Raw genomic sequence first — 72,089 nt, 5'->3', positions numbered from 1 at the left:
TCAGTATTGAAGGAGGCAGATTATCTTGAAGAAGAGAAAAGATATAAAATCATCCTAAAAAAATTATATTTAGCATCCTTTGGGCTCACAGATAATGAGTATGACAAAAAAAATGTAAATAGCATGAAACCCAGTGTATGGACCCAAAGATATTTTGCTCCATGTCGCTATATTATTCAAATAATGAGCTTCAATAATGACTTCTGTAAAGAGAAAATGGACGTTTAAAACACTTCCAATTAACATAACAGGGATTTAAACAGCAAACAGCAAACAGCTGAATTATTCATTCCCTTACCAAGTATTGTAATTATGTAAGGATGTGAAAAATTTATTTGTCCAGATTCATGTTTCTTGAGAATGCGACACATTAAAGCTACATCTAAAAGTGTTCAAGAAAGGCCCTAATTCAACCAGTCCCCCTCTCATTATCGAGTTAAGACAAACACAAAAACATCAAATTTTCAAGGTTGCATATTCAGGACCTTCTGCCAGGCAAACAACAATGTAAACATAGTATATAGGACATCGTTCTTCTCTATTGACATAATGTACAAATAATTTTGTTTGAAACATTTCCTTTTTCTACAAATCTATTTCCAAGAGACGCATTCATTCAGAAAGCACGAATACGGTGGCTTATCAAAATGAGAATACCATTAGGTGGACCTATAGCTATTGGAGAGAGATAGGTACGTCATCGCAGCCATTTCATGGAGCCTCAATAGTTTCCTCTGTGATTTTGTAAAGTGCATCGTCTACAGCAAAAAATGCTCATCTCTCTCTCATTAATACAACTTTTTTACAAAAGATTTTCATTAGAGTCATTAATATAAACAATAATAGTAAATTACTGAAATAATACATTAGGTGTCAAAATACCATTATTGTGATAAAAATATACATCACAGTTGATGTTGTATGTATCTCTATTAGGGCAAACTATTTGGAGCTCCATGACTTGGCCTATGAATGTGCACACATGTCGCAACTATCTCTCTGAATATGCCATGGTGGACCTGGCGAAAAATAGACAAAATGAAAGTAAGTACAGCCTCTATCAGCGGGGTTCCGCATTAATCCGCATCTGTCCGTTGGGTTCCGTGCTCGGCTTGGGCGGGGCAGGCACTTTCAATGCCATCACCTTCAAGTACTGCAGTGCATTGTGGGCGGATGTTTCCATGGCGTCATTGCGGGAGAGGCCGTTGGCGAAGCAGACGGTGACGGGTGCGGTCTGGAGCCTGACGAAGCACTGGTAGTGGCCAGCCTGCGTCTGTTCTTCGATGGGGACGTATTCTACTTTGAAGCTCTGCTCGTTACCAAGGTCTTGAAGCATGCTGGAGTAGGTGGGGTCTAGAAATTGTGTTGTAGAAAAAGAAATTCAAAGCACTTAAAATTTCAAGTCCCTTTTTCACAAATAAGGTGAAAGTATCTGACATGGAACCTATCATTTTAAAATTTGTTTTTACTTTAATGAAATTGGTGTAAAATCGAATTCGAACTAAATCTAATATGTTAAATTTTTGCACTGACAGAGATTTCTTTCTATTTTTTGTTGGTTGGTCACTTTATACCCGCTCATCTATAGATTAACCTTAATCAACATTCTTCCAGAAAGTAAAACTCGGGTAAAGAGTAACGCTAAACATATTTGATTTCATATCTTATTATAATTACAGATTACTATTTTAGCACAATATTTTTATTCTTTTAGAATGGACATTTAATATGCTTCATGCCACAAAATAATTGCATCACAACACAAGACTTTATAGGACTTAAAACAGCTTCTTGCTATGAAAACAACTGTCATTAAAAATGTGCAATTGACTTTGGATTTTCTATGTCAAAGGAATGGAAATTACAGAGAATTTCAGAAGTTCTGTTCATGCGACTACATTGTGAAAGAAACGTTGTGGAATTGATCAGAGAAGGTTGAGCATCAAGCATGGAATCATCAAAATGATAGGAAATTCGGCCCAATCTTGGTAAAGTTAGAAGCACTGTACACAAAAAGATGTATATGGGACTACACAAACATGTGGCATAAAAATCTGTCCCGATTTTATGATGTTAAATGCCATGTTAAGAATATTACGGCATTTGAAGAGCCATGCTTTTCAGGGAACATTTTTTATCTGATGCTCTTCCATACTTGCATAATACAATAAATAACGCTCATAATTATTTTTCACCTCTTCCCAGAACTCAACCTTCTCTTTAAGGAGTTCAATTTTCTTTTTACCTGGGAAATTGAGTGGGTTCATTTGAGGCTACGGATGAAGTTTCCTTCGGCTTGAGGTAGATTCTTGATGGATAGGCGATGCGGTCCAGGCAGCTTTGGATGCTTCTGCTTGAAGACAGAGGAAAAGAGGAAATAAATATTTTTCTAGTTTCCCTTGAAAATGGTTTTCATGTTGAAACATGTACTAAAGGAACCTGTACATAAAGACCACTCTTTTTGTCTCCCTTGGGTGGTCTTTTTAGACAGGTTTTACTGTACTAGAAGTTATCTGTGAGTAACACCTAAAAGTTAAAGATGCATAGGAGTGGGCTCTCATAGTATTGTCAATCATCCAGAGTGGCCTTCAATTTTATGACCAACAGGCCTTAGATAATGTTTTGCATTTCCCTCACCAGAAGACCCTCGGAGACTAGGGGGTATTTCTTGATAGAACTCCCATTGATGGTATCTCCACCAAGTCTGGTGTCAGCGAATTAATGGGTATGCAACTAATGAAGACCAACAGTGTTAACACTGTATTTACCACACTAATCATCTCCCTGTCCTACATTGTATTTATCATGGGATAGATCTACCACAGGCTTCAAGATCATCTATCTGTTTGCAGTGCGAGATTGATGTACAGTCAAACCTGCTTTAGTGACCACCTGTCTATAAAGACCACCTGTCTACAAAGACCACATTTTTTGTTTCCCTTGAAAATAGTTTCTCATTGAAACATGTACTTAAGGAACCTGTCTACAAAGACCACCTGTCTACAAAGACCACTATTTGTGTTTCCCTTGGGCGGTCGCTATAGACAGGTTTGACTGTATATATCGGTGTTAAAAAGATTTTCTTGAGGTGGCTAAGACAATCAATCAATTGGTGCCTATTGTTTTGTTTGAAATCGCACGTGTGGCAAACGAGTGATTGTGCAGAGAGACGAGGGAAGCAACCAAAGTGCTAAACAAATTTTATGAGGAATGACTCCCATGACATGGCGGTAAGTCTTTTTTATTTTATCAACAAATGAAAAACCCTCTTGAGGTGACCACTGTGTAATGAAATAGATAAAAGGTTTCCTGGTGTCAAGGGCTTTTTTTTTATTGTTGGGGCAGGGGGGGGGGGGGAACATCTATTAATCTGAGGTTTTTTGTAAGAATTTACAAGCCATCTGAGCATTGTTTCACGAAACTGTCACCCATTGGCACGTGTACTAATTTCAATAAGGGTTTGTGAAACAATGCCGAGTTCTGTGACTAACAACTCTGCAATACCTTTTGTTTTCTGTTTATGAGGCCAGGGTTTATGTCCGCCGGTAGCTTACGGAGAACTTCAAGCATGGCACTGGCAGCTGCTCGTTTGGCAAGGCGCTTACTCTGGTCAACACCTGAAAAATGAAGGATAAGAGACAATATCTTTCATAATTAGCGAGCATTAAACAGGAGGTTGGGTTCTGATAAACATTGAAATTTAATTGCTGAGCTTCTTCACTCATTTTGTTAGTGTAGAAAAATATCATAAATGAAATGTCCCCTGAAGAGTGAAGAGGACTGCTTTTCATATGCCCTCATATTCAGAGTATGATGAGAAATATCTGAAAGTTCGACCATACCTTTATGCCACATGTGTGTAGTCCCATATACATATTTCGATGTGCCGTGCATGTGACTCAAATCAAGAGTGATTTTATCTTCTATCATTTTTATGACTCCAAAATGTCTCTACTACGTAATCAACCATTCCTAATTGCTTCCTGACGGTATCTTTCACAATGCAATCACTCCACTAGAACTCAACTTTATCTTTTAAATGCAAATTCTAAACTGTTATTTATATCATGCTTTTGCAATGAGAAGTATGAATAAATAGCCTATAGTCTACATGTGTGTATTCATCATTTTTACATAAAATATCTGAATTTGTTAATAATGGTATATAATATCTCTCATGATAAAGGCTCTTACGCATTCAAGTAATTTAATATCTGCCACCGATCCATCTTCTTTTACATGGATCAAGAGTGAAAGATGGAGATGTCATGCTCTCAACAAAGACAAAAGAGCTGGGATTTGAACCTAAAAACTATTAACTAAACCTGCTGAAGTGACCACAAACACCACCTGTCTACGAACTACTGTTTGTTTCCCTTGAAAATGGTTTCTCATTGAAACATGTACTATAGGCACCTGCCTATAAAGACCACTTTTCTTGTCTTCCTTAGGTGGTCTTTATAGACAGGTTTCACTGTATCCTAACCCATGATCATACACACAAATAATGCCCAATAGTTATCATTATGTACCTTGTTCTTTGTACTTGTCGACAGACACTGAGATGACAAAGCGTCTGTTGTGTGGCGGACCGCTCTCCTCCAGAGCTTCATATTCTGGCTTCCTCCATCCCATACAGGTCACCAACTCTTGCAGTTCACCAACGGGGTTGTCTTTTAGAGATCTAGCAAGAGAATAAAATAAAGCCTCATTAAAGTCACATCCAGTTTCGCCAAATCACTACAAATCAGTTGGTCACGAGTATTTGATTTTATTTGATTATTTTCAAGGAGCTGTAAGACGCTGTGAAGGTGCTGTAGATGAATTCTTCTCACAGACAATCTTGTATTCTGGTAATTATGGAAAATAAAATCTCACAAAATCCAGGGCACCATAGGCCCATACTAACTTTTTTCATAGAGGGTCTGTAAGTTATTTTGAAAGTCTATATTCATAAAGCACATCTTCAAATGTTGACATTTTGGAGGTTCTGCCTTAGATTTTGTATGCCCATGGAGGGCTCAACACTAACAGGTGCCCAAGACACATTGGCACCTCATATCTTCAAAGTCTTTAACATTCTGGACCCCCTTCCAAAAGTTAGTATTGAACCTTGCTTAGATACTTCTCATCTTTAAACACATGACAAGACCTTAGTATTTTTTTTATACAGTTCTCGAAAAACAAACAACGAAAATATCAAAGACACTACAAGCTTTAAAAAGTTCCATCTTTGCACAAGATAACTCTTGTTGACGCTATCTCACCTTCCCTCGTCTTGCTCCGTTTCCACAGCAGGGACTTCAATATCAAGCTGCTGAAGAACATCCTCTGCTGCCGACTGCTTGGCGACCTTCTTACTGGGTCCCTGTCCATTACCCACCACATCGCCAGCAGTGCAGCGAATGGTGAACTTTGGCTGATGGGACGCCCCTTCCTGGCCGATGGTGTCGTAGACCGGTGTCACACCTTTCTTGGCACACAGCTCTTGTAGAATACTCACAGGGGTTTTGCAGTTAGCCATGGTGGACAGCTACCAGTCTAAATACAAGAACATGGAATTTGGTGACAGGGAGTGTAACAATGACTTTCAATTTACTAGACTCTATTGTAGAGGCCAAGATAGAATCCATTTGCTTGAAGAACATGAACAGATTTAATAGCTGAAATTCAGTCTTTATATTTGATGTTTTACAATGATTTTCTATATTACTTTTATATTGAAATGAAAATCATATCTATTTTCTTTCCAATTAAAGTGTCATTTTTCTCATTTAAATCAAATTGTTAGAGTTAGTGTTACATCTGGATAAAGAAAATAAACGATGGCAGATTTTCACAGGATTTTGGCGGAAAATGGCTAGTCAACCCCCCCCCCCCCCCCCCCCCCCCCCCCCCCCCCCCCCCCCCCCCGTGCATACAGCAAGGGGTACTGACTGTCTGTGCATGGGGAAGGTTGACAAATGTCACTTTTTTTTAAAGTTTTCCACACCTATCAGGACCTTAAGTTTAGTAGATCTCGGAAGTTTTATGAATTTTATGAGTTATGTTAATGATATCAATTTTTGTGTAGTCTGGAAGTGGTTTTAAAATACTTTAAAATGAGGGGTCAACCATTGACATACTGACTCATAGTGTAACCCAAGGTGAAATTATGCAACAAACAATGAGCAAAAAAATGAGCAAAATGATGTACAAGGCCACTTAAACAAATATACATGTTTAGTGCCCCCATCTGCTTCCTTTTTGGGGGCTGTCTCATATTTTATTTTTTTGAAATTTGTGTATTTTTTGTTTTTTTTATTTGGGGGGATTTTTTGAAGAAAAAAAACATGAAAAACACTGCTAAAATGAATCTATTTCTGATTTACAAATAAAAAAATGTCGGCAGCCGTCTTGAAAAATGGCCCGACTGTCAGGGAAAATGTACCGAGCGACCAGTTTGAAAGAAAAAAAGGGCCTCCTCCTTCCGAAGGCAAAAATGATTATGAAGGAAAAACTGTGATAACGCCATTACGAACGTGTAGATGGCGCACAGTTTTTCCTTCATAATCATTTTGCCTTCGGCGTAGACTAGAAGGGATGAGATTGACGGCAGCGAGAGTTTAACACGGCTTGCAAGATTTTCAACATGGATGTCGATTTTGACCCATAATTTCCTTAAAAGGGACCATTAAACGGATTATTTCAATCAAGTTAGTAAGTGGAACCGATGTATTATAGCCTAGACCTAATGTAAAATTGGATATGCACGAGGTAAAATGACATTTTGGGGGATTTTGGGGGCATAACAATACGGCCGTGGCAAGTTTGTTCATGTTTGTGGGAGGGGCCTAACGGCTAAAATCTAGCCGTGATATCTTCAACATAGGCTGGCATAGGCGATCGTTCTGTCTCTATAACCGGAGGTCTAGTGGAGCCAGACGTAGTCTCAGTGGAATAACCGACGGTATAGAGACTGAAGCTTTCGGTCTACTGTAGATCTACATGTACGCACACACAATACATCTATTCCACAGCTATGACACAAGACGCCATATGTGGGACTGAATGGTAATGAGGCGAGGGAAGGTGGAAGGTTTAAATGGTCCAGATTAATCATAGTAGTCAGTATGGAGTGGTTTAACATTTAAAAATCATGCAAAAAAGTAGAGCAATTCGTCAAAATTGTATAAAACAGATATCAAGACACTCATCACGTTTGCTAATAGCAATGTTTTACCTGAATATCGGTGGTATTCACAAAGAAAAGAATCCAGCAGTACAATAAATTCTCAAAATGACATACCTGTACGGTGTCTCTAAAGCTTCGAAGCAACAACAACAAAAACGACGATATCGAACTGTGTTCATATTTTGTCAGGCAGGTCAACCCGTTATGATAATTTTGTAGGACTTCGGGGGGGGGGGGGGGCCTTCACGTGCCTCAAAATTATGTATAATTGGATGAATTGACGAAGTACATTTAGTATAACACACTTCAAAATGTCAAGAGAAATGAAATATATTATCATCTCACCATAGTTTGATGCTCTTGAATTACTATTGTTCCGTCTAGACTCTCAAAAGTCAGCTTTTGGCCTGCATGCATGGTCATCGAAGCCTCTTACCCACAATGAACTTATTTAATGCACGTGAGGGGGCCTTCGGAAGCTCTACAAAATTATCATAACGTTTGCGTGCCTGATAAACTGATATGAACACAGTTCAGTATCGTCGCGTTTTTTCTGTCTGTTCCAGGATGCAGCCAGCTGTGGGGGATGACATGCATTCTAGTAATAACAATTTCAATTGCTTTTGTTACCCCTGACCAGCAGATTGTATTCTCTTTCTCTCTCTCTCCTCTCCACTTTCCTCTAGCTGTTTGCATGTAATATGAAATTTCTATGTTATATCTTATTGTTATGCTCATTGTATATGTTTTCCGATCGGTCAAATGAATAATAATAATAATAATAATAATGTAACATTGTATTTTGATACCGAAATAAAGATTCACTACGCCCCATTACGTCATGAAATAGTTTAAAGCAGTCCTCTAAACCGTCATGATCGAGGTGAGCCCATTAGACTTATCCTCAGTTCGGCCCATTTAATTGGAGGAATTCCCGGGCCTCTGTGGTCCTCTATGTATCTTAACTGTTACCATATATTTCAGTTTATTGTTCATAATGAGATTTCTTCACCTGGTCCAAACCAACTTTTTCAGCCAAAGTATTTGTTATGAAATGCATAACAATAGTGGGCCCCTTAAAACATGAAATCTGGACACTTTGGGCACATTTTATTTATAAAAATATCAGTTAGCGCCATATTGTTTTCAGCAATAAATTTACATCGGCTTCCACGTTTAAATACTCTATTCTTTTGATAGAATGATTTTATTCATATTTATCTTTTTCATATTTTACCGACGTATTTCTTAGGTTCATATCTCGTTTTATAATGATCATGTTTATTGCTATATTTTGCATTTCTATAAGGGGTGCAGCCCTGTACGGGTTTTTCAAACCTTTTTGCTTCATCCCCAGACAATATAATTGGAGCCGTTTGATTACCTAACTAGATGTCTAGATATAGCTAAGTCCTACGCGTAAAAAATAAAGATATAAGCAAACATTTCTTTTTGCACTCCTTAACAATTTATTGTTGTTGACACGGTCTGTAAGGACATGTTTATAAAGCTCAAATTGAAGAGTAAAAAAAACAATAAACAATTGAAATGTAACATATAAGCAGCTGTTCACAAAGGATATAATTTTTAAAAAAGCACATTGTATATCAAATTATTCATGAAAGGATTTAAATTGAAACAGCGATTTAAAAATAAGAAGGCGGGGTGGTGAACAAGAGGATGAACGTGAAGGACGGAAAAAGAGGTCGTTACACAAACAGGCTGAGAGATACATAGAGAAAGAGAGAGGGAGAGAGAGAGAGAGAGAGAGAGAGAGAGTGGGGGAGGGAGTAGGGGATCGAATGGCAGATAAAGAAGAGATATCATCATTTAAGCGATCCATAGTCTTATATAATTATAATAGCTGAAAATAATGAGCAATAATTATTATCAAATCCGCTTTACATTTCGGTTCATTAATATTAACCGAGATGTCGAGCGAATGTTGAGATATTTCGATCTGTTATAGAGATCCTATATTAAAAAATTAGAGCACGCACTATACACAAATAGGCAGTGCGCCATCTTATTCCGGGCAAAATCTACGCGTCCTGCATGCCCGAACGAAGCAGGTTGGACCCCAGACAACTACCCCCTACGACAACTACCACCTCCCCCATTATAAACACAGATATATATTTGTTTAATATAATTCCATAGTATTTAAAAAAAAATATAGTACACCTTCAATCAAAGTATACAAATTGTAATACAATAATATTCTGCCATTTTGGGAGAAGAAAAAAAAGGTTTTGTAATAATAAAAAGAAAAGGTGACGGTAATACTTCATATTTATATTTTCGGATACAATATTATACAAAGGAACGATTTTTACAGTATAGACATATCATATGTATATTAATTAGTTCAATATAAATTAAGCAATCTGAATTATATAGAACAAAAAGTATAAGGTCAATGACTACATCAATCTGAGGAAGTACGCCCTCTAGCGTTCTAATAATGAGACCTCTATGCGTTCGATTATAACTGTACATGTACTTATAAACAATTATCTAAAGGATCTGTGTATCCAAGGAGGATAGCTGGTATCTCTTCGGTGTATCTTACACCGGGATCTTACATTCGGACGGCTTATTGCAAAAGGAGAATGTACTCATTTAGTTAGTAAGTCATGTACCAATGGAGATGCAGCTATGCCACATACAACAATAAACTATTTAACAAAGCTATCCGTATATTAAATGTTGGGTAGAAAATATTGTTACCATCATCGTCAAATAACTTAGACATGAAAGAAAAACACACCTTTTCTCCGAGTAAAGGGAGTTATTTACATTAGAACAACTTTGTAGTGTCATTTCATTTGTGCACTTAAAAAAAAACCTCCACCCCCTGGAATATTGTAACTAATCGTGACAGAACGGGGAAAGCTAGCCAGCCACTCAACCATTTCCACTCGGATCCCAATTTCAAAAATTTAAGTGAAGCTCCCTTATAATAATATAATACTTAGTGCGTATCAAGGCCGCAGTTATTCCTGATCAGATCGTTGTGATTAGCATTTGCCTCATTCGTAACACTTTATGTGGTTTAAAAAAAATCTTAAATGCATGGTAAAACATCTTCTTTTCACACTTCATCGTAAATTTTACCTTAGATCGTGTCATCAGACATAAACATATTGACCCGGGCATTTTTGTCCATTCCACTGTCTCCACAGCATGATAGCATCGAGAGAATCACAGATCGGAATATTGGAAATCGTATGGTATAGATCAAAGGATTAGCGCATGAGTGAAATAACGCTAAGAGCACCGTGCACGAATATGCAACGCCTTCAAGGTAAGTATGGTCGAGTACTCCGGAGTTAAAAAGCAAGAAGAGTACTTGATAAGGCCCCCAACACATCACAAATGTCAGAAAAATTATTAAAAGCGAATCCATGTTTCGCTTCTTTGCCACTATCAAGTTTGCACGCGGCCCCGCGCAACCTTGCGTGTTCTTGAAACGCGCGAGTCCTCTGTTGAGTGTGCGCGACGCAAGTATATGCGTTGTCATCATAATGGCAGACGGTGTGAGGAATTCGGTCAGGAAGACGATACCGCCATAAAATTCCCTACCGGCCAAGTCACGATGGCGGTACTTGAAGACGCACGAATGACTGTCGACATATTCGACGAAGAAGGGATTGATATTGAGAAAGAAAGCCACAATCCAAATGATTACTATAGTTGTTCGTATGCCTTTTCTCGTCACCGCGCGTCTGTGAAAGAAAGGATGTGATATCGCGAGGTATCGCTCAATCGAAATCGCCGTCAGCGTGAATATGGAAGCTACGACGGATGTCCACATGAAAAAACGAGAGGCGACCACCTTGCAGTACAACTCGCCAAGAATCGTTTTGGGTACGGACTGCACGTTAGGGTAAGGCAAGATCATAAAAGATGTAAGCAGATCGGCAACTGCAAGTGCGCACACCAAGATATTCGTTGTCTTCAGGTTCTTTTTACCTCTACTCGTCGCCAATAAGACAAAGATGTTTCCCACGATACCTAACACCGCGATTATTATTTGCAAGATGACGAAAGCAGAAAGCACGAACGGTTCAAACATCCATCCGTTATGATCTTCGGCAGCATCGGTGCCATTGATTTCCGCCGTAACCGCTTCGTCGGATATCCGAAGCTGCGTATCCGGTGTCCCGGTAGACCAGTCTGTGTACAATTCGGTGTAAAGTTCCATGTATATGTCAGTGACATTACCAGCTTGGTCTGTTACCATGGTAATCCTATCGCCTTCTAATTTCTGGAAATACGTCAAGCAGTACAAATTAAAATGTTTTGCTCTTCAACTTGTAAGAGTGCCAACTGTCAAAGATGAAAATTATTGTTTAAAGATGAACATTATTTTTAAAAGATGATGTCCATTTACGTGGTTCTACCACCGAGGGTTTCGTCTGGTCAATGATAATTGGTGGCGGTCCAGGCGAAACATCTAAAGCTTTCAGTCATGCCCTGTAAATTCTGATGAACACCTGTATTGATAGTGGGAAAAAGGCCAGCAAAGAAATACATACTTAAAGGGAAATCCAACCCAAATAAACATCTACTCTAAAAGAAAGTAGACAAATCAGAGAAGCAAACTGATGAAAATTTCAATTAAATCTGACCAAATATAAGAAATTTATGGATTTTTGAAAGTTGTAATAACTTTACGCAGGGGGCAATTCAAGTTGGCCAAAGCGGTAATGTCAATGTCAATGTAGTGCCGGACTAGTTTCCCATCTGTTCTAACATGTAAAATAACTAAAATTTAATTTTTCAAAAATTCATGGCTCAGGAGGATTTATTCTTTTCAAAGGACCTTTAATAATATGCTATCTATAATATATTTTGAGTACTGCCCCAAGGGAGAAGGAACTTACGAGAAAAACATAAATGAATGAGATTTTGTACACGGACAAATGGGAGAGTAGTCCTCGTCCTACGTCACAATCCACTGACCCAAATACTACCGGGGGGGGGGGAGGGGGACATGCCCCTCATTTAGAGGAATTGCACCCCCAGAAAATTTGAAAAAGTGCCCCCCCAAAAAAAAATGTATAGCAAATACTGACTAAAGACGGCAACACACTTTTAGGCTGTGGAGGGCCCAAGAGTGCAGCGTTTAGACTAATTCAAAATGCAAAACTACTTCTCGCTCAGTCGCTGCTCTCTCTCGCATAATATCCTTCAAAATGTACAAGTAGATATTGTAGATTATCTCGCATTTCGCTGCCCCTGGACAGCCCATGCAGTCAAAACAGTCATAAGCAAATCTGTACTGGGGAACACTATATTTGTAATATTTTCTAACAGCTAGTAACATTTTTCTTTTGTATTCGACTTTCCCGATTTTATTTTGTTGCCAATCGGTTTGAAAGGACGGGTATCATGTATAAGCTGGTCAAATATCTATATTTTCCATGGTTATACATGTATCATGTTTTATAAAAAAAGTTCCAAGATATGGGATGCATGTATCTACTTTGTATTTGAAACCTATAAGTTGTACAGGGCCTCTCAGGTAAAACAAATTGGATTGAGCGAGTTACATTAGAGCGAATGAATGAATAATTAAAAAACAAAGATTATCCTTACTCCCAATAACAGAATTAGAAGAAACAATAAATACATGCTTACCTCCGTTCAATATATCTCCATGTCCAAATTTAGATCTCCTTGGTAGTTATGCCTGATTTATTGCTAATGTAAGTTAACTTTTCAAATTATGTTCCACGCCATCATGACCATCGTAGTTTGGCTATATTCTTGTATGTGTTCTCCACTTTGACTCCCAGGGATTTTGTGCGCAATACAAAGGTCGAATTCAATGTCATGTACCTGCATTTGTTGTGCATGCTCCCGAGTTACTCAGGCGGGTATATTATGTAAGAACGTGAATCTTGATGGCATATAATTACGGGAAGAGGATGGATTTATCAGTTACAAGGGAACAATAGCGTCCGGGCTGGACATCAATTCTTTTGTATTATTTGTATAGTGGACACCCAAAGCCCCTTAATTCTTCGATTGGAATGGCTGGGACGTCGTGATTGGAACTACCAATGCGTGATGGTGATCTAAGCGCCGTTCGAAGCGAAGCTTAATTAATCCAACTTAATTACATGTTTTACTGTATGGGCAGAAACAAAGACCATAGAAAATTAAGTCACATCATTTGAAAAATGGTTGTACATGAGGAGGATGAGAATTTCATAGAAAGATATTAAATCTAAAAGAGAAATATTGCATATTGCATGCGTGCCGTAGGGCTCAAACGAAACATCCGAGGAGAGATGGTTTAAGGAGCATCGGCGAAATACTATGGCCACATTTAAAGACATCAGTCGTTCTTGAATGATTCGCTAGAAGGAGAAGTAGAGGGTATACAAGACCAAGAGAGAAACCACTTCAAGAATCAATGTGGGGGGGGGGGGAACGAACATTTGGAGGGAAATGACACTGCACAAGTGTAGTAGAATGGCAGAGAGCACAGAGAGAGAGAGAGAGAGAGAGAGGAGGAGAGAGAGAGAGAGAGAGAGAGAGAGAGAGAGAGAGAGAGAGAGAGAGAGAGAGAGAGAGAGAGAGAGAGAGAGAGAGAGAGAGAGAGAGAGAGAAAGGAGAGAGAATCACCCTCCGAGCTTCGAGAAGAAGCTGGATATATAGAGCTTTTTATTAAGACTATTGATTCTATTTAATTTAAAAACAAAAACAACATACGGGGTAAGATAACGATCAAACTGTATGTAAAGACCGCTTAAGTGAGACAAGAACAATGGACTTTATAGACAGATGGTCATTAAGTATAGATTCAGTTTTAATAAAAGTTTTTACGAGGACCGATTTTTAAGAGAAACGAAAAATGTGGTCTTTATAGAGAGACAACTCACTGTGCGTCTTTTTACACATGTTTCCGCCAGGCGCGGATCCAGGGGGGGGGGGGGGGGGGGCCGAGCGTGCCTTGGCCCCCCCCCCCCCGCAAAAAAAAAAAAAAAAAAAGGGAAAAGAAGGGAAAGGGAAAGAGGAGAGAAAGGGAAAGAAAGAAGAGGAAGAAGAAAAGAAACGGGGGAATAAGGAGATGGGGGGGCGAAAGGGCCTTGCTTGCCTCCCAGGCTGTTGCCCCCCCCCCCCCCCAAATCAAAAAAAATAAGAGAGAAGGAAGGAAAGGGAAAGAAAAAGGGAAAAGAGGAGATACTGGCGTACTGATAAGGGGGGGGGGGGAAGAATCAAACTCAAACGTGGTTTCATTCTAATTCCATAACGGTGGATTACAAATAATGCTGGAATGACATAATGTGTTTGTTGGAAAATGACAAATGCCTAAATTTACAGCCAGGCAAGAATATATGATTCTTGAGATTTCTACATGTCAGGGCCCGAGGTACGGAGTGGATCGGGAGCCTCGAGCCCCCCCCCCCCCCCCCCCCACTTTTTTGGAAAAGTATAAAATTAAAGAGAAATTAAAAAGAAAGAGAGCAAGACAGAAAGAATAGTTAGCTGCCATTGTCAAAACATAATGAGGCATCAAAATATGCTCATTTGACCGTGATTAAATGCCTAAAACACCCCTCTGCCGCCTGGATTCCACCTAAGGCCCTAAGGCGGGCCCTTAGGTGCTCATCTGACGCTAATTTAATGCCTAAAACCCCTGATTTGAGGGGGCTCCACCCCCTGGACCCCACGCCAAATAGTGTCCTGCCAGTGTCACAAAATAATAAGGTATCAACAAAAAAATGCTCATCTGACTGTAATTAAACGCCTAAAACCCCTGAGCTTCCGGGGGCTCCACCGCCTCGACCCAACCAGGGGCCCTAAGGCGGGCCCCTGAATGCTTATCTGACCGTAATTTATTGCCTTAAACCCCTGAGCTTCCGGGGTCGGACAAAGTATCAAAATGTGTTTATCTGACCGCAGGCGCCTAGCCAGGGGGGGGGGGGGGGGGGGGAGGGGCGATGGGGCGGTCCCCCAAAATTGCCGGCCAAAAAAACAAACAAAAAAACAAAGACAGGAGAGAAAAGGAAGAGGACGTAGGAAGAAAAAGGAGCAGACAGGAACATCTTTGAAATTCAGATAAGGATTAAGAGTCCGGTAAAACGCATCGTCTTTTTTCTCTAATAATTTAATGAAACGTCAAAGCTTCCGCGCTTCGCGCGGGAGGGGTAAAACTGAATTCAGACGAGGATTAAGGGTCGAAAACTGTACAACGAATTGTCTTGTTTCTCTAATGATTTAATGAACAGTAAAAGCTTCCGCGCTTCGCGCGGGAGGAGGGAAACTAAATTCAGACGAGGATTATTTTCGAAGAGGTACAACGAATCGTCTTCTTTCTCTAATAATTTTATGAATTGTAAAAACTTTCGTGCTTCGCGCGGGAGGGGAAAAACTGAATCCAGACGAGGATTATTTTCGAAAACGGTACAACGAATCGTCTTCTTTCTCTAATTATTTAATGAAACTAAAAAGCTTTCGCGCGGGAGTGGGGGAGGGGGGGGGGGAGTGGAAACTAAATTCAGTCGAGGAATATTTTCGAGAACGGTACAACGAATCGTCTTCTTTCTCTCATAATCGTATGACACATAAAAGCTTCCGCACTTTGCGCGGGAGGGGGTAACCTAAATTCAGACGAGGATTAAGAGTCGAGAACTGTACAACGAATCGTCTTATATCTCAAATGATTTAATGAATCGTAAAAGCTTCCGCGCTTCGCGCGGGGGGTGGGGGGGGGGGAGAACTAAATTCAGTAGAGGAATATTTTCGAGAACGGTACAACGAATCGTCTTCTTTCTCTAATGATTTAAATGAAACTAAAAAGCTTCGCGCGGGAGGGGGGGGGGGGGAATGATTTGATGAAACGTAAAAGCTTCCGGGAGGGGGTGGGGAACTGAATTTAGACGAGGATTAAGAGTCGAGAACGGTACAACGAATCGTCTTCTTTCTCAAATGATTAAATGAATCGTAAAAGCTTCCGCGCTTTGCGCGGGAGGTAGGGGGAAAACTAAATTCAGTCGAGGGTTATTTTCGAGAACGGTACAACGAATCGTCTTCTTTCTCTAATGATTTTAATGAAACTCAAAAGCCTCCGCGCTTTGCACGGGAGGGGGGGGGGGGGGAACCTCAATTCAGACGAGGATTAAGAGTCGAGAACTGTACAACGAATCGTCTTTTTCTCTAATAATTTAATGAATTGTAAAAACAGACAGGAACATCTTTGAAATTCAGATAAGGATTAAGAGTCCGGTAAAACGCATCGTCTTTTTTCTCTAATAATTTAATGAAACGTCAAAGCTTCCGCGCTTCGCGCGGGAGGGGTAAAACTGAATTCAGACGAGGATTAAGGGTCGAAAACTGTACAACGAATTGTCTTGTTTCTCTAATGATTTAATGAACAATAAAAGCTTCAGGGAAAACTGAATTCAGACGAGGATTATTTTCGGGAACGGTGCAACGAATCGTCTTCTTTCTCTAATAATTGAATGAAACGTCAAAGCTTCCGTGTTTTGCGGAGGAGGGAGGGGGAAACTCGCCCCTCCTTGCACCGACCCCCCCCCGCATTACCTCACTGTTGGTCACCAGTACGTACCAATATTTGGCTCGCATAATTTCAAATTTGGCCCCCCCCCCCTAAGAAATCCTGGATCCGCGCCTGGTTTCCGCAGTCTCGGATCGCAGACCATCTTGATCAATTCGTACGTTGATTATTCGATCGTACAATCCATCTTTGGCGCCTAGTTTGCAATGCAACCTTCTCACAAACATGCTCCCCCACATACCTGCGAGAAACCAAGGAGAATCTGTGTTTGTGTGTATGTGGGTGTGAGTGTGTATCTGTTTTTTAAGAATCCGTATTTTCTTCTTTTCAAGTAGAAAAGTTAGAGCTGCCGTCATGATTAATATCATTAAAATGAATTACATCGCAATCACTATTTAACTGTCAGCCTAATGACCGTTATGTATCAAATGAAAAACCATGGGTGGCAATAATTATTCGATAGAAACCTTTTCTATTGAATAAGCGAAATGCACAGAAACAAATATAGTGCCCTCCATCGCAGACATGATCTGTGATGAGACCTGTGATCACGGGATAGAAAATGATTCATTATAGCGTGTGACACATAATTTTTATGGTCAAATCAAATATTAGGAAATTCTATCAAACATTTCAAACTGGAGTGAATCTCGTACAATATTTATAGATATATTAGTTTTTATTCGCTAGATATATACTCTAAATCCTTTGAACTTTCTGCACTACTAAATGTCTAATAACGTTTGTCCAGTTAATATACCGATATACTGGCAAAAAATCAGAGGAATATCTACAATAGAGCACATTTTTGGCTCAAAATTTATATTTCACACACTACATCACTCATTGAAATCGATATCAGAATGAAGGTATTTTAATTATCCATCTTTTGACACCAACTACATGGTGATTAGAGGTTTTAGTTCAAAGTTATCTTTAAAACTCGATGTTAGCACACCAAACAAGTCCTTAATACACGTATATGCATCCATTTATTACACATGTGGGCAACAATAACTTTTTATTCAAACGATACATAAACCTCTCTCTCGCACAGGATATTGTCGTTGTACATAAGCAAATTCCTGGAAAATTATGAAAAAATGCAATTCTCCGATTTTGATACATGGAAAATAATGTTTTTTGATAAAATTAAATTTTTCGAAAAAAATCACTAAAATCATGTTTTTTACTTAAATTTGCGATGTTAATTAATCCCAAATTCTTTGAAATTGGTATCAAAATGTTGATAATTTAACTCTCTTTCATATGACACCAAACTCATGGTGGTTCAAGGTTCACATAATACTATTTTGTCGTCAAAAGGGCGTTTTTTGGTGGGGGCGTCCCCCTGGCCACACCCACCACTTAGAACATGCCAGACGGTCAATTTTTTATGTGGAGCTATGCACATTAACAATTGGTTTCCTTCCCAGCTAGGTTGACCCCCACTGGCTTCCGGTCTAGGACCCCCCCCCCCCCCCCAGGAAATGAAGGAGGGGTCTGAAAATTTGGACCCCATCATTTTTGGTTAATTGGGACCCTTTTGAAGCCAAAACAGCAAAAAAAATCAACTTTGGCACAAAAATCCTACGGGATTACATACCATACCGCACTAAAAGGCAACCCAGAGGTATATATTTGCAGCAATTTTCGATTCTTTTTCTTTTAAAAAGACAATAGTAAGGTCTTTTGATTGTTTTCCTGTTTTTTAATTTCGTGATATATTGCTAATGAAGCTAGGAGACTATACAAAGTCCACATTCAGTAATGCTTGTACTGTTCACAACCAGTGACTGGGAGAATTAAACTTTGCTCAAGACTTCATGAAATTGTGTTTAAGTGTCAAAAGAGAGTATGAGCCCGTAGACTGGTGGAGTGGGGTGGTAGCAGGATGGGGTGGTGGTATAACGAACTCAAATTCCCCGTTAAAATATCCACAAATATGGAAAAAAAATTCCCCTGAACTACAAACGATGTCTACCCGTTATTTGTTGTATTCATGTTAAGCCACCATCACACCAAACTAGTTCTCACTACGTTCTGAAACCGTTCTAGAAAATCGAAAAACGGGTTGTGGACGGGGCAAAATGTGTAAATGAGCCCGTCCATGAAGTCCTTAAACAGATCGTAAACAGTTACTATTACGTTCAACACCGTTCGCACACAGTTTGAGCCCGGCAACATTGGCAACATTTTCGAGAACGTAGTCAGAACTAGTTTGGTGTGATGGGGGCTCTATGTAAATATATTAAAGTGATACATGTGATACAAGCGCTTTGATATAAATGTTTTATGAAAAGCGCTATATAAGTAAAAGTTATTATTATATCATTATTATTACATTAAATGTATCTCTATTGTATTGAAACCGTATTGTGTAGCTTTCGTGGTTAAGTGGTTCATCAACTTGACTCATAGTCTACGAGTTGAGGGTTCGAATCCCTGCCCAGTACTAACACGTCAATCGCTGAGGTGATGATAATTGCAGGGCCCTCTAAATGCACTGTTCCTGCTGGGACTTCCCTATAGGATAAACAAGTATTCATGATAATTTTATTTATCCTTCACTCACAACTTTATCAACAGCTTCCACTTCATAGGCGTGCAATACGATTCATGACTGTCGTCGGAACCAATGAGTGATTTCAAGTTTGGTGTTGTGTTAGTGTCAGTGTTTAGAGCAGTCAAGAGCTCTTAAATCGAGCGGAAAATTTGCTGATGAAATTAAGAGCCCGATACCGATATCAAAATCGATAGCTTAACATCAGCCGTGACGTCACCACATACTTGAGTCCCTTAGCAACATCTTCTTCGTTGCTCTCTATCAGCTCATCACCATTCGAATCGACCCCTTCGGTGTACGCAACATCATCACCACTCCAAGATGCTTTGTCGCCTGTATCGCATCTTGGTTAACTGCTTTGTCTGGAGTGAAATCTACTGGCAATGGCGTTTACATTAAAGATGCAGAACTTGGCGCCACCATTTCGCAAATGGTACTTTGTTGTTTCACGGGTGCCAGTATTCGCCTGATCTAGTGGAACTGATTCGTTTAATAAAAATATGGAAATGCAAGCATTACTTTAAACAAACGGAACATTGTTATTCCTCGCTCATTTTTCCTGATTGAGGTGTCATATGAAAGGGCAGAAAATGGACTTTTTAGAAATGTGATTTTCTTTTTGAAATTCAGATACCTTTCGCCCAATGACTTTTAAGTACTCTTTCTTCAAATTGTTTTTAATCACTCTTGCGTGAAATATGCATCATATGAATTGCATGAAGAGGATCTAAGCTGTACAAAATAATATGTGTCATTTATTAATTTTAATTGTGATTAAGTTATGATATAACATGGATAATTCTCGGTTAAGTTCTTTTCGGGGCGCACTGTATTTTTGATTTATTTCAAATGGTGGGCCTAACGTATAAACAATTCAAAAATAGTTTAATTTCTCACTAGATAATAAATTTTGGGTTTAAACAGGAAAATTCCTTATCTCATTACAGAAGGAAAAAAGGACATGCAATTAAAGGCTTGTTAGAAGGCAGCGTTCAAATGACATTTTAAGCAATTAAGTCAATGAAGGCAAATAGTAAAAATTGTGTTTATCGTTCTGTTTCTGTAACGTTTGTTTGACGACTTTTCCTTTGTACTTTGATTGTATTTTGTTTGACAAATTATTTTTCTTCGAGTATACAAATTAGAGCTGCCGTCATAGTTCTCCGCAACATGGGTTTTTTTTCTCATTTATTTTTAAATTGTTTTACTTTTATTATGTTGAAAAGGGAAATAAAGTTATGAACTTAGATAAATCTAAGTCTTGCAGGGTGCGTGTTTGTGTGGATGTGTGTGTGTGTATCTGTTTTTAAGAGTTATTTTTCTTCGAGTATACAAATTAGAGCTGCCGTCATAATTGATATTATTTCAATTATTTACATTGCAATAACATCTTTAATGTCAGCCTAATGACCCTGATACATTGAATGAAGAAACTGAGCGGCAATTAATTAATGAAAACCACATCTATTGAATTAGCGAAACACATAGAAAAATATTGTGCCCTCCATATTAAACAGAAATGAATTTGTTTTATGAGACCTACAATCACAAGACAGAAACTGATGCATCACCGTCTGACGTATGTTCAATTCAGGAGTTTGCCATACACTTTAAACTAGAGTGAATCATGTGAAAAAGTCGATCGATTTAATTAATGATCATCTAGTTTTGCACTGCAAACCGGAAAATATACTTGCTGAGAATATTTCGAGTTCAATGAATATTTGATGTCAATATTTAATGTCACAAACTCCTTTATGCATTATGGACTTACCTACGTAATAAGCACGTACATTGTTAGCCGAGATGTCACTCAGATCAGTTTTCTTTGTCAAGTTATATCGAGACATATTATAGTTAAAGTAGAATGTCATTTTTTGTCCTGAATAGAAGGAGAAAAAGAGAGAGAGAGAGAGAGAGAGAGAGGAGAAGAGATATTTAGAGAGAGAGAGAGAGAGACTGGGAGAAGAAGGTGACATGTGAGAGAGTGGATGAAGCCATTGGATGCCTCAGGAGTAGTCATTTAGAGTTCTCTGGACATTCAGCTGGCACTGTATTTGCTGGCAGGTTGTTGAATTCAGAGATAGAGGGTTGGGCAAATGAAAAATTTTCTATGTCGCTCTCGGCTTGGTACATGTAGAAGATCATGTCACGATTCTTCCATGTTAGCCATCGGTGATAGGAAAATAAAGCTGCCATAGGAATGACAAAGACACGGTTGTTATTTTTTTGCACAAGTCTTCTAGCCTTGTCGATAGAACAAGCCACTTGAATTTGTGGATCATGCCAGTCACACTGCTGATTGTCTTGTAGTCTCCAGCCTAGTGACGCTGGATCATTTCAAGATCCTGGATATCCGAGAAAACATAAGGGATCGCAAACGTTGAAACAGTACTCAAGCTAGAGGTGACTAGGGACACTACTTCATTTATCTATAATTCAAAAGATTAAAACAAAAATACATTAAAGCAAAAATGGAAGAGATGTCGTCAGAGGAAACTTCAAACAATACATCTGTTTCGTCCTCCAACTCCATGTGTGCTCCGTCTGTGTCAAGTATATATATGGTTTACATTGTGACTCTGGGAATCGCTGGTCTGTTGTCATTCAGTACTCTGCTACTCATTCCATGTCATCGCCAACTTCGACAACGTCGATTTATATTTCAGTTCAATATTGTCTTAGCAGATCTCATAACCACCATTGCAGTCGCCATTGTAAACATCGTATTTTCTGAAGGCAACAACAAGGTATAATAATATTGTAGCCATTTTCGAAATTCATTCTTTTTTTAAAGACCATAGTAAGGTGTGTTTTTTTTATTCCTGTTTTTTAATTTCGTATTATATTGGAGAAAGCTCTTGAGGCTTATACAAGAGGTTCTAGGTTAATTTCTCACTCGGTATTTTACCCATCTAGCGCTTTTTGTCTCGGGTGTAAAGTTAGGGTTGCAAGTGTATTTTTCTGATATATTTAGAGTTTTAGAGTAACTGTTAACGACGGATCGTGGGGTAGAGGAATATCTCGCGGTGGAGTGGTATTTCATAGGCACAAACCCTTGTCAGTCGCCATGCATGAAAGAAGGTCTAAGCTAATGGAGCTAGGAGACTATACAAAGACCACATTCAATATTCCCAATACTGTTCACAACCAGTGCCTGAGAGAGATAAACCTTGCACAATACTTTTTTGGAATTGTGTTCAAGTACCAAAATAAATATGTGCCCGTAGACTAGTGGACTGGGGGAGGGGGTAGTAGGGCGTGCGATGGTATAACTTACTTAATTTCACGATCAAATTCCCGGAAATATTGATAGGTTTTGTCTTAAAAAATACACGATGTCTACCCGTTATTTCTTGATTTTTCTTATGTTTATTATAAAACTGATGTATTAACTGTTTATGTATTGTATCGTAACCGTATTTAGGAGGTGTCGGGTGTTACTTGGCTCTCCGTCTAAGTGTTGAGGGTTCGAATCCTTGCCCGGTACTACTCGTCAATCGCTAGGGTAATAATAATTGCAGGGCCCCGTAGAAGCACTGATCCTGCTCAGGCTTCCCTATAGGATAAACAAGTATTCACTATTGATAAATATCCTTCCCTCACACATTAATCATCAGCTTCAGCGTCTCTGGCATTCAGTTCGATTCATGATGGTCGTCGGAACCAACGTGTCCCTTATTAACATCTTCTTCGTTGCTCTCTATCAGCTCATCACCATTCGAATCGACCCATTCGGTGTACGCAACATCATCACCACTCCAAGATGCTTTGTCGCCTGTATCGCATCTTGGTTGACTGCTTTTTCTGGAGTGAAATCTATTGACAATGGCTTTTCCAATAGAGATGTAGAGCTTGGTGCCACTATTTCGCAAATGTTATTTTGTTGTTTCACAGGTGTAAGTATTTGCCTGATCTACCACGCTGTTGCCAAGGCTCCATGCAACGACAACATCCAGATGATGGAGAGAAAAAGAGAAAACAAACAACTTCTTCGGACATTCGCTTTAGTGTATGGAACAACCTTAATTTCTACTACATTTTCTTTAGCTTTAGCGATCATTTTGAAACAAGATAGTACATATCACATACTTGCCAGTTCTTTCGTAGATTGTCTGTACTTTATAGAGATAGAGTGTAGCATCTTAAATTTAATTACAAATTCTATGGTGTATTGGTGGAGATTGAAAGAATTTCGTTCGACTCTGTTTTGCAACAAAAACAGGGTGGTTCCTATAAGTATAGACGAAAGATTATAGTAATTTGTTAATTGATGAAAGATTCAAGAGTCTAAAGAAAAATATATTAGCATTCAATTTTACAATGTAATAAAATAGAATGTTATAAATGGTGAGAATTATGGGTTGTTGAAAACAGAAAGTTAAATTAAGTACATAAATGATGACATTCGTATTTTAAGGGTCAATGGTACATTGCATATGTTTGCTAAATGTATTATTGAAGCAGAAACTCACAATTTTTGTTCCTCTGAAAAATACTGTTTTTTAAATAATCTTTGTTCTAACTAACTTTGCTTTCGGTAAGGTATTATTGTTAGTTCTCCTCTGTTTGAAAACCTACCCATGACTGTTTTTTATTTTATACTTAGAGGGTTATTGTGAACAAATATAATACATATCTATTTTCTTCAAGCACAAAACTTTCTGTTTTCAGTCTAGGGGTTTCATTGTTGCCTGTGATTAAAAAAAACAAAAAATCAAAATAAAGGTAAGAAAAAAGAACGGCTACTTGGCATCTACCTACAGACTTTAATAACTTTGTCCACGTTCATTTCTGATTTGTATATATCGTTTTTCTTTTTGTTGTTGTTAATTTATGACTTTATTTAAGTATAAGTTGAAGATAATTCGTCGCTGTTTTCACGAAGTGACGGTAGTGAAAAAAAATTGCATTTATTGTTCAAAACACATTTTTTTTTTTACAGAAGCAATCCAACTTCTGACCAAAAAAAATTCTGATGAAATAGCTCATTAAACTAAGCCTTCTAGAATTTGTAAATGCACATATTCAACAGTTATAGTGTTGGATCCAGCATGTTCAAAGTCTTAATCAACAAATTTGATAAAGTGGTCACCCCCTCAATTTTTTAGAGTGTAGGGGCACTCAAATAAGCTCTTTGAATCTGTCAAGTCTTATAAACAGTATTTGCAACAGTATAGGCTACTATCATTGAGAAACCGTTCATGTACAAATAATGATTACGAAAGGGAAACGACGCTTGATTATTCTTGTTTTTCTGACTGCAGAATAGTCTTGATTTAGACAATATACAAAACCTACCACAGCATAATAGCGTTAAACAAGAGTTATTCAATAATTCCATCCCACGGTTTTATGTAGCAGTAACTTTAATTACAAATACTGCTTGTTGATGAAAATCAAATATTACATTTACAAGTGTTGATTACAATTGAAGGTTACAGGAAAATTGTTAATCTACGTTTGACAATAATCTTGTAAGTTACTGTATATACTAGTATATGATTCATTTGAAATGGTAGACCTAACGTACATGTATAACCAATTTAAACATAGTTTCGTTTCGCACTAGATTCATTTTAATACGTTTTGAACAGTAAAAGTTATCGCATTAACGGCGGGAAAATGGAGACATGGAATTGGATGTTCTTAAGAAGGCAGTGTTCAAATGTCATTTTAAGCAATTGAGGTAATGAAGGCAAACATTTTTTTTTTTTAATTCTTCATCATTCAGTTTTTGTTTTGTTTGTTTGACAACTTTGTACTTCACGTGTGTTTTGATTCGTCATAGTTCTTCGCCACATGGATTTTTTGTTCTATATACTTCTACAACTGTTGAAAAAGGAAATAAAGTTATGAACTTAGATATAATTAGTCTTGAGGGGCGCGTGTTTGCGCGGGCGTGCGTTTTTGTGTGGGTGTGTGTGTGTGTGTGTTTTTAAAGATTTTTTTCTTTTCTTCAAGTAGACAAATTAGAGCTGCCGTCGTGATTGATATCATTAGAGTTGATAACATTGCAATAACTTGTTTAATGCCAGCCTATTGACCATATAGCTCACATCTTCCTTCAGACATTTAAATGCTAACTTTATTTGAGAAGCTCGTTCCTTTGAGTGTTGTTTTAAACAGATATATGGAGCCATACAAATGATGTGAATCATCATCAGGCGCGTACGCAGGGGGGGGGGGGGGTGTTTGGGGGGTTAACCCCCCCCTTTGGTATTTTTATGTGTGTAAATCCCCCTAAAAAATTTCTAAAACCCCCCCCCCCCCCTTTGGATTTTTTTTTTCTTTTTTTTTTTAAATATTAAAAAAAAAAAAAAAAAAATAACCCCCATGGCTGACCTAAGAAAGCTGTCCTTATCCCCCCCCCCAACGGAGCAAAATGTCAAATTTTCAAATTTCGAGACCACAAAAAAAAAATGGTCCGCTTATGTGATCAGCACGTACATTGTTAGCAGAGATGTCACTCAGATCAGTTTTCTTTGTCCAGTTATAACGAGACATATAGTTAAAGTAGAATTTCATTTTTTGTCCTAAATAGAAGGAGAGAGAGAGAGAGAGAGAGAGAGAAAAGAAGAGATATTTAGAGAGATAGAGACTGGGAGAAGAAGGTGACATGTGAGAGAGTGGACAAAGCCATAATATTCCTCAGGAGTAGTCATTTTAGGGTTCTCTGGACATTCAGCTGGCACTGTATTTGCTGGCAGGTTGTTGAATTCAGAGATAGAGGGTTGGGCAAATGAAAACATGTCTATGTCGCTCTCGGCTTGGTACATGTAGAGAATCATGTCATGATTCTTCCATGTTAGCGATTGGTGATAGGAAAATAAAGCTGCCAAAGGAATGACAAAGACACGGTTTTTACTTTTCTCCACCAGTCTAGTAGCCTAGTAGATAGAACAAACCACTTAAATTTTCATTTTTTTTCATTTTATTTCATTCTTCATATAAAAAACATACATGATTATAATATTGATATTTACAGATAAGTAAAGAACATACAAATAACATAACGAAAGACAAACATAAAATGTGAGGATCATGCCAGTCACACTGCTGTTTCTCTTGTAGTCTCCAGCCTAGTGAAGTTGGATCATTTCAAAATCCTGGATATTAAAACGAGATGTTGAAGAGATCGGAAACGCTGGAGCAGTACCCTAGATAGGGGTGGCTAGGTACATCACTCATTTATTTATAAAACACATGAAATAAACTTACTTCAATAAAATTAAAATGGAAGAGCAAACCTCAAACTATACATCAGTTTCTTAATCCAACTCGGAGTCCCTGTGTGATCCGTATGAGCCACGTTTATATGTGACTTTCATTCCGCGGAGCGTTTGTGAAAGTGGGGGGTTCTGAGCATGCGAACAATCTATAAACCCCTTTTTCGGAGCTTTTATGAAACGTGTCTCCTAAAAAAAAAAATCCCCAGCCACCCGGTTCCGCGGCTCCTGCATAGTTTGAGAGTTAAAAACACATGGCAGACCAGGACTATAGAGAGCGGTCAACTGGTATCAGTTGAAAGCACTATGACTATGAGTAGGTCGCGCTCTGTGGTGGATTCCCGCATGCGTCTTTTGAATAGAGGGATTAGGACGATTGCGGCTTTCACGCAAACTAGGCTGCGTTGCAGGAAGCACGCGTGATTACAGCCACTCGAATAGATCCAAGGCGCCTAAGATATATTCGGACACTCCGCTTTTAAATAGGATATTCGGGAACCTCGTTGTCTAAATATGAAGATAATATTGGTCACTCTGCTGCCTGAAATCATCCTAATTGTTTAACTGTTGCGAGCGAGTGACACCAGAGAGGGAGAAACGTTATTTCCTAATAAAAATCCGTGGTGGTGTGTAATTGACCTTATTCCAAAATAATTTGTAATAAACTAAATTTCCCTTGCGCCTCCCCTAAAGATATCTTGCGGCACCCGGTTGGAAAAACGCCGGTTTATGGCGAACACCCATTACGGCCATTGTAGACGGATATCCATCAAAGAAAGTAATCGTCCGGACGGTGGTTGTCTGGACAGTAGGATCCAATGGGCATATTTATCAAAAAGGTCGTTTTCAATTTGGAAATTTTGTATGAAAGGAGTTTTATCTTTAAAAGCTTTTAGTGGTCTAGACACGAACAAAATGATCAATAACAGACAATGTTTAAGGCACGAACAAGTTGATAAAGTTTATTTTAGGCAAATCTTGTTATTGTACAGTGGAAGACGTTAATTTGTTTCTTGGTTGCTCTGGACGACTATACAACTCATACCTTGGAATATGTATTCAATCATTTCATCACACATTAACAAAACAAAATAATATCATAATATTGCAATACCACATACCAAACTACGTGTCTTTTTGTTTTAATAAGTGACTTTCTCTTCACTTACAACCTAGTGATGGCGCTGTACTGTCATGTCAGTTAGTGTCCCTTAATGTCAGTCGGCGAAATCTATACACATAGTTTGGACAATCCAGTTCGAGTTCGACACGATATGGCGACTACTGCTTTGTTGGGCAAGCACAACACAAAAGAATATACGCCATGTTGTGACCCAGTGAAACCAAGTTCGCTAAACTCTGTGTATAGATGGCTTTGATGTCAGTTGAAATGTTCACAAAATCTGAAAAGTATTGTTCGAAAGGAATTTAAAAATTTATTCATATAACACTACGATTCTAAATTTCTTACGCTTCACTCGTGTGACATGGTACATACAATTTAGATATACCAAATGCACGTATTCTTAATGTTATCATAGAAACATCCACAAAGTGAGTCCTAAACGCATTAAGAAATTATGTTCAAGACGACACACAAACACACGTACTATATAGTACGTGTAGGGTATAAACCTAAAATCTGGTAAATACCCTCACTATATAGACGATCATTTTTTAGGAGTTATTTTAGAATCTTCGAATATGGTGTGGTGCTGCATTGAATATCTTAGAAACAAATTCCGGTTAACTTTTATATATAAGTTTTATATTTATATTTATGTATAAGTTTTATATTTATATTTATATATATATATATATATATATATATATAAAAGCGCGAGAATTCTCAACTCTGACATGACAAAGGGTGTTCCAGAAAATTTAGGCGTGAAGAAAATATATATGTATGTGTGTGTGTGTGTGTGTATGTGTTTATTGTGCGTGTATATGTGTGTGTCTTTGCTAGAATATAAACTTTTGAAATGCACAACTGTTTAAGTAAGCAATGTTTTATCTGAGTACATTTAAATCCTTAATACAACTACAAAATGAAGAAGTCTTTATAAAAAATACTAGACCATCTTTTTTAAATGCAATAAACAACACAAATATATATATATATATATATATATATATATATATATATATAGACTATCGAAAGTAGCACACACAAAAATAAGGTTATGATGTAGTACTTATAAAAACTACGAAATTGTACTGAAGTCTTAAAAAATAATTTACACCCTTTCCTGTTTCATCGTAAAAGATGCTAAACAATCATGATCAAATTTTAGGTATCGGTCCCATTTTGCATTTGATTCATTGTTCTCTTTCTCGTACGCCATCTGTCACAAATAGAGCGCTACTAACACTTATAATAAATTAATAATGGCGGATCTAGATTACGATAATTATAGGGCAAGGCGTAGGGGGGAAGGGGAGGGGAAGGGGGGGGGGTCGGTCGCCAACCCCTTGTGCATTAATTACCCATCCTTTTTTAGATGCAATATTTTTCATGGGCCTTCTAGGGAATACCTATATATTTCATTTTTAAAATATAACAAAGGTTGACAGCTAGCAGTATGTGATTAGGTTTTTACAGACGTGTATCAATCAGATATGATTATTTACGTCTGAGGACCGACCTTTATCGTCACCATTCGTAAGACGTGACTCAATATGGACTTTTAGATTTGCACGACGAGAACGTGGAATGCTCGTGTGACATCCTTTTAAGGCAATGTGACGTCACTGCCAGTGCCTTAAAAGGACGTCACATTGCCTTAAAAGGATGTTACACGTTCTCGTCGTTCTCGTCGTTCTCGTCGTGCAAATCTAAAAGTCCCTAGTTTCGAACCGGGGTCGCCTGGGTCAGTTTGTAAGCGAAGACAGAGAGCTGACCAAGTGAACGTGCCGCTAGAACAGCTAACATCTCAATGACAAATAACATTATTTTGTTAATGAAATATTTATAAGGCATGGTGCTCAGTATACAAAAAGTAGCAAATCACCGCTTTGATAGATTCAAATTGTCTACACTAAATCTTTATTATATACATTGTTATCACCATCATCATCATCATCATCATTATCATCATCGTCAATATCATTATCAGCATCATCATCATAAGTAATACATAATATCAAACCAATTATCTTCATCACGACTAATGACTAATTAATGATTAATCTAGTATAAACTAGTATAAACATGAACAATATCAACATCGACACAATTATTCAATCACGATATCGTATACGTACTACATAACATTATATTGCATCTTCAATTATTCGATTGCTATAAAGCTACATATATTACTACAATCGTCATCTGAAAATAGTACTGTACAGAATAGTTATCGCTATTAGAATAATCACAACAATTAAATAAATACACACACAAAACATATTTAAACCTTTGAATTGATTTCTTAAAAAAAATCATGTGAGAACGCTTCTGTTTTAATAATTCTTAATTATTTCTAGATGCTCCTTGAGCACTCCATAGAGTGGATTTAGCGCTATATAAGTTACATTTTTATCATTATTAACATTGTCAAACAAAATGAAGAATTATATAAAAGCTAAATTTTATGTTGGTGAGACACATACTTTTCGTCAGATTTTTATAATTTGAGTTGAAAATATAAAGACGATGCAGAACACGGTGCTGTGTCAGTGACGTAATCTAGTCATCTGCCTCAGAAACACGATCGCTAAACTTCTTGAGAGATGAATTCAAGGGCGATTGGCCATTTTCACAATTTAATCAAATCTAATATACAAAAGTTTTGTGAAGTACCTCGTTACAAATGAATTCATTCACATTGTTCAAATAATTGTATTTTTAATAATAGTCAGAATGCGTATTACAAACAATGAATGTTGCTAGGTAGTACAAAAATCATGGCTTGTTTGATAAAATTACAAAACTGGTCTATTCCAATATCCAATTTTATATCCCGTAGGGAGATTACATAATTCGTCCAGTGCTTATGCTCAGACATATTAATAAGTGACAGACGTGACTCTTGGAATTCCTTTAATATGTTCATTTTTCGAAAGTCTTTGCGATCATGTGATTATGATTACTTTCTTGGTTTTACATGATCGTTTTCTATATGTAACATTTCCCTATACATCTGAAATTGAATACGCAGTTCATTTCATGTCCAACATGTCAGACAGATTAATAGTGTTAGATAATCCATTGACGGATCTAGCATTCTCTGCGATCTTATTGGTTCAAAGATTTTGCCGGAAATGGAGGTTGCGATCGGTGGTAGGGGGGGGGGGCACGAAAACAATGTGGTAAAGGCTTTTTCAAAATATTTTAGTACTTACAAAACAAAAGTAAAAAAGGAGACTTTTGTTATATCGAGGGGGGGGGGTGCACATGCCCTATTGCCCTCTTGATCTGCCATTAAAATAGCTCCAAGTTTTAAACATAACATTATTAGTGTTACTCTTGTATGAGGCCTGCCACGGAGCCATCTCTTTGTAGGGGCGATACTTCCATGTCATCCGGTGAAGGGGCCTCCGCCTTGGAACGACGGACACTCTTCCGGTGCTCGGTCAGAAGCTCACGCTGTTCTTGACTAATCTGTTTCCGCTGGAAGAACTTCACCTGGGTGAGAAAAGATTTTACATGGATGATACATGGTCTTGATCGGATATATACCAGCAAAGGAAGAAAAGAAGAAGAAGAAGAAGAAGAAGAAGAAGAAGAAGAAGAAGAAGAAGAAGAAGAAGAAGAAGAAGAAGAAGAAAATGTAGAAGAAGAAGAAGAAGAAGAAGAAGAAGAAGAAGAAGAAGAAGAAGGAAAGTTTCGTGAAGATGACAGAAGTGCGTTAAGATACGGCCCATCCTACACCATGTTCTCATGGAATGGTTTCGTTGACCGACTACATAAATGAGAAGATGGCTCTGCACATTGGCTACAAAATACATAGGCTGATAGGCAACTGGTAATGGTATTAAATGTTACAATGAATCGTGAGGATCTCGTTTAGGGATGATAGCGCAATCGTTATGGATGACGACGATCCGATACACTTTTAGGGATGTTGATGATACTCTGCTGAAGTAATAATGGTGTCCTTATTAACGACAGATGATGACAATCCCTTTGTTCAGCAGGGATGATGATGCATTAATGTTGTTAAAGGACCATGTTTCGAGACGCCGATGTCGTCTTAATTTACGGGGTGATGATGATGATGGTAATGTCGACGAAGATGTTAAATCTGAGATGCATGGCCCTACATGTTATTAGTGACTTTGATATGGTGTAATATTGAGGCCCTTACCAAAAAAATATGCGTTTCAAAATGATCATCAAGTGCCTCGGAAAAGTAAACATCTTTCAGTGACCGATTTTACCTTACTCATTTCCCCTATAGACTGCAGTGTTATAAAAACTGTTAGCAAAAGGAATTTTGAAATTTTGATTTCCAATCATAAATATCTTGATAATGAGACAGGCGATAGGCTTGTAAAAGTCATGTGGTTCCTGGCTGACCTAAATGATTATAATTATGATTGCAGCATGAGCTATATCCAGGAGTTCAAGTTTGTTTCAGAATCTGAGACAAAGATACCCAATCCATTTAGGGGTTATTCCACACTCGTTTATTGGTAACCGTCTCGTACCATTTGCTCTTCTTTGCTTCCTTTAAGTCCACCTGAGGTAAAACTTAGGAGCCTTTACATCATTCAAGAAAATCATGAAATTCCTCAGCACCATCGAATTGAGAAATCCATCATGTCGATCTCAAACCTGTAACAGCTCAATTTAACCATATATTCTCTACTATAGCCATGTGATCTAAACGCAAGCTGAATTAATGGCAGCATTGTTCGCAGGATGTCAAAAGATGGGGCTGGCTAACAACCTGGATCTCTACCAACTTTCCACTGTTACCGGAAAAGCGCTTTATTACTATTGTCCAAGATGTGCCAAAAAGGTTCGCATATGTACAAGATGTGCCATAGTTGATTTCGCAATGGAAAGTTTCTCTTTATGGAATATAGTTTATTTATAATATAATATATTCTTTTATGTAAATTTAAAGTTTATTTCATGTATTCATCATCTGGGCCAGGGCCGCCTTTTTTTGATATATTATAGATTTTTGATTTATCCTTATCAATGGTAATTCCTTTAGCCAAATACAAATTGACAATCTCTTTAGTACACAGTAGAGATTGATATTAAATGGCGATTCATTAGAACCAATCTCAACGCTGTTTTTGAGCCCTGAACTGAGAAATATCAATACACTCTAGCGATGACATTCCCTATTTAAAGTCAATTCCCCCTTTACCGCAACGCCCTCTAACTACAGTTCTTGGACAATAGCGACAAAACGCTACTTTGGTATGAGCAGAAAATCGATCTTTATCCTGACTGGCTAATATGCATGGTTTGGCCTCTGATCTAATCAAAGAGAAAAATACAAACTTAAGTCTACCTCCGTCAAAGAGCGGGTTCATAAAGCGGGACATACGAATAGCATCATCATATGAACGAGTACCCCTCTTAATTTCATTCAGTATTGCCCGATGCTTTTGGGTTACTACTTTACGTTCGAAAAACGCGACCTAAAAGGTAATTAGATGGAGAAAGAATGTTATTATTTGTTATCAGATTTCTCAGTAGCTTGCGGACTCAAATGTACAATGTATCATATAGCAGACAAAATGTGACTAGTCCACAAATCCTGTGTCTGTTCCCTGTCAATTTGCTGCTGGTAGTGATGTTCTCCTTGCAGATGGTGCTAGCATTTGTGAAGGTGTACCGATCTTTCCAGCAGCTCGAAAGGTCCTACACCGACGGTTTATTTCAGGGCCTTGACGATCGGTTATATATAATATAAATCAGACAATATTCAAGAACATTTAAAAAAAACATTGGTTTTTTAAAAAAAGTGAAATTTTGTGTTTGAAATATTGTGGTTTCATATTCATGGATGTCTTCGATCTTAAACATCCCAGTAACGTTAACGAGACCTTCTCCAGATGCACGATGGACCGACACCTATTACATCAACCTGAATGGCCGATATTTTCCGGTCATCGGTAGTTTTTCGGGTTCTTTAGGCTCTGTGATTGGCAGATGACTGGAGGTATTAAGCCCGATTTGTACACGAGGCGTTAATTTTATTGCGATAGTACTTGGAATAATCGTGCAAGCAATTAGCTTGTACGCCAATTATGCAACGCAAGGTTTGTAACACGTCACTCTTATCTCACATGGTGCATCAAAGAGGGCAGCAGTCACTGACACGGTGCCTCATACGTCACATGCGTCATTTGCCAGACGGAGGACAGCGTCAGTGACTGGCACGTCTCCCGACGCGACACATGTGAGTAATATCGTACAAAAAGGTGAATGCAATACAATTAATGCAACACGTTGCTTTATTTTACCGGCGTATGTACTAATTACATCCATCAGCTTGATTAGCACAGGCAAAAAAAAAAAACCGCACTGTGGATTACGTTCAGACGCGGGAATAATAGGGACTTTTAGATTTGCACGACGACATAGTGGGCTGCTACGTGTGACGTCCTTTTAAGGCACTACCACGTAGCAGTCCACTATGTCGACGTGCAAATATAAAAGTCCCTAATTACCTTGTATAGAATGGCGATAAAAATGATGAGGATGAGAAGACCGCCTAGTGAGGAGACGATATAGATCCAAATGGGCGTGGTCTTGATAATGGTCCTTTGCTTCTCATACTGGACCCGGACTTCTGTCTGGATCTAGATGTAGATCATGTAAAAATGGGTCCAGGTGTTAAGTATTGGTGATGCGATTTCACTGTGAAATAAACTCCCTGAAAATTAGACTTGATGGTTAATATGAAGAATCTTGGTGTTTTTAAAGGAGAGAGGAGGGACGATTTGCGCGTTTTACAGTTTAAACTGTGAGAGTACGAATGAAACAAAGTGCATCACAACAAATCCCATTAAAGAAAGAAAGAAGAGAGAAGCGATGCACTTTAATCTTCCATACAAACTCTCACTGATGATGAATACCAACTTAGAATAACAGGGTAGCATGAGTGATTTTGCATTCAGATACAACTGCGACATTCGAATTTGTGATGATGGTTTGAAGTTAAGAGAAAAGATACAGAAAAATAAACATAAACAGATTCTTACCTCTAGAGGTGTAGCAGTGGGGTGCGGAGAATAAGGTATCCCCGGGTACACGGTGCCATTGACTGTGACTGATGCTGAGGACAGGATCTCAATGAAATGAAGGAAAGATGCATCCTCCTGTGTTTGAAAGATAAAACTTAGTGTTAGGACTATCAGATATCGCATCGATCACAAGTCATTTAGTACGCCCCAAAGCCGTACCATCCTCCATCGGTCCCGCGTCTTGTGAATAGTCTTCTGCCGCATTGCTACGACTTGTGATTATTCACATGTACTTTTAGCCTCTGTTGCATCTACCTTGGTCCGATTCCCCCTTCGTTTATTTACATACATTTTTTTCTCGGGTCCAATTGGCCATATTCTTCTTCAATCACCCTCCCCCCCCCCCCTCCTATACGTCGATTCTTCTGTTGTCCCAGTGGTCCTAAGTCACATCGGTCCTTGTTATATTTTTCCTAGCTTTCGTTGGTCCTATGTCATGCTCTATACATGTCCTGGGCCCCGTATTATAAAGACTTGCAATAGATTCAAATCAATTGCAAACTTGCGATTGATTGATATTAATAATAATAATAATAATAAGTGGATTTATATAGCGCCTTTTCCAAAGGATACAAGGCGCTGTCTCTTAGACTATCAACAATTTAAGAGGACTTGCGATTGATTTGGATCAATCGCATCTCTTCTTAAGACGGGGCCCTGCTGCCAATGGTTCCATGTGTAGTTGTCCAGATGGTTCTATAGATCTTCTATTTTTATTTGAACAGTTATTTATTTATTCATTCATTAATTATTTTTTTACGGGGGGGGGGACGGGGTCGTAATTGTAGTTATCTGAGGACAGTGGCCCAGATGAAGTATAGTGGGATGATGGGAAACCTACCGCAAACACTGTGTCATGCCATAGCCTCGACTGCACGCTGATGAGGATGGCTGAGTCAGCTCCGGTAGCGAGAGAGGCGAGAGGACACCGGATGGCCACGCACTCTGGAAGTGACGCACAATCCGCCCATAACGTGTAAATTGTAGAATTACTAACTTCGTCTATGAACGTAGTGACGTTGTTCTGTTAGGTATAAATGATTAGAACAAAAATGAGAGAACACAAGGAGAAGATGTAAAGGACGAAATGAGGAATGGTAGCGACACAAAAAAAAAAAACATTGAGAAGTAATAAACGATAAGAATCAACTAGTACTTGATAATATGTTTATGTTTTTGGGACATACATTGTGACTATTTACAATGATGTAGGACTACAAGTGATCCAAATATATTTTCTACAGGCATTGCAATTAGGTATTCGAATTTCCCTTGAGATGATAGTTTATTCATCAGCACTACATCCTGACTTATGGATCCTGCTGAGTATCGTCGTAGAAGTAGAAGTAGAAGTAGAAGATATCTTGAAAGTCTGTGCGATCGTGTTTTGAATCATCTTACCTGCTTCGGACTGTCTCTGTTGATCCTTGGAGTAAACGTACATGGCATCCCTGTATCCATGGTAACGCCCGTCACGTTCATGAGCGTCTTGCCATCCTGGAGTCTGATTGGCCAGAGGATCTCGATGGTGGAGGGGCCGATGAAGCTAGGGCCGTTGTTTTGAAGCTGAATAAAGAAGGTGAGAGAAAAGGTTGGAATGAAAGTAAGAAAGAGACACAGAGACAGTAAGAAAAAGAGGAGAGAGAGAGAGAGAGAGAGAGAGAGAGAGAGAAATGAGACAGAGAGACAGAGACAGAGAGAGAGAAAGGTTAATGATCTATTTCCGAAAAAGGTGACTACATCTTTGAACAAGTGATAACTACAAATCGCTGCCTCTGTTTTTTCGTTACTAGTTTATATAATTTATAAGTGTATGGGTATTTACCATCATTTGAGTAATATTGTTCATGAATATCAGTAATGTATACTTACTCGAATCACATGTGTCATGAGTGGCCCTTTATCATCTGTTACGTTGCTATCCTCTGTTATCACCAGCGTGTCTGGAATTGAATTGCTGTCAAGAGCAAGGAAGAGAAATAGATGTCAACTAGATGGAATTTTGACTGCGCGCAGTCGAAAATGATGACTCCGCCATAGAGCAATTTAAACAAGTTTGGAGTTTAAATCTCCAGTGGTTCTTGAGATATCATGATAACAATCTCAATGTATGGAATTTCATAAGTTGACCTCTGTGACCCTTGACCTTTGACCTACGTGCTCCAAAATCTAATCAGATTGTCTTCCTATGGTGATACACACTATCATTAAGTTTGAAGTTTAAATCTCCAGTGGTTCTTGAGATATTATGATATGGTGATACATACTATCATTAAGTTTGAAGTGAAAATTCTCCAGTGGTTCTTGAGATATCGCGATAACGATCTCAATGTATGGAATTTCATAAGTTGACCTCTGTGACCCTTGACCTTTGACCTACGTGCTCCAAAATCTAATCAGATTGTCTTCCTATGGTGATACACACTATCATTAAGTTTGAAGTTTAAATCTCCAGTGGTTCTTGAGATATCATGATAACAATCTCAATGTATGGAATTTCATAAGTTGACCTCTGTGACCCTTGACCTTTGACCTACGTGCTCCAAAATCTAATCAGATCGTCTTCCTATGGTGATACATACTATCCTTAAGTTTGAAGTGAAAATTCTCCAGTGGTTCTTGAGATATCATGATAACAATCTCAATGTATGGAATTTCATAAGTTGACCTCTATGACCCTTGACCTTTGACCTACGTGCTCCAACATGTAATCAGATTGTTTTCATATAGTGATACACACTATCACTAAGTTTGAAGTTTAAATCTCCAGTGGTTCTTGAGATATCATGATAACAATCTCAATGTATGGAATTTCATAAGTTGACCTCTGTGACCCTTGACCTTTGACATACGTGCTCCAAAATCTAATCAGATCGTCTTCCTATGGTGATACATACTATCCTTAAGTTTGAAGTTTAAATCTCAAATGGTTCTTGAGATATCGCGCTAACAAACTCAATACAAGGAATTTCATAAGTTGACCTCTGTGACCTGTGACCTTTGACCTACGTACTCCAAAATCTAATCAGATCGTCTTCCTATGGTGATAAATACTATTCCCGAGTCTTAAGTTTAAATCTTAAATGGTTCTTGAGATATTGTGATAACGGTCAAACGGGACGGACGTACGGACGTACGGACGGACAACCCGAAAACATGATGCCTCCGGCACCACCTTCGGTGGCGGAGGCATAAAAATAATGTAACAAACAACAAAAAACTTTTAAGGAATACCATGTCTCTAAAAAATTAATAATAATAATAATCAACGGCAGACCTAACAGGCTGTTTCGCCGTCCAGTGCCTTCTATCCGCCACGGCACTAATGTCCTTTGGCAAGATATTAATCTACATTTGCCACTTTCCACACAGGTGTTAAGATAAAAGAAACCTACAGGAATGGAATCTTATACTTACCCAGAGAGTACAAGACTCGAAGTAGCATAGACTGGAATGGACACCATGGCCTCATTATCTACGTCTCTCCCAGCTCTTTCTGCATCAATACTATATGGCAAATCAAAATCAGAATGTCGAGATTAAAGGTCTAAGTCCATTCAACGATGCACAAAAACTACTTGACCTTTTTAAAGGGTCAAATATATTCTTGGTCTCTTATGTATTTTAAAAAGGATGTTTGGAAGTATTATATAATAACAAAAAGAAATATACAAGTCGATAAACATATAACTAAATATCAAATGTACCTATAATAAGAGTAACTCCCGTGCAAGAAAATACACAAATAAAAATTAAATAAAACAAAAACAATCGATATTGGAGAAAGTAAACGAAATGTTCAACACTGAGAGCAAAGTATATTTATGAAATGAAATGAAAAGAGAAAAGCTTTACCTGCGAGCTGATATATTCAACACAGCTGGCCCAGTGAATGTACTGTAGGTAGCAGTCTGATACTGTAGGCCTACAGTAATCTATGGGAGAAAACAGAAAGTTGTGATTCAGACACCAATGCCTTACAATTTAATTTAATTCAATTCAATATAATTCACCGGATTAGTAACATGTTCATATTTTATGCATAATTTGTTAACAAAGGTTGTTCTTGACAACCTGAAACCTAGCCTGATGCTTGCCCAACATAGCAACAAGTAGTGCATGCGCCCTGGTTTCCGAGTATTGTAGTTCATTCACTGATAACAGGTTAATGGATAACTCATCACTTTGTCCCAAGGAAATAAAACATCTACGATTTGAACGTATTTGTAAACTGGTCTATTTAATTCATTTTAATTCGATTCAATTCACTCAAGTACAATTCATTAGACCGGCTTAAACTTTTTGGTAATTAACATTTCTTAAAGTCTGTAATGAATTAATTCCTACCTGATCACCGGCTGGTACAGGATTGCCAATATTACATGAGCGTATGCGTGTGGTTGTCGATACAGAACACGATACAATGATACCCTGTGGACAATAATGACAGAGATTTTAAGTTTCAGTTTCAGTCAGGGGATTATTTCACCTTTGACCTTGAGAGATGCAACATAAGACATGAGCTATAAACCCGGTCGCAAAGGCTTTCGATAAATAAATTTAAGGGCGTCTTGAATACCTCATTGTATCTTCTGTACAAATCAAGTTCGGATTACTTCATTACGTCATCGTGATGTTTTCACCTTACACAAGGTGATACACACTATGAATATGACTGACAAAGAAAGCGGACAAAATATACAGTTCCTCAGGTAGATAAAGGAACATCCCTTCACTGCTATTATGTAAAAATGTGTAGAACAGGTGTCACATGCATATTCACTTTTTACATAATAGCAGTGAAGGATGTTCCTTTGTCTACACTGTACCTGAGGAACTGTATATTTTGTCCGCTTTCTTTGTCAGTCATATTCATAGTGACACAACGCTATTGTAATGGTTTTTGGTCAATTTTTCAAAAGCCATTGGAATGGTATTTACCATGGTATGTTAATTTTCATTACCTCATCAATTTTTCTCCAAGTTTACAACTTCAAGTTCACAAATAATGTTATTTCTCGTCAGTCAAAAGAAAAGAAAAGAAAAGAGATAACCAACAAAAATGATAAATTTACAGGGAAAGAAAGAGAGAGGGAGAGAGAGAGAAAAAGAAAAAAAAGAAGAAGACGCCATATCCCCCTCAATTATTGAAGCCACTTTACATTGTTGCTTACTGTGTTTGATCGTAGAACATTGACGAAGAATAGACCAGGTGGTTCGACGATGTCGAGTACGGAGAGGAAAGCGTCTTCGCCGCTGTTCATGACTTCGACGGTGAGCAGAAAGGTTTCAGCCTTTCCGATCATCAGTTCCGTGGTCGAACTGAATGATGATGACGAAGGAAAGGCATAGAGAGATAGAAGATTTTTATGATCTTCAACATTACAGCAACATAATATATTAGAAACGGAAATTCATAAAAATAAAAACGAGAATGGGAAAATAAAAAAGAAGAGTTTAGAGTTTCATCGTTTCCAGTTATCAGTTGTCGAACTGGATGATTGTGAAAAACGAAGGTGCCGAAAGACAGACGAAGACAATGCGCTTATTACAATATTTAACACAAATAAATGTAGCCTAATATCATGATAAAACTGGAATTAGTATTCTTTTATATTGAGAAAGAAAAGTAAAGCGAGGAACCAAAATCGAAAGAGCGATTATTAAAAGTAGTTTGCAGAAGAAGAAGAAAAAGAAAAAAGAAGAAGAAGAAGCAGAAGAAGAACAAAGAAGAAGAAGAAGAAAAAAAATACGGAGAAGAGAAAACGAGGAACAATTACAAATATAAATAAAACAAAACAACAAAACAATGAAAATTACAAGACATCTTACACAATTGTCTGAACTGCAAGATCTGGATAGCATGTTTCACCGGCACAGTCCCTGGCAAAGACAAGCTACAATCCAAGAAAAATAGGAGAGAAAGAGGAAATAAGCAGAATGCTAAATAAATCTGACAAAACCCTATAATTCTGTTTTTATTTCACTGACAATATTGCTTTATGGGGCAGAATCCTGGACAGTAAGAAAAGGAGATAGCAACAGGCTTCAAGTTGCTTTTCAAATGGGAAATATCTAATGACAATGTATACCCAAAATGTAATATCAAAGAGGATATTAATCACGCATTTTATATATCGAATGCAAACTATACAAGCCCTTTATTAAACACCTGAAACAAAATATTAAGAGATATATACCAAGTAAAGATATTGACGTCCAGTATCCAATACTTGCTCAAAATGATTGTGAAAATCATTGTACTTTATTCCTAACTATAACTTTTTGGACCATTTAGAAATTTGATTGATAATCGGAATATGACAGGAATAGACAAACAAAACGTGGCTTCCAAACAAATTTTCCAAAGAGAAATTATAAAAAGATTGGAAAGTCAGTCAAATATAAATGTGACCAGAAAGCACATGTTTTTACCAAAAGAGTTGAACAAAATTATTAGTACGATTCTTATGTTAATCATGAATTAAATGCTTTGCAAAACAAAACTTAATTTCCATTCTTTATTATGCCATTAATGGTGCTTGCTTTGTGATTATATAAGTTTAATTTGTATCATTGTATCTTGGAATGTAAACCATGTTATACCTAATAAATCCTCTGATGAGGCAACGAAAAAAAAAACAGACTTCAAGTGTTTGAAATGGCATGCCTCCTCGCATAATGGGGATGATAAGACTTAGACAAGATAAGATCCGAAACACACACATCAAAGAATCCCCCAACCTCCTTCAAGATGTTATGGAAAAATCTCCATTAAAAGACTCAAATATTTTGGTCACGTCCTAAGAATGAAACCCACAAAATACCCCCAAAATTGCTGTTAAAGCAAACGTCACAAAAAATCGACCCAGAGGCCGTCCGACCAAAAGATGGCTTGACTGCATCTCATAACAAGGCTGACAGATGCATTAAGACTGGCTGCAGACAGAAATACCTGGCATACCATCATCAATACAAAATCCATCAAGAGGCCCCTTGCTTGCGTGGACGACATACGTCTAGACAAGTAAATCATATCACTGACATCAAATTTACAAATTTACAAACGGTGAAGATTAAACGAATGGAATTGTCTACTTTTTTCATTTCAATTACTGTAGGTGTGAAAGCGGACCCCCACTGAGCCCTTAATAGATCCAAATCAAATATAACAATACAACATAGAGAGTTTAATATGTGGTCACGAGCCCCGTTGAACAGAAAAGCTTGATTGAGGATGACCCTGTGTCCCCCCCCCCCCCGTGGCGAAACTAGAGTTGTTTTTGTGTTTTTTTGTTTGGGGGGGGGGGGTGTGGAGTCAACTCTTCTTCAAGCCACCCATCTCCCAAAAATATAGTTGTATGGCAAATGATTGTAGAAATTGAACGCAAGAACCCCCAGATCCTTAAACCCCCAAACCCCCAAAGCCACAAAAATATTTTTCTGGAACCTCTTTTGACCCCTCCCTTAGTGGGACCCAGAGTACCATAGACAAATATAATACAATTTACCGAGTTGAGTGTCTGGTTATTGACGGCGTTAGACATGATTGGTTGTACAGCAGAGTCTGATTGAGATGTCTGAGCCACACTGTGAATCAGCCGAAGACTCATTGGGGTCTGCTTGTCTCGAATGGTAGGCTGCAAAAGGAAATAATAGAAAATGTTTAATTTAATACTGCTTAACATATTCTAGAATACATGAATGTAATTCTCTTCTGAGCATGATGAAGTCGGGAAGGTGAAAATACATGAATCCATCCATTTATCTCTTAATAATAATAAAAAAACATTTTACGTCTAGTTACAAGATTTTGAAACATGATCCCATTTCCGTTTTAATTGGTTGGCTGCATTACTTTCAAATCATTTTTATGTAATTTTAGTGTCCCGTTTAATGACTATTAAAGGTATGTCCCATTTACAGGCCGAAAAATAATGAGGTTAAATTCCAACATCATTTGAAAGACAATACTAATTTAATGCTACCCTCAAAACAAAAATTCTTAGAAATGTCTTTTAGTGAGAAAATAACGACCATACCAGGACACTGCTAATGTTTGAATTTCACAGATAGGACATACATGACATATTCATAATTGCTGCAAAGTTCTACAGAATTTGATGTTGGCTGCAAAAGGGACATAGTATCTTTAATGCACACGAGGCGTCATTTTGCTGACACATGACTGCGTCAGCGACTTGCATTGTCTTTGCCGTGCCATGTAGTTTCACCCGAGGTGTCAATTCGATTGCGCTTTCACCTGCACTAATCAAACATGTGGATACAATTAGCACACAAACAAGTAATTAAACGCAATGTTTGCACAATTCATTTTACATTTGTTTTTATATTATCACCTTTACAAGGTGCGTCAACCAGCGTCAACAAATACTGACGGAGTTCTGCGTCAATCAAATGACGCATCGTGTGCCACGGACATAATGTTCTTATTGTAACAATGGCTACTGACCTGAATATATGCAGCATGTGTCATGCATGTCCGTTGTTCAATTGGCGCACTGATTTGATGGCGAAGAGTAGCGATGTTGTTAGTGATGAATGCAGCTCGACGGTTGATTACTTGTCTCAGTGAGTCCAAGACAATCTCGTATGAAAAATCTGGTAAAAAGGAACGACATCGTGATAACTAATCAACTTAAGAAGAAGGGAATGAAATATTTTTAGAGTAGGAGGAACATGAGCACACAGGGAACAGGATATTTTCATAGTGTGTTCACGTAAACTGTACATCTTTGTAGACAAACTATTGGTAAACTCCAGGGGAGTGTTTCACAAAGACTAAGATCGACTTTAAGTTCTATGACAGGCTGCTCATGCCATTGGTTGCTATCACCATTGGTCTCTCAATTATGATCTTTAGATAATATTTTTTCCTTCAATAATGAACTATCGAAAAAGGTAAATTCTGTAGATTTGTGACCACGTTTTGTACCTAAATTGAGAAACCAATGCCAGGAATAGTTAGAGAAACTAGTGGCATGAATGGCCTGCCAATAGTTAAGTCCAACTTTAATAAAGTTTATCTTAGTCTTTGTGAAACACCCCTGGCATAATAAGGACGGTTGTAGATGACTAATTAACCAAGGTCATTGACTAGCAGGACGGTATGGGAGGGTCGTACTGTCTTCTTTAATTTCACTTTTCAACTCGCCTGTCAATGTCTTTCTGGGTCGTTATTCTTTCGCCATTCAGTGGAGAGGGGGGGGGGGGGACTGGTCTCACGCCCCCTCGTACCTCTGTCTACCCCGCTGCCCCGTATGTGTGTGTGTGTGTGTGTGTGTGTGTGTGTTTTTATATTTTACTCACCTAAATTAGCTGGTAATCCTTGACCCATGTAGTGAATGCACACGACAACATTAAACCTTAGGAATAAAAGAAGAAAAAAAATCGAAACAGATATAAAAATCGAAACAGATATGAAAATATCACATAAAGGCGTATGGTATTAGAGGAATAAGGAGATAGGATGAAGAGAGGGGAGATCGGGAGATGAAGACTAGATTGACAGAGAGAGAGAGAGATAGAGAGAGGGGGAGGGGAAGGGAGAGGGAGATGTAGGGAGAAGGGGGTGGGGAGGGGTGGATAAAGGGAGGAAGGGCAGTACAGGGGGAGAGATAGACATTAAAGAGAGTGAATAATATACAATTCTGATTGGAAATTGTCAGAGTTCGAATCATAATGTTTTGTGTTACCCTGTCACCAGAACACCTCTTGATGTTGTCTCATCCTGTACATCCAGATCAATGGCGTTCTCCTCAGGATATATTTCTGCAACGGTCCAAACTACTGCTCTCGACCTGTTCAACAAAACAAGAAACGATTTAAAATCAGTTCGACCCCAAGCGAATGGTGGGGTAGGGGGAGGGGAGAACAACCGACCCGTTCTCGCCAAACCAAGATTGTGCACTCTTATATATGTCAGGAGATGAGTTTTTATATAAATTATTTTATCTCAATTCGTTGTCCATATGGTGTTGACATATCGTGTAATATATAGAAGCATAAGATCTCACATCGTATGAGGAACAAACAATTCTACCGATACACCTTTTAAATATTTTGAAATATTCATGTTGTTTGGATGTTTGCTTACCGAAAGATTATCGCGGTTTGAGACTCGTGTGCTCCAACAGCGAAATCTAGAAGAGATCAGAGGTAGAGATAACAAAAAGTTTCCTTTTTACCACTTTTCTCTGTTATAAGAAATAGTCTTTATATGATTGAACCCTATGAAATATTTTAGGCAAGTTTATTTATTTTTAATTTAGCGCCATTTTGCTAGTGACTAAAAATGTGAATCCGACGTGATTTACATGTTAAAAGACAATAACGTTTCGTTGATGTGTTACCGGATTTCTCTCTCTATTTACATGTATGTATCTCTCTCTCTCTCTCTCTCTCTCTCTCTCTCTCTCTCTCTCTCTCTCTCTCTCTCTCTCTCTCTCTTTATATCTATTTCTGTCTCTTTCTCTCTCTCTCTCTCTCTCTCTCTCTCTTTCTTTGTCTCTCTAGTTAGCTACCTTATCGACCTCTCTAATTATTGCTCGGTCTGAAGGTTTTTCCTCAAAAACATTATGTTGACTTCTTCCCTACCCATATATAAATATAATTTGTTGAAAATTATCAAAATACATCATAAAGCATACACACTATAAATATCAGGAAATTACCTTGTGTAAAACTGAAGATTTATCAAATGTATTATTAAAAAATAGACCAATGTAAAAAAAATATCACCATGATATACGAGATCTGCAAAATCTTTTTAATTGGAGAATGTTTTTTCTCATCGGATATCGGGCTCATTATTTTCTATAATTGTTTTTAGTTCTACCTGTGTAAGTATCTTCTCCCGGTTTGGAGGTTGATTGCAAGATCTCTCCATTTCATGTTATCTTCTGCCATTCTGGTGTACTCTTGCAGTTTTTAGTCCACTCCAGTTCTTGACATTCTCTTCCCAGTTGATTCTGGGTTTACCTCTCGGTCTACTTCCTTCTTCTCTCCAACAATTTTTTTAGAGGCTTTGGTGCCTTTTAACATGACCAGAGTATTTGACTTTCTTTCCTAAACTAATCCTACCATTGCAATTTGCCTACGCCCTGCCATGTGCAATATCTCTCTGTTGGTTTTCATTCGTTTCCAGTATATTATCATCATTCTTCTGTAAATCCACATTTCAAAGTTTTTAGTTATATATTTTTATTACAAATGTTTTAGCTATTTCTTAGCTCACCCGGATATGTATTTTGATCAACGTCAAGTCCTGCTGACATCACAAAGCCGAAGAACCTCAAGGGTCTCCCTAAGACCGACGGACTCAAGGTCTACAGGAGATATGAAATGTATAATGGTTAACGTGATTAGGTATGTATGCTAAGAAAGAAGGATTAACATTTGTGGGGGAAGGCGGAAAATAAGCGTACATGTATCCTACTGGGATCTAATTCGCTAACTCTTTACTGAAACCTTCTCCTTTTCCTCTTCCGTCTTCTTCTTTTTTTTATTCTTCTATTTCTCCTTTTCTTCTTCTTCTCCTTATCCATCGCTCTTCATCATTGTTATCCACCCCCCCCCCCCAAAAAAAAGGTAGAACGTTGTTCTGTCTGTGTTGTGTGTGGAGAATGAGAGAGGGAGAATGAGAGAGGGAGAGGAGAAAAGGAGGGAAGAAAAGGAGGGGCGCATGTTCGGCAAATTATGGCGAGGGTGGGGAGGGCTGTGGGGAAGGCTGAGGGAGGGGGGGGGTCGTCTGCCCTAGCTCCCGTAACGATGTCCTCGATCGGGACTGACTAACCTGTTGTGGTGAGAGATTGAGAGGTAGGTTTATTCCTGATCCGTGGTAGATGAAAACCTTTCCGTCATTACCGCCATTACAGAAGGGTGCACCCACAGCCAAGTCTACAAACGGGTCCAAGTTGAGAGATAAGAAAGGAAACAAATACATGATAAAACACTAATAAAGAAAATTTAAAAGAAGTAATGAGGATGCGAAAAGTAATTGAAGAAAGATAAGAGAATGCAAGGCAAGAGATAGATAGAGAGAGAGAGAGAGAGAGGGAGAGAGAGAGAGAGAGAGAGAGAGAGAGAGAAAGAGGGAGAGAGTGAGAGGGAGTGAGAGAATGAGAAATGGAGGGAAGGGAAGGGGAGTGGGTGGAAGAAGGGGGAAGGAGACTGGATAATGAATATCAAAATACAGTTCTGCGGAGTTTGGGTGAGTCAAGGAAATAAAGACCCACAAATCATGAGGGCACACGTATATAGAGAGACAGATTTTTTTTCCTCAATTCCGATTTGTTTATCTTTACTAGTCAAATTTACTGTACCGTTATTTTCAGAAAGAAATGTTGGATCAAAAAGAATAATAATTGACCGTTAATAGACAAATCGTGTTTGTTTACTTTAAATTCTAAATAGATCAAGAAGTAAGACGTGGCTCACCATTAAATCCATCTTGGTTGATGTCGCCCAAAGCGGCGATAGAATAGCCAAAGCGACAGCCAGCACCAGTCCCAATGATGACGTCATTATCATCGAAGTAAAAACTTCCCTGTAGCAACAATTATAGATAGTCTTAGGGAAAACGTCTCAATTAAAAAAAAACGTATTGACTTTCTTGTATATCACGTAAGTCGAATAGGTACAGTGACATCAATGCGAAACACAAGATAAATATCGAACGCGATTTAAATATACGCATTGCACATAACTTTGCAAGATTTTGCAATTTTTTTAGTTATAACGATATCATTTACGCATCTAATAAACAAATGAATGAATGAACAAACAAACAGTGAATAAACGAACATAAAAAAATGAAGAAATTTATAAAAAATGTTTAGAAAAAGATAAATAAATGAATAAATATATTAACAAAAATTTATATTAATGATGAATAAATAAATGAATAGACAAATATGTATCGAATGAATGAATAACTAAATAAATATCTGAATAAAGTAACAACAAATAAGTGAATAGATACTAAAGTGAAATTTGCCAGATCTCGATTGAAGCAAATTTTTGCTATAGAGTGTTTACCTGTTGATCGTTGTAGTATATGAAGATTTTCCCAACATCCCATCCAGCGTCTATTGATCTCTCCTCATCAGTAAACATTGGCGCACCAATGACCAGATCATCAAATCTTTTGTGGGTGAGAGGTTGTTCAAGAAGTATTGTGTCATTACGTCATTGTAAATGTAAATGATGTTCGTCGTATGTATTCTTGAAGCTGCTGCACCATTTCGACATCAACAAAGGCTACCAACCTTTGGCAAATTTATGCCTAACTTTAGTTTATGTTTTGTGCCAACACGACCGCCTAATTACATGTAGCTTCTCCTAGGACTTGAGCAAATACCACACGATTCGGGGACAGAATTGGCCCTGAGTTGGTCGGATTCGTAGTTTGGAAAATATTCTAAATATTTTCATAGAGTAATCTTTATTTCTTTCATTCTTAAAAACAAATAAACTTATCTCTATCCTCTCTTTATTTACAATTGTCGTTTTCCGCTCATAGGCAGAAGGTCATTTGTACAAAAGTGTATAAACCCATCGAGACGCCTGCTGGATACGTGTTCATGAAAGTTAGGACTATGCGATCATTATTCATTTATGCACCGACGGTATATTCTCTGATACACACGTAAAGGTATTCAAGAGGTAATTCAAGAGGGCAAACCAATGTTTATTCATTAAGCACCTCAATTCCTTTGGCAGTGATTATTCTAAAATTGTGGGAAGTCTCCATGTGTAAAAAATCCGAGGATATTTGGTTGTCATTTGTACGAGTGCTTTCTCCGATGTGGCTTATTCTCTAATGCTATGGTCACATTATCCAAAAGTAACCTGCTCGGCGGCCGAGCGGCGAGTTTTTAACCAATTCTGCCCAGCGGCTGCCCGGCCACCGAGCGGCGGCCGCCCAGGCACCGCTCGTTTTTAGGGCATCGCTCGGTCGCCGCTGAAGTTTTAGCGCGGAATTAAAATTTGGGCGGCGCCTGCTCACTTTTCACTCGCCGCCCAAAATACGCTCGGTGCCTGGGCGGTCGCCGCCCGGGCACCGACCTAATCGCTGGGCGATGCCTAAATTCCAGCAGCGACCGAGCAGGCTACTGATCGGTCGGTCGCTGCTCTGATTTGTGACCATAGCTTTATCGGCAATATATTTTTAAAATGTATACTTATGAATAATTTGGATGTCTATGCGTCAATCTTTTTATTGCAAAGAAAGCCCAGAATTTCAAAACTAATGATATATAGGGACTTTTAGATTTGCACGACGAGAACGTGGACTGCGACGTCAGACGTGTGACATCCTTTTAAGGCAATGTGACGTCCTTTTAAGGCACTGGCAGTGACGTCACATTGCCCTAAAAGGATGTCACACGAGCAGTCCACGTTCTCGTCGTGCAAATCTAAAAGTCCCTAATGACAAAAACCTACCCATCGTTATTGAGATCCGAAGTAGCTAAGGCATGGCCAAAATACGTGGCTAAATCGCCATCAGTGATTATATCATACTCCATGAAGGCATCATCGTACAAGAACACCTATTTACAAACAAAAGTAGGCAATTATAAAGGGAAAATAAGTCATAACTTCAGGCGGACATTACATTGTCGTTACATAATGACAGTTTGGAATGCAAACCACAAAATCTAAAATTACAACTGAAATGAATTTTGCACATTGCACATCTGAAAAATGTGTAAAATACATGCATTTAGCAATTTTCTAGACACTTCTCCAATAATCTTGTCAAAATGTTGCTTTGAATTCCTCAAGGGTTTGGTGTCCCTCAGGCATCCGTATTAGGGCCACTCATGTTCACCTACAAGACTTTAGTGAAAGATATGATCAACGTTATATCAAAACACTGTAATTATTACAATTTTTAACATTATGATCATCATTATCATCAAGGAAGTACAGGATTTTTCTTTGCAAATCAGGATAACACTAACGAAAATTTGTATCCATGGCGACGGCCGTCTGCATGATTCAAGTCAAAACGAATTTATACTCTTACTAACCCGCCCAAATCCATGATCCCAGCGTGGTGCGGCAATGGCAACTTCTAAGGTGGGGCCATCCCGAAAATTTCCAAATGCAACAGCGTGACCTGTCAATAAAAACATAAACAATAATTAGAATATGATAACAGATATATCAATATACCGAATCTGCGAAGTTGTTTAAAAAAGCAAACGTAATTGATATAAAAATATCGTCTTTAAAAAAAGTTAAACTATGAAATAAAGTACTGTACCCACTCAACAGTTCAGTTGCAATGATACATAGACTGATTTTATTTTGAAAGCGAAAATTTACTCATGAAGGATATTTGTCAATCTCTGTTAATCTCTGTTTTAGATTTGAAATACATACAATGCAAAGCACTAATTGCCTCCCTCACCCTATCCACATGTGTTGGATTTAGGACTCAATTTGTAATGTTTATTGGATGGAATAGATGCCTGGTAAACCAGAGGATTAAGAAGAAGAGGAGGAGGAGGAGGAGGAGGAAGAAGAAGAAGAAGAAGAAGAAGAAGAAGAAGAAGAAGAAGAAGAAGAAGAAGAAGAAGAAGAAGAAGAAGAAGAAGAAGAAGAAGAAGAAGAAGAAGAAGAAGAAGAAGAAGAAGAAGAGAAGAAGAAGAAGAAGAAGAAGAAGAAGAAGGCTTTCTCGATATTGGATAATTTATTAAATCGCACCAGCATTCCCCCATTCATACTTCCATTCAACGTCTCAACATGAAGAACGTCTAGGAATAACTTATAAATATACAGTAACAACCAAATTGATCCCTCATTGAGAAGAAAAAAAACACCAACAAACATACCCAAACGTTTGGATAATTAATCTAAGATATTTGAGACGTCTGTTGACTAACCAAAGTAATATTCAAAATCGAGATTAAAGCGGCATGTTTGTGGAAAATAGAACAGAGCAGACGCATCGGTAATCCCATCATTTGTGTACCAAATACGACCTGAAGAGAACGAGAGAAAAATAAATCACATTGGTCATGAAATAAACATTAGTTAAGTCTAAGAATATGAACACATTAGTCTCAGACGGTCTTTAAAGTGTCTACCTGTCGAACCTAAGATCGTCGGTTCAACTTCTACCGAGGCGGATCACCGAAGCCTGCTTTGTGTGTTATAGATGCCACTCCCTGGTTTCATAGACGCAGGCGAGGTTAAAGCGGAAAGCACTCAATTTCTCGGATAGGATGTTAAATGGGGCCCCGCGTAGGTGTCAATATAAACCCACTGCATTATTCGTATGAGATAAGGCGGAAACCCCGGTGCAGTGGTCCACCTGCAAACTCCCAATATAACGGGAGGAGAGACCCGAGGGTTACAGTGATTCAGTTCATTATTCCCCTCTCACGTACGCACAGATGACGCCAAATACTAATACTGCTGCTGCTGCTCCTCCTAATACTACTACATCTATTTTTAATGATATTGATAATGATAATAACATTGATAATTGATTAATGAATTCTCCTGTACTCATGTTATTATATTCCATGTACCAGTCGTATTTTTTCTATTCTGTATTAAAGGTAACATAATTTTTGCTCTGTGAGGGAAATTTTGTATCTTACCATTCCACAAACAGCCTCCGGTAGCACCGTATACAATCTTAGTCTGTTTGGATTAAAAAAAGAAGTTAAATTAAGAATAAAATGGACAAATTAGATGGACAAATTAGATGGACAAATTAGATGGACAAATTAGATGAACAAATAGATGAAGAATTTATTAAGTCTATTGATATGAGCAGGTTGTATCATCTAAAAACCAAGTTTAAGTACATGTATGTGGTTTTAGATACCTGCATGGGCAGTTTATCAGTTGCAGAAGTGCCGTGGTCTAGTGGACACTTTTCTGGACCGAAGATTACATATGGTCCGCACTTCGAGTCCCGCCGCAGCATTAATGTCCTTTGGCAAGACATTAATCTACATTTGCCACTCTCCACCCAAGTGTTAAATTGGTACCGGTTGGAAGGTTTTTTGTTAATGCTGTGAACACCGGAACCGGGCGTGACTTGAAATCGCGTGAGGTGCGTTGAACACGAGGCGTCATTTTATGTCGTAGTGACCTATGCAGTCTGTTATGCAACATACCCCTGGGCCCCGTCTTACAAAGAGTTGATATCAATCGTAACTTATTTGCGATTGATATCAATCGTAAATATGTACATAAGAGATAGGAGACTGTAAACTTGCGATTGATTGGAGGACTTACGATTGATTTGGATCGATCGTAACTCTTTGTAAAAGAGGGGCCCTGTACGTCAGTGACATGGCGCAAAAGAGGAATGCAAGATGTACGGTTCAATCCTTGAATTGAATTATATGTACTAGCAAATGCTCTAATTCACTTTAAAATCCTGGCCCCGCAACTCAAAGAAAATATAGCGATTTGATTGATATTTTTCAATTGATCGTGATGTACAATCGATTGTTTAGTAGTGTGTTACAGGGCCAGGACGCTGATTAGCGCAGGCCACTGACGCAATCATAATAACGCCTCGTGTGCAGCGGACACGAAGATTACTTACATCTCTCACAGCAGCGCTGCCACCAAACTCGCAACGGTATTTGGTGCGATAAGCCACCGAGTTAGCTAACAATGATAAAACAAATGTATGAAGGCAAAATCAGACTTATGGGTGACGCAGAATTATTTTATTAACCCGTAGCAGTTCCGTGTCGCCTCTTGGTGAGACTTTAAACAAAAAATAATAATCAGGGATTTGAGGAATAAGACATTATACATGAGCAGAAAAAAAAGCAAAACTTTGTGTTGAGTGAATTGTTTTTTTCATGAATAATAACGATTTAAATGTTCGTAGTCATTACAGCCTCTTAATCGGCATTATCTTTGTTGTTGTTTGGTACGAAGACTGGATAATAAGTATGTAGAACCCTCTGTCTATAAATCTATCACATTTAAATTGAGCATAGATTTTTGTTTAAAGAAGAAAGAAAAGAAAGTAAAAAGAAAGAAAGAAAGAATTAAAGAAAGAAAGAACAAAAGAAAGTCAAATCTCACAAGCGCAAGGGTTGAAATTAACAGCTGTGTTCAAAAGACCGGGATCGGGTGATCTCAGACCCCCATTGATGACGAAACAGCCACCTCGTAAGTATCGGTCTACATCTTGATTTTGATTCATAGTTTGATAGGAGTACAGCGGTCTGCATACCTAGATTACCAAGGAGATAAAAAAATGATAATTTTGAACATTTTGGATTTATATCACCTAGTACATCTACGTTGGCTTTAAAGCAATCTACATTATATATTGCTCATTATTTGTTCTCATCATCAGTTTCAGAACTGTAAGATGATGTTAGGTATAAATGATATCATTCATTATTTAATAATAACCAACCCTGAACCGTCTGTGCCTCTACTCTGCAGGGTAGAACCTGATTGGCTATCGTCATCATTACCACCACCATCACAATCATCACCATCATCATCATCATCATCATCATCATCTCAATGATCATCATCACTTACACCCTTACCATTATCATCTCTATCATCATTATCATCATCAATATCATCACCTACACCATCACTATCATCGCCACCACCACCGCCACCACCATCACCACCATCATCATCATTACCACAACCATCATCATCATCATCATCATCACCCCCACCGTCATCATCATCACCATCATCATCATCATCATCATCATTACCACAACCATCATCATCATCATCATCATCATCATCATCACCCCCACCGTCATAATCGTCACCATCATCATCATCATCATTACCACAACCATCATCATCATCATCATCATCATCATCACCACCACCGTCATCATCACCATCATCATCATCATCACCACCACCACCACCACCACCACCACCACCATCATCATCATCACCTACACCCTCACCATCTCCATCATCATCATTATCATCATCATCATCATCATCATCATCATCATCATGCATCATCATGTACACGATTCCTTTGTCATGATATAATGTGTTCCCTGATATTTTGAAGCGCCTTGAGCATTTAATAAGAATGGATAATGGCGATATTTACTTATCATCCTCATATTCATCACCACCATTATCATCATCATTATCATCATCATCATCATCATCCTCATCAGTGGTAGTACTTTTGAACCGATGTTATGAGTATACATACCACGACTGATCCATCCGGGCCTCCACTCTGTAAGGTAGACCCTAACCACTGACCTGAAGCATTCGTTGACTGGAAGTCCGGGTTGTTAGTGTCCAGGTATTCATTCCCTATAAAAATACAATGGCGTACAACATCATGTAGACAATGTATTTTATTTGTCTCAATATTGACAACGACAAGAATTGTGGTAGCATTTCGTTGCTTACACGAATAAATGCATGGCTAACATTTACATAAAGTATCTCATATCACGGGAGGGGGGGGGCACACCATTTTCTCTATTACACAGTACGCGTAATATATATCTTTTTTTATTAAGGGTCTTCCTTTTACGTACCTGGCCGCCATCCTTCTCTTTTTCTCCTTTATGCTCTTACTTTCATTGGAGGCACAAGCCCCTAGGATCTCGTTATTACCCATTGCTTCTACAATATACGTAAATTGAAATTTACCTGACTTGAAACATGCGAAAACTATTAAATACGCGAGAATGGCAGAAATCAAAGTGGCCGCTGACCTGTCTAAAATGATCACCTTTGCCGTTTCTTAACGTTTACAATATATAACAAATTGACTGTGTAAGGAATATTATAAAAAAGTATATCTACGTCATGTCAGTTAATTATTTTATGATTATATTTGAAAAAATAACCAGAAATCCAGAATTAAGAACAAACATAGGCCAAGTCATTGTTGTATCAAATGCGATTTATAGTCTGCATCTATTAAAATCAAGTGCTTTCTAAAAAGCGAATAATATTTGCAGGATACCCGGAAGCTCAGTCTGTCGACGCGATAATAACATTACAAGGAAACATACAAACAATAGAAGTGCGTGTAAGGTGAGCTATGCTTACACATTGATCACAAATATTATTGAAATCTGATATTGCTTTAAGTAAATCCAATGTCAAGACTAATGATATAAAAACGATTATAGTCAACCATAATGAGTTTTTGGGCGAAAGCAAAACTCGTTTGTACGTTTTCAATTGTCATTTATCATATTAAACCACACTGTAATTAGTAAAGGTATCGATGATACTCTTCGTATCTAATTTCTGTATACACGAGAGCTTTGCAACTCTCCAGACAGGTTTGCTAGATACATATCATGTTCAATGAAAAGTTTGTAACTCCATCAAATTATTTTGTCTTGTCTATAATTATACAGCCTGCTACCCAATAAATATCTTTAGATTCTACTTCAAATAAGAAAAATCATTTTCTCGATGAAATTTCACGGGTTGACTATTCTTGTACGTGATTCGCATTAAACTATGAAGATTTATCAATAGGCTATGATTCATTATTTAATTACTTGCAACTCGAGTTTGTCTGTTATGCCAAATAAACAAGGAATGTTGTATAACTTCTAATTATAATCCATTAACAGCATGCGAGTTTATTTCCTTGTTGAAATAGACGTTACAAAAGAAAAAATTTAAAAGTACAAACAAACAGAAATAATTGATCAAATAGGCATATTTTCTATTTGTATATGACTTGACTCTTTACTTCTCCTAGGACACCTACTCCCTAGGACAACTACCCCCTCGGGCAATCACCCTCTAGGACCACTTCCCCCAGGACAACTACCCCCTAGGACAACTCCCCGAAAATGGCCTAGTCGGGGACACCTAATGATCCGTAAATCTCTCACAAGCAATCAGAACTGGGAGGAGGGATGGGAGGTGGGGGAGGAGGGAGGGGATGTGGGGGAGGGGGAGGGGATGTGGGGGAGGGGAAGGGGAGGAGGGGAGGGGGCAAGAGAGCGCTTACACAAATTTGAGCACATTTTCTATTTGTGTATTTAAGGCATGCCAAGTTGAATTTTGCTTTGAGGTAGGGGTGGGGTGGGAGAGTATGGCCATGTGCCCCTCGTGGTTCCCCCAAGATTCGTCAATGCTGGGCCAACAAGCGACGTTCCTCGCCGACTTTAGCCCTATCACCAAATTCGACGAGGGACCGTAATATACTGCCGCCAAACAGACACGAAAGGAAACGCAACTCACCTGTTGTATCCACAACTATCTCCTGGCAATCGGCCCGTGTCCCGATCGATGTATCTATGGGGCACTTGTAGAGGGCCCCGCTCCTTACTATCGACTGGTCCGCGGAATACCCCGATGACATGGCCCGAGGTGCCCCTACCAGTAACCTATGGATAAAAGAAGATGGTAGAATGGTAGAATAGTAGGAGAGAGAGAGAGAGAGAGAGAGTAGGGGAGAGACAGAGAAGAAAGAGGGGAGAGAAAGGAGAGAGAGGGAGAGAGAGAGAGAGAGAGAGAGAGGAGAGAGAGAGAGAGAGAGAGAGGGGGAGAGAGAGAGAGAGAGAGAGAGAGAGAGAGAGAGACCCGAGTTATAACAGCATTATTTATATCCTTAACATCATCCTTTATATGATGTGCAGTTTATTTTCATTGCCCTTTTAACACCATCACATTCCCTTTACTTCATTGTACTCCACTCATCCTTGTTGACCTCCATCTCTTTCGTTCAACAGCATGGCTATTTGTTTTTAAAGCCTCTCTGCACTAGTTTGGTCAGGAGGGTTTAGACCTCCCTGCATGGTCACTGACAGGTGGTTACCTCATCAAATCAGCTCTCAATTAACACAAGAAAAAAGGGGACCATGGGGGACCAATGGTCACCGATTAGGCATTGTTTGCTATATAGAGGGTGCAAGTATAGCTATAAGTAATGCAGTGGCGCTTAAATGTATTGCTTGACATAAAATCACACAAATCAAAATATACAAAGAATTAAATAAAATTGACTCGCTAACTGCAAAATCGATAACATTTTCATAACCACACGCAACTACATGTATATGTGACGAGGGATATTTTGTACAGAAACATGAAAAATAGATAAAGAGATGGTATTAAATTGAGCGTATACGGGGTAAATGTGATAAACAATAAGATATCAAAGAAATTCCTACGTATGTTTGACATCCATAACCATTGAGGACAGATCATCCGAATTACTTTTGTGCTGGTTTTATGATCAGTCATGGAGGATTTCATGGAATACTTTAAAGGCCACATCACAATCGTTGTGAAGAGAAATTCCACGAAACCGGGAAAACAATCACTCTAATCGGATGACAGGATGGTATGATATAATGTTAATAGAATCAATTACGATCAATGACAGTCCCTTATTCAATCAAACGTAACGCATTTCCGTTTATACATTCCGAAAGGGAAGTTAAGGAAGCTAATATTCCATACTACTGTATCACATTTTATTCAATAACACCACATGCCTTTTTGTGATGGCAAATATTGTAGAGCGAAGGGGCGATTGGGCAGCTTGCCCCCCTCCCCGACAGATTTATAACCCGCAAATGAATATCACCTGATATTTTAGTGAGAAGGAGAGTTATTGTAAGGTAAATAGGCTTCAAACTTCTGTTATCACTACCTAAACAAATCATGGACATTTTCTTTTAAAAATCTTCTCTTGTGGTGGCCTCGCACAACGGTGGCTTAAAGAATAGATTATAATTATGAAGCCGAACCTTACACACGGGAATAATTGACTAGGGGGGAGAGAGAGAGAGAGAGAGAGAGGGAGGGGGGGGGCACTCTCTTTATTGAACCACGCATGAAACCACCAACAAATGAGAAATATTATGATATCGTCGTGGTATTTTGATGACTCTCATACGAAAGGTTCTTGGTTCGATCCCTGCTCTGTGCATACATCCTTGCAGGAAATGTTTGCCCACATTCAATCCCCTCTACCCAGCCGTAAACCATCCCTCGTAACGCCAGTCTGTCTGACGTGTGGATGTGCGTCAGTGACTGACGCATCATGCGCAGATGCGAGAGGACGAACGACGTAAACGTTGTAAACGTTGCGTCGAATTAATGGCGCATGGTTCAACGGTATCGTTTTCATAGGCTTTATCGTGTGCGACGGACATAGGACTAGATTTAGGTATACGCTTAATTGAATACGTCTCTCATTGCTGCAGTTACCCCTCCTCCTCCCCCATCCAACGTAAAAAAGAACAAACACGTTATCGATTTGTAATAATCTAACAAGAAAGCCGGAACTAGGGGTAAAGTTTGGGATTTAGTCATCGTTTCTAAATGAGAAAAACAAATTAATACAGAATATGTTTTATAAGGCAATTATTCTTTATTCCTATGAATTAAATAGGGTGTTTGATAAAAACTCATCATTTCCTTTTGTTTCCCCGAAATATAAAGCAGGCATAACTGTCAAATCATAGTTTGCACCAATCCACTGCTGCACTTTATCATCGACTCAATGTCATTGTCTCGTATTGGATCTGAAAGACAATTGACAGGCTGGAGTACCACGTGACTTATGCTCGACTGCCGCCGGGCTCTTTCTATAACACTTTCCTATGTAGTCCATCTACTTACCAAATCATTTCTTTTCCCAATTAATGCATTACCTCAAATGCTAAAGTATTGGAATATTTAATGTTTAGTTATGACCACAGGGCCAGAAAATAACTGTTGAAGACAAACATTACCTCGTCTGGTATCATGAAATGCTCACAGATCAAATCCAAGGTTTTAGTCAATTTGCAATATTATCATATAAATATATAAGAATTAATAGGATTAGTTGCTTTTGTCATTCATTTCATTTTGCTCGTCCGCTTTGCCCGTTCGCAAATGACTATAAATTCGTTTAATACCGCCACTCTTATCAAAACGGGTTCGTAAGCAGACCAAACATCGCTCTACCCCCCCCCCTTCCCGCCCACACATCATTAGGAATTGTTCTTGCTGAAATACATGGATCAGCTGCAGTGGCTGGGGTGCTTTGCCCCCCCCCCCCCAGCTCTCCCGACGCCAAGGTCCAAATACGCTACTGTTGAACATCATCATAGGTTTCCGAATACTTGAGGAGTACTTTCAATGCAATTCCAGGTATTGAGACGAATCGTTGAAACAAAAGGAATAAACAACATTTCACTTTCATTTGAATAATCCTTGAACGAAAACGCGTTTATCATTAATGGTAGATAAACTACCGTTTCAACAAGGAAATGTTTTTATGCAAAATTATGTTTTCACACCGTAAGTTTGTTATCTTGGAATTATTAAGACTGTGATGTTTCACTTTCATTTGAATAATGCTTGACAAAAACATTTATGAGATATGTCAGATAAATTATCGATTCAACAAGGAATTGTTTTTATACATGATTATGATAAATAGTTTCAGCACCGTAAGTTCGTTATCTTGGAACTATTAAGACCGTGATGTTTCACTTTCGTTTGAATAATGCTTGACAAAAACATTTATGAGATATGTCAGATAAATTATCGATTCAACAAGGAAATGTTTTTATACATGATTATGAATAATAGTTTCAACCCCGTAAGTTCGTTGGAACTACTAAGGCAAAGGAGAGTCTAGAGCAAGCTCGGATTATAGTCATATAGGCGAGTACGCCATGGATATGTGTGTGGAGCAGGCACGTAGCCAGAGTTTGATGTTTGGGGGGCACATACATGTAATCGATCGAGGTAAAAAAAAAAAGGGGGTCTAAAAAAGTGCAACCGATCCTGGAAATTTAGGGGGGAACGTGCCCCCCCCCCCCGTGCCCCCCGTGGCTACGTGCCTGGTGTGGAGGGGGAAAGGAGAACAAGAGTGAGAAATAAAGTGAAAGTTTACAGATAATTCCTAAAGGCCTCATAGAATGAAACTAAAAAAATGAGGAAGAAGATAATGTTCATGCTTTAAATCTGAAAGTTTTTATTAGGTCGACGTCGACATACATTACGCAAGCCTTCGTCAAGTGATTAGGGACTTTGGAATTTGCACGTCGACATAGTGGACTGCTACGTGTGACGTCCTTTTAAGGAACTTTGATGTCCTTTTAAGGCACTGCCAGTGCCTTAAAGGACGTCACACGTAGCAGTCCACCATGTCGACGTGCAAATCTAAAAGTCCCTAATGTTAGATTTAGAACAAAACTTCTTTTCTGCATTTTGATAACGTAATAAGTATTGAGTTCCGCTCTGAGATCCAGAAAATACTTAAAAACACAAGAAATAATGCTGCTCCGTACAAGAAAAAAAATTATATTTATATATACATATACATGTATATATGTACATAGTTCATGTATTGGCTTACAGCTGTATGAGTTTAACAAAACAAATCAAATAAACACTTCTGGTATAATGCAGTTTATCCAATTTGTGTGTAATATCAGTCGCAACCGGAATTGTCCAAGTATCAACGTTTGCTCCCGAATTTGATTTCGAGGTGTAACATTAAACCAGGATTAGTTGAAATGCATTGATAATGCCTCATATTGAAAGCGGAATTCACATATATTTGTTTCAACTTGCAAACTTCCTTCTGAAGATTATCTGTCACGTTGTGATGGCCAAAATTCTAGTATGGATCCTGAAAAAGTGACATTAAACCAGACGTGCTGGTAGCAGGGGTACGATTGAATTTCAAAACCGTTTGGAAATTCGTAACCAGTACAGCGAAGTGTTTCTTGGTAGGTCATAGTAAATCAAGCCAAACCCATGCATGAACCTATTCACACTGATATTCAACTTTCGAATTTGATACGTGAATATTTGACATTTAATATTTTTATATCAATTTTGATACTTAATATTTTTGAATTCAATACAAGAGATCTGATATTTGATATTTTGGAATTATATTCTTCCGTAATACTTTATTTTCTTTTTTTTTAACTGCTCATCACTATACACAAATTTCCACATGACCTCTCGTCATACATGTAGTTCCCCCTCGTATTTACCTTCATTTAATTTGTGTGTATATACCACAACACCTCCATTCGTTACTGGTGGCCAATTCTAATTATTTTGTTTAACCTTGTGGAAATATAACAACGATTTGGTGACCTTTTTCAGCATGATCGACTTTATGTTTAGAAACATTCCAGGTAAATTTTAAAACCTGACTATTAGTATTGTTTCCTTGAGGTCAAATATGGACATTGTTAACAGGGCTAGTTAAGATTTTTATTATTGACAAGTTTAGTCCCATATGCCCATCTCTTGCAACATTTAGCCACCACCCTTTACCATCGAGATAGTAATCGTAACTACATATCTCTCTATCTTGCAGACACCCTGAAAAGGGATCGACAACCCAAAGGTCTCCAATATGGCATTAGAACCAAATACCATATTACCTTCTTACCCATTGCCCCGGTGAAATGTACAATTATGATAATATAACATTATGATAATATAACATTATGGAAATATAACATTGTGGTAATATAACATTATGGAAATATAACATTATGATAATATAACATTATGGAAATATAACATTGTGGTAATATTACATTACGTTAGTATAACATTATGATAGTATATCAATATGATAATATATCATTATGATAATATATCATGACAATATATCATTATGATAATTACATCATTATGATAATATAACATTATGATATTATAACATTATGATTATATAGTATTATGGAAATATATCATTATGATAGTATATCAATATAAAAATATATCATTATGATAATATATCATCATGATAATATATCATCATGATAATATATCATTATGATAATATAACATTATGATAATATATCAATATGGTATATATAACATTATATTATAACATCACGATAATATATCATTACGATAATATAACATGATTGCGTATAGACATGCCATTTGCCGCTCCGTTATTGCAACTTCTTTACGATAAACAGCCATCATGATAAAAACCTTTGGGGTTGGGGGACAATATATCACTAAAATACTTTGTGTAGATCTATTTTGACTTTGTGACTTGTACTCTGATTTCCTCAATATAGACAAATAGGAAGTTATACGTATATGGTATCTACATGCCCTTGACATCACAGCTTGAACGGATCATATCACTAAAATATTTTGAGTAGAGATTTGTGACCTAACCGGTACTGTGATTTACACAGTACAGACTAGTAGAGGAAGTTATACGTACATGATATCTAATACGCCCTTGACGTAACAGCGTGAACATATCACTTACACTTTCCAACTTTCCCTCCTTTTTTTTTTTTACATAACCTACATAGTTTTCGTTATTCGGGTTCTCTCTTCTGTCTTTTTCTTTCAAAGAATTGGTGGAATATTACTCTAATAATTCCGCCATTTTATCCTCAGTCTGCCTCCTGTTTATTTACTTTACTTGCTCCCTTCACGACGACCTTGTACACAGAATGAGAATATTGTCCATACAATTAATTACAAATCCAGGGCAGCATCTCACGAAACTGTCATAAGTACAAGATCGTTAACAACCCATTGTAATAAGAGTATTAAATTGTTATTAAAGTTTCAATTGGATGTCGGTAAAGATGTAACTATAACGTTTCATGAAACGATGGAAACAATATCCCGGCTATGACAGGGGTCACAATGTTGTTGTTGTTGGTAGTAGTTTTATGGCGTTCATTCAGAATTGAATATACATGTATATATAGGCCATATCTTCAGGTATATATATGAAACATCAGTTATCCATAAATGGGTCATAATTTTGGAGCGCTATAGGAGCGTCACGGCTTGACGCACATGAGACAGACACTGTCGATCTCGTTGACAGTCCGTCTCGTAGGTTGTGGCCGCGTTTTAAAATCATTGTAAACATATAATGTGGATTTTATTCTAGCTTAAGTTATCAAATCCTATCTGTTCAGAAAGTAAATCTTGAACAAATTTTATATCATATAAATATGAGGGGGAGGGGTGGGGATTTAACGATGTGGGCTTTTGTTGACTGAAGTACCATTTCCGGGAGGCGCGGTGGCTCAATGGTAGATCAGTGATCTCGTAACCGGGATATCCCGGTTTTCGAAATTAAGTCGATGCGCTATAGTACCCTTTGGTAAGGCATTAATTCTTATTACCAAGTCCCTCGGAAACGCTGAAAGGCAAAGTTCCTACATTTGTTTACTAACAATATGGACCTACTACAGTAGTAGGTCCATGCTTACAGGCATACGCATGCTTTCTTAGCAATCAGGTAAAACAAACAAAGAAAACAAATTCCTGAATGCTATCTGACCTTTGCCTCTAAAGTGTTCAATCGTGCGTTTCGATTGCAGTCATGCATGATGATTTATTATAATAAAACGTTTACCGAATTAGTCAGGCAAACATCCTATATTTACCGATGTACTGAAACAAGATAATTCCACAGTAATATGCATGCAAATAATGAAATAGATGCATTTACCGAGTAATTTCATGCATGCATCTAGTCCTTATACATGTACATACACGATTGCCTCAAATAAGTCAATATAAGTCACCCCAAATATTAAAAAAAAGAGCCAAAACAAAACAACATGTTTAAAGGTTTGCATTTAGTTCTCCAGTATATGGTATTTCAGTCGCAATAAGACCAAATCTATTACCACTTACCAAACATTACAGCAATTTCACAACCCATCATTTATCTTCCATACATTAATTTTATGGATACCTTAAGCAGAATGTGGATTGATGGGCCTGAATAATATATGAATTCAAACCTTTGGTTGTATATAATAAATGTCATTATAATCGGTAAATCAAATTGAAATTGAAGGCCTAGTGAAACTGTTATTTTCAAAGCAGAGCTTGTGTCAATCGTAATCCTTCAACAACATTGGTAAATTGCCAAATGATATTTACTTGATTTTGAGGTTAAAAAAGAAAGAAAAGAAAGAAAAGAAGCGGGAGCGGAATAAAAGGGGGAAACTAAAATGACATACTAACAACAAAAAAATGACACAAGTTATATATACATGGAGACAGTGAAGTTTTGAAAAAAGAGATGGATACAATAACTACAATAATACACATTTTATATTTAAAATATACATGACATAACGTGGATACTACTTGGTGAAGGGAGGTACATTTTGGTTTCGTGGTTCATTCACTCACTCGACTCTCAATCCTAGAGTTCAGGGTTCGAATCCCAGCCCGGCACTAACGTCCTTTAGCAAGACCTTAATCCACATTTGTCACTCAGGCTCCATCTAGGAGTAAGCGGGTATTATTGATGGGTAGTAATAGTTACAGGGCCCGCAGAAAGAGCAGTATTAATACTGATGTGGCTATGCTGGGTAAATAAATATGATCTATTTACAACATGGCAATGTTGTAATTACTTTAATCAGATGTAAACATTACATAACAATTGTATGCGCGCTATCAAATAGGTTTAAAGGAAAAGAAAGACCAGTACTAATTATTTATCATGCATTGAATAACAAATATGAGTAGACAATGTAGAGTTACACCCTTTGGGTATATATAAATATTTTTTTGTATTTGTATGTGTTTCTATTGTACTTTATTTTTCTGTCTTGATTTCTTGTATTGCTTGTTATTTCTGGTTGGAAATCATATTTCCACATATGTGGACAAGAATAAACAATTAGATAAAATAGATAAAATTAAAAACTTGTATTACTCACATATTCTCTTTCCCCTCACTCTCTTTTCCCTCACTATGAAGTGCTAGTGAGAGTCCAAACTGGCTATCCGTGTCATCGTGGGTGAAGTACAACGGGAACGATGTATCGACGTTGAAGCCATGGACGACTACGGCCCATCTCGAACAAATGGTGATACACAATGCAATGGAGAAGATGTATCCAGTGGTCATTGAGAGCGATGTCGGGCCGGACATCGTGAAAACTGTAAAGTGACGGGGTTGCGATAAGTAGCTTATATGACAATGGGATTCATGTACGCCTGGCCAAATTCAGATAAGGTTTAGAAGGCAGCGAACACCCACTGGAAAATCATTCAGACCGTTTTTCTGATAGGCACCGATTACAGAATTTTGATAACTTCCTCATCGGCTCCTCGACTTGTTCCGGGGTTCTGTTGAATCCTTGGTTGAATAGTTTCATATGAAAGTACTTGACACTGAATCGGCTAAGTGAACGGTCAATAAACAATTCGTGACAGCACCCTTAATAGCTGAGTGACAGTGTGAGTGTGAGGCGGATGCAAATGAACGCACAGTGTTAGTGATGCGCGCGCTCCGTCCGCGCTGCCCGAAGTTGCAGCATTATCTTTGTTTGTTTTTAATAATATTTAAACCCGATGCTGGGTTTAAGCTTTTCTTCAAAATCGAGTTAAACAAAGAAGTTAAGAATTTAAGCTGAGCCACCCGGTCCCCGTTGACAATTGGTTAACTGTTTCAATAACCCATTAAAACGTGCGAAGATGACAACTACACATTCATTATGAAAATGATTTCTATGGCATAGCCCTATACAAAAGGGTATTGAAATTCTCCTTAAGTTTATATACCAATTATGAAAGTCTTTGCGTTCTTGCTGTTGTTGTTGTTGCTGTTGATCTTGTTACCGTGGGTTTTTGCTCTTTAATACACATTATTGTGTGTCCACAGACGAAAATACTTCACATTTTGTAAGATCCAATTTCGCAAAATGTGATACCCTGGCTAGGTCGGTCCGTACTGTAGTCCATACAACAGGGCGGTCATATAACGCCACTTACACCAGTTATGCGGGTGTGCCAAGTATCTATCTATAGAGGAATTATGCACGTACCAAGAGTTGATGGTTGTATAAACATATCTTTCCGCTTTAAGAATCGACGCATCTTTTGAATTCATTTAATGTGTCAGTGTATACGTGTGTGTAGGGTGGGTGTAGCACTTGGAAATCAATGAAAAACATTATGTAAAGCCCCCCCCCCCTCCCTCCAATTTTTGTCACTTCGTTTTTCTTTTTCATAATCATTTTGCTACTGAACGTTCATATCGCCCTCTAGCTATTTCATTTGGTTTTTGTTCAGTCATTTTCTCCCCTCAAAGTTCCTTTGCGGTGGAGTTACTATTAAAACAATGACGTGATTCGAAACGTCTAGCCCCCCTTCGTAATAATAATTTTATTTACCCAGGGAAGCCTCATCAGCATCAAAGTTGTTCCTCCTGAGGGCCACGCAATTATCAGGTAACCGTTTACACCTGGGCGGGGAGTTGCCATTGTGAATTAATGTCCTGCCAAAGATCGTTAGTACCGGGCTGTGATTCGAACCCTCGACCCTTAGATTGAGTATCAAGTTATAAACTCCACGTCCACCTTCATAGTTGTACTATACTAATGTATTTCAATGTATGCACTGCCCTTGGTAATCAACTCCTTGATTCACATCGTATGCAAAATGCATCCCTATCGTTTCAGTCGTCAAGGGAGCCTCTCGATAAAAAGATATGCATAAAATTAGTAAACAGCCTTACATGTCTATTGCCATGTCCATGACATTGGATTGGAGTGCATACTTGAATTGTACAAACAATGTTGACTTCCGACAAGTATGTCTATCATATTGCTCCGATTGTCTCATTTTCGCTCGCGTGAACATTGCCAGCACAAACCACTGACCTCTACCTCCTGAACGGATCATCGCCCATTCCCATTCACTATACGTTACGTACTAAAAGGCTGTATTGTCTGACCGTTCATGAATATTCATGTTTTTCCTAAACTCGGCAAAATGTTTGCTTTTACTAAATGGAAAAATTACGGTGGGGGGTTGGATGAAATGGACATAATGAAATAGGCAGAAGTGATCTATGATACTTCATGCTTTTTATGTTTCGTGTGCTCGACCTATAATCTTCAAATCGCTTGGTAAACTGAGTCCAAAGTTAGACTTGTTTCACATGTGTATTATAGGCAATGACGAGCTTGCAACCTATTTTGAAAAATTACGGTGGGTGAACTTTCAAAAGTCAATGAGACATGAGGGCTCCAATGAAAGAGCTAGTGATAACGTACGTCGGGGTGGATGTGCTTTTCGTTTAAACAAAAAATGAATTTTTAACGATTTAAAAAAAAAACGTCCATAGGCTAACATGTTAGGCTGCTGGCTCTGATCATGCTCTGACGATAGGGGGCGTTGTGAAATGAGACTAAACGGAGCCATATGTTAATTAATTATACCTTTTCACAGTTCCGCCCTGGCAATGTGCCCTATTTATACGTGATGTAATTTCAATACATTGTCGATCTGCCCGTATATATTATGTTCGAATGGCAAAAATATGTCACTGTATCATTCTCAGACATGTCAATAGACCGGCTTACAAACATATTCAAATTTACCAATGTATCAACGAGCTATTCCATTAAGCTGATCTTAAAGAATGAACCACAATACTAGGAATCCTATCTGCATACATTACTTGTTGTTATGTCGGGCACGCCTAAGGCAAGTTTTGGGGTTGTCAAGAACAACCTGTGTTTAAAAATCATGCATTACTTTGAATATGTTAGTAGACCGGCCTATTGGTGAGGTAAAGGCATTTGTAATTCTATGCATCATTTTGGAAAGAAGGTTCTCCTCGTGACTGAAAGCTTGACAGATGCTTGCCCGTCATAGCAACAACCAATGAATGCAAATGAGTTCCATCCAAAAGAATGACATTTCGCATAGCAGGTGAATCAAATAGTTTGTATCCAAGGGTTTGGGATGAAAACATGCATAAATCGAACAATAAAACTAGGGCCAATATACATAGTTGGTTGACAAGTAAGCTCACTACTAAGAAAGTTTAGAACAAATTGATATGGGCCAAGGTCTATTGCCCTTTACAAAGTGTGATTTCTTGAAAGTACTTAAGATCACGTGCAATGTTGATAGATAGCCATATGACAGCATGATGCTGTCACAATCTAATGTTCCACCGTGCTACTAAATGCTTCATTTTCACACATAAAAAATGCCTTTTAGTTCTATATGATTTGTTTCTCTTTCGATCTGAAGGGGCAATCCCTTTTATGACAGACCTTTTACGAGGTTTTGGGCAACAAACCACTGACAGTGATGGTCAAGGTTTTTTCTATTTGTGTAAATAATTTCTGTGCTTGTGGTGTGTGTGTGTGCGTGTGAGTGTGTTGGTGTGTTCCGTGTGTGAGATGCAGTGACTTTCATTTCCTGCATGTCATCTTTATAGTTATTTTAATTGTGCACTTCCGAACAGCCCATTTAACAGAGACAATACAAGCCAGTTTCTCTCTGAACGTTCTGTCAAAGGACAATGCAATTACCTCCCTCAACCCCCTCCTACATACATTTCACAAAGAGGGTCGTATTTTATAATCCTGCTGGACAATTTACATCTTTTGTCAAAGCTGCTTCGTCCATGCAGGGAGTTGTAATCTGCTTGTTCCATTTTAGGATTAAAACATACAAAACCAAGACCGGGTTTTTACATCTTATGCACGATTAAGCATAATAGAACAGTCGGTTGTTTTTGTGTTAGGGGTGGCGATATTTAAACGCATGTTATTTAAAAAAAGGATATTAAAGAAAACTATTACAACAACTACTACTACTACTACTACTACTACTACTACTACTACTACTACTACTACTACTACTATTACTACTACTACTTCTACTACTGCTGCTGCTGCTGCTTCTGCTGGTGCTGCTGCTGCTGCTACTACAACTACTACTACTAAGAGTCTGATACTACTACTACTAGTAGTAGTAGTCATCTACTATTACTACTACTACTAGTAGTAGTCATCTACTATTACTACTACTACTACTACTACTACTACTACTACTACTACTACGATTACTACTTCTACTACTACTACTACCACCACTACTACTACTACTACTACTACTAATACTAATACTACTACTAATACTACTGCTACTTCTACTACTACAATTACTACTGATACTACTACTACTAATACTAATACTACTACTAATACTACTACTACTTCTACTACTACTACTACCACCACTACTACTACTACTACTACTACTACTACCACCACTACTACTACTACTACTACTACTAATACTAATACTACTACTAATACTACTGCTACTTCTACTACTACGATTACTACTGATACTACTACTACTTACTTGTATTTTTATCGTAATCATTGTTGTTATCATCATACCCAGTCATCATCATCGTAAGGCCTATTATCCTTATGATGTTTTCATTATCACAATCATCACCGCCAGTATCAAATAGACCTAAAACAATTTCATGTTTCATCGAGAGTAGAGAGGGTACCGAGTTTTACGAGACATCTATATGATAGTTTGAGAATAATCAGAAAAAAGGCGTGAATTCATGACAGATTCTATCACTGAAAATGAATTGGCATTGCAGCTCTTAATAAGCTAAATCTCTAATTTGTTGGTATCCAAATTGCTCCAGGAACCCTTTTATAATTTCTTATGGTGAGACAGAGTAACGAACAGACCCCTTTTCGCAAATGATCACAAATAGTAGAGCTACATCATGTAGAGAAGGTCACTTTGAGGTCATGAACATATTTCCGGTAGTGTTGTCAATAAAATGTGCATTCACCGTAATGATCTGCAAACACTTTTGATTCCCCTTAACCACAATGGCCAAAATATTTAATTGAAATGACACCAATAGCCCACACAATACAAATATAAAACTAGAAATGCAATCGTGTCACAACGATGTGCGTGCAATGACGCCATGTTTCTACGTGTCAAACGAAAGAGCTTCTCTCGGACTATCCAGAGCGATTTGTACGAAGTCTGTAGCTTCTGTGATGTTAGAGATAGGTAGGGCGAGAGAAAGGCCTCAACAGTGACCTTGATGGGATGGTAGTGACTATATGCCTACGAAGTTTGAAAGAAATTGGGATAGGGGAAAGGACGTAGAAAGGGCTCGCAAGCACTGCGTGCAAAAACCAAGGGGATTTGGTGCATGTTCGTCATTGCAATACAGATCGTTCTGGGGGTCAAAAGCGTGAACCCGATATGCCCCATAGACAATGCGTGTAATGCATGAGCGGAAAACGTACAGGATCTGTATTATGACCGGAGTTAAATTGTTTTTTCTCTCTCTCTTTATGTCTCTTTATGAGCCGTATTTGGTATCATTAGAAAGAGAATTTCATGATTGTTATTGTAAACCACTCACTTTTTTTCTATGATAATCCTATCGAAACACGTGATGTAAAATAGATTTATAAGACAAAATGGCGTCTTAAATGGCCCCATTGACCAATTTTAAAAATCCGGCCAAGAGGTGCCCTGCGTATTGGAACTCGGCATGTCACTGCAAATTTTCAAGGAAAAAAAAGGACGTTTAAGGGGCGAAAAGCAGTCCGAAAAAATGACGTCATAGCCGATACGTGTTAGATTCGGGCGGAAACTCGGCGGAATTCGTGTAGTGACCTTTGTTCAAATGCGATTTATTCACAATTTTCTGTGTGAACATATACTATACTTGGTATCATTCAAAAGGGCACTTCATTGCGGTCAGTTTGACACCATTGTTATCTTCGCGCAATGTATTGCACGCATTAAACGCGCTATTACGTAATGCATAGTAAATTCATCATTTTTGGCGATAACTTTGCGCTGACATATTCGAATTTTACCAAACTTGGTGGACAGTTGTCACGTATATGGATACATATGTCTGCCAAGTTTCATTGATGTAGGTATAAAGATCGCTAATTTAGAGCAATTTGAAGTTATTTCTCAATTTTCTTGAAAATGGCGAATTTGGAGGGCATTTTTCGCAAAGTCGGTCAGTGTTAGGGTATATAATTTTGTATATGGCTGGAAAGGGCATATCTTCAAGTATCTAAATCCAAAAAGGGTACGGGTTTGCCAAGCCATTATGGAGATACGGCCACAGAAAGAAAGCCAATTCCCAGAACTTTAGAGGGCGCTATTTATGTTGTGCAAAGCCATTGGAGCGTGAAATTTGGCATGGCTATGTGCAATTATGAGATAAAGATACTGTAAGATTTAAATACAAAACGGAATTTATATGAGAAAGTTATGGCAGTTTTAGATTATTTAGGGGTCCATTTTTCAAGAACTTGAGAGATTTTTGACGGAGTCGGTTTTAGATTTGAATTTCGAGTATGAAGATGGCATTTTGAAGGTCAAGTCATCTGTCGCAGATGAAAGAACATCTCTCAGACTATCTAGAGGAATTTGTTAGAAGTTTGTAGGATCTAGGATAGTGGAGATAGGAAGGAAGATATAAAGGCCTTAAAATGGACCAGAAACGGACAAAATGGCGCTTGGACGGTCATGCATGAGTGATTTCCAAAATCGAAGAATGTAGTGACCTTGATGAGATGTTAGAGACCATGCCTATGAAATTTGAAAGGAAAAGGACATGAGAAAAGCACCTAACTAGGAGTCACAAACACTACGTGCTAAACGAATGCGATTTCCAGACGATAAGGATAAGGATAAGGATAAGGAAAAGGAAAAGGAGAATATTAATGGGGCAGAATGTGAACGAAAACAAGGCAATGACGAAGGTCGTCATTGCAATTATGACTCACCAAAACCGCAAATGCATGCGTTACCATGCATAATGTTAAATACCGTTCAGATTTTTTTAATTGTCATCACTGGAAATGTATTTTATTTGTATAAGCCTCTGCAACAGGAAAATGAAACACATTGCGGTGATATTCCTGAATATTTTGTCACAACATGTACACATGATTTGGATTTTAAAACAGAAGAGGAAAAAAGGATAAAGATTTACTACTACCACCACCACCACTACTACTATTACTACTACTACTACTACTACTACTACTACTACTACTACTACTACTACTAATACTACTACTACTTCTACTACTACTACGACTACTACATCTACTACTATTACTACTACTACACTACTACTTAATAATAACAATTGAATAAAAATAATCATGATAGTGACAAAAACACCAACAATAACAGTAACAATAATATTAAATATAATACAAAACGATAGAGAAAGAAACAGAGAAAGAGAGAGAGAGAGAGAGAGGGGGGAGAGAGAGAAAGAAAAAGAAAGAAGGGGAGGGGCATTTATCAAGTTGATAACAAGTTTGTTTAGAATTCCCGTTTCATTTTCATTTAATTGATAACATTTAAGATTTTGTTCTGCTATTTATCTTCTTACTATTTAAATCTCATTTCACAAATGTCTCATAATTTACTCTCGATATTCTCTGTCTCTGTCTATGTCTCTCTCTCTCTCTCTTTCAATTTCCCACGATCTTTTATCTCTCTGATGTCTAATTTCTCCTCGTTTCAATCTTTAAA

General features: G+C 38.0%; 3 protein-coding genes across 4 annotated transcripts in view; all 3 read right to left on the bottom strand.

Annotated features, from left to right (window-relative positions):
- LOC593432 (interferon-inducible double-stranded RNA-dependent protein kinase activator A homolog A) overlaps positions 1 to 7,320 on the bottom strand; it is a 9,983-nt gene extending 2,663 nt beyond the window's left edge. Inside the window, exons 1-6 of the mRNA XM_030990792.1 lie at positions 7,223 to 7,320; positions 5,268 to 5,541; positions 4,533 to 4,684; positions 3,505 to 3,617; positions 2,275 to 2,353; positions 1 to 1,353 (exon numbers count right to left, since the gene is read on the bottom strand). The exon at positions 1 to 1,353 is cut by the window's left edge and continues 2,663 nt beyond it. Of these exons, the coding sequence (XP_030846652.1) occupies positions 1,061 to 1,353; positions 2,275 to 2,353; positions 3,505 to 3,617; positions 4,533 to 4,684; positions 5,268 to 5,524 (894 nt within the window). The 5' untranslated portion in view covers positions 5,525 to 5,541; positions 7,223 to 7,320 and the 3' untranslated portion in view covers positions 1 to 1,060. The remainder of the gene's footprint in view (positions 1,354 to 2,274; positions 2,354 to 3,504; positions 3,618 to 4,532; positions 4,685 to 5,267; positions 5,542 to 7,222) is intronic.
- Positions 7,321 to 8,619: 1,299 nt separating this feature from the next.
- LOC100889602 (allatostatin-A receptor) lies at positions 8,620 to 13,068 on the bottom strand. The gene is made up of 2 exons (XM_011682266.2): positions 12,821 to 13,068; positions 8,620 to 11,673 (listed from the first exon to the last, which is right to left on the bottom strand). Exon 2 carries the CDS (start codon positions 11,418 to 11,420, stop codon positions 10,293 to 10,295), a length of 1,128 nt encoding a protein of 375 aa, XP_011680568.2. The 5' UTR covers positions 11,421 to 11,673; positions 12,821 to 13,068; the 3' UTR covers positions 8,620 to 10,292.
- Positions 13,069 to 29,468: 16,400 nt separating this feature from the next.
- LOC100889527 (integrin alpha-V) lies at positions 29,469 to 64,962 on the bottom strand. 2 transcript variants are annotated; one of them, XM_030990098.1, is made up of 30 exons: positions 64,452 to 64,962; positions 61,050 to 61,053; positions 55,965 to 56,110; positions 53,950 to 54,056; positions 52,818 to 52,968; positions 52,324 to 52,388; positions 51,362 to 51,404; positions 50,639 to 50,737; positions 49,781 to 49,869; positions 49,191 to 49,297; positions 47,784 to 47,889; positions 47,184 to 47,292; positions 46,540 to 46,643; positions 45,982 to 46,072; positions 44,842 to 44,887; positions 44,441 to 44,545; positions 44,055 to 44,110; positions 43,198 to 43,346; positions 42,236 to 42,364; positions 40,557 to 40,621; positions 39,899 to 40,046; positions 39,072 to 39,155; positions 38,580 to 38,659; positions 38,142 to 38,231; positions 36,597 to 36,681; positions 36,126 to 36,290; positions 35,566 to 35,748; positions 34,683 to 34,799; positions 34,149 to 34,280; positions 29,469 to 31,137 (listed from the first exon to the last, which is right to left on the bottom strand). In XM_030990098.1, exons 1-30 carry the CDS (start codon positions 64,645 to 64,647, stop codon positions 30,973 to 30,975), a joined length of 3,216 nt encoding a protein of 1,071 aa, XP_030845958.1. In that variant the 5' UTR covers positions 64,648 to 64,962; the 3' UTR covers positions 29,469 to 30,972. The 2 variants fall into 2 exon arrangements, with proteins under 2 accessions (XP_030845958.1, XP_030845957.1); XM_030990097.1 differs by lacking the exon at positions 61,050 to 61,053 and having other exon boundaries at positions 64,433 to 64,962.
- Between the last annotated feature and the right edge of the window lie 7,127 nt (positions 64,963 to 72,089).

Source organism: Strongylocentrotus purpuratus, unplaced genomic scaffold (genome assembly GCF_000002235.5).
Source record: "Strongylocentrotus purpuratus isolate Spur 01 unplaced genomic scaffold, Spur_5.0 spur5_scaffold_19, whole genome shotgun sequence".
In the NCBI taxonomy this organism is placed as follows: Eukaryota; Metazoa; Echinodermata; class Echinoidea; order Camarodonta; family Strongylocentrotidae; genus Strongylocentrotus; species Strongylocentrotus purpuratus.
Note: the sequence above shows the minus strand (reverse complement) of the source record. Positions and strands in the feature narration are given on the sequence as shown.

Excerpts from the sequence above, each read along its gene's own strand:
- LOC100889602 (XM_011682266.2), bottom strand. The coding sequence starts at position 11,420 with ATGGTAACAGACCAAGCTGGTAATGTCACTGACATATACATGGAACTT.
- LOC100889527 (XM_030990097.1), bottom strand. The coding sequence starts at position 64,647 with ATGTCCGGCCCGACATCGCTCTCAATGACCACTGGATACATCTTCTCC. Across the intron at positions 38,232-38,579 it reads TTGAATATATCAGCTCGCAG|TATTGATGCAGAAAGAGCTG; the intron begins GTAAAGCTTTTC and ends TTTGCCATATAG. Across the intron at positions 36,682-38,141 it reads TCGAGTCTTGTACTCTCTGG|CAATTCAATTCCAGACACGC; the intron begins GTAAGTATAAGA and ends TGCTCTTGACAG.